This window comes from Pipistrellus kuhlii, unplaced genomic scaffold, assembly GCF_014108245.1.
Source record: "Pipistrellus kuhlii isolate mPipKuh1 unplaced genomic scaffold, mPipKuh1.p scaffold_m20_p_6, whole genome shotgun sequence".
Classification (NCBI taxonomy): Eukaryota; Metazoa; Chordata; class Mammalia; order Chiroptera; family Vespertilionidae; genus Pipistrellus; species Pipistrellus kuhlii.
This window is the reverse complement of record NW_023425562.1, coordinates 27,101,807-27,173,895: the sequence shown is the minus strand read 5'-3', so window position 1 is coordinate 27,173,895 and position 72,089 is coordinate 27,101,807. Positions and strand designations below refer to the sequence as shown.

Below are 72,089 nucleotides of genomic sequence, written 5' to 3'. Positions count from 1 at the left end.
AATAGTATGAAAAAGTTCATAAGCCAAATTCTATCTGAAGAATACATTGGCCTTTCTAGTCATGGAAATTCAGAGATCTTTTCTTTTTCTTTTTTCTTTTTAAGTAAATCTTTATTGTTCAGATTATTACAAATGTTCCTCTTTTTTTTTCCCCTCCATTGCTCCCCTCCACCAGGTTCACACCCCACCCTCTGCCCTTTCCCCACCCCCTTCGTCCTCATCCATAGGTGCACAGTTTTTGTTCAGTCTCTTCCCGCACTCCCCCACTCCCCTTTTCCCCAAGAATTGTCAGACCACTCCCCTTCCATACCTCTGAGGAAATTCAGACATCTTTACATGAACAAAGCTTTCTAAGTAACAAAATTACTTGCCAATGCCCATCCGCCGAGGGTGGAAGCGTTTTACAGGCAGACGTTTACATAAAATTAGCTGCAAATTGGCACCAGACCTCTGTTGTCAGCCTGCCTGTGCTGTGGTTTTATGATTACTATGGCCTGTATCATCAATTTGTATTCGCTATATTGCACTCTTCAGTGAAAACACAGTTTACTGCATAAACCACAGAAGCCTCTTGTTATCTCTCACAGCCAGACATTAATAATGCATCCCAATGTCCTGTTCATGAGTGCAAGTGCCTTTACAAACTTCACATTAACCATCGAGGCCCCCGCTGGGCCTGGTGCCCCCTTCCCACATCAGAGGTAGAAGTGAAATGGCCTCTGTCCTGGCCCAGCACCCACCTCACCACAGGTAGCAGCCCCCAACATTTCTGGGTTCCCCCTTATGCACGTTGGAGACCCTAACTTTGGCTCTAATCAATTTACCTTTCAAAGATGGGATATTTGTTTTAATATTTATTCCCAGAAGTTGATTGATTTTATTACAACCATGGAAAGTCAAGGTCAACAGGTAAAACCCCCTAGACATTTATTAAAAGTTAAGACATTCTTTTCTTTAGGCTCAACGAAGGTATTTTGAAGACAACTCGTGCCCTCAATTTTATCTTCACCTTTTGCTCTTGTTTCTATCATGTATCCTGCATATCATCCTTCCCCTCCTTGCCTCTCTCTCTCTCTCCCCCTCCCTCTCTCTCTCTCTCTCTCTCTCTCTCTCTCTCTCTCTCTCTCTCTCTCTCTCTCCTCTGCTGTAATAAAGGGCTTTGTAGTCAGACAGGCCTGGATTTAATGCCAGCACTTTCATTTACAAGCTGTTTGACACCCAGCCCATTCATCCTGACTTTCAGCAAGTTTACCAGTAGATGCAGGAATAATTCTCCCCCTGAAGATTATATGAAATTGCATTTGTAAAAGCACATAGCATGGTCTGGAACGTAAAATGTGTTCCTTGCTTTCCAACTTCTGCTTATCCTTCTCTCTTCTTCTAGTGTCTGATAGTAAAACCTAACAATAAGAAAATAAATAATTCCATTTTTAAATGGGCAAAGATCTGAGCATACAGACATCTCGCATAAAAAGATATACAGATGGGAAATAAGCATAAGAATAGGTACTCGGCATCATAGGTAAATACAAATTAGAACAATGAAAAGCAAAGGCAGCAAAAACAACACAAGTGGGGGACTACATCAAACTATAGCAGAAATGCTTGCAAAGCAAAGAAAACCATCAGCAAAATGGTTTACTGAATAGCGTTGAAAAATATTTGCAAACCATATACCCAATAAGGGGTTAATATCCAAAATATATAATAAAGTTATAACTCAATAACAAAAAAATCCCAAACAATCCAACTTTAAATGAGCAGAGGAACTGAAAAAAAACATGTTTCCAAAGAGACATTCAAATGGCCAACATGTACATGAAAAGATGTTCAACATCACTAATCATCAGAGAAATTCAAATCCAACTACAATGCAATATTATCACCTCAAACCTGTTAGAATGGCTATTATCAAAAAGACAAGAAATAACAAGTGTTAATAAGGATGTGGAGAAAAAGGAACCCTTGTGTACTGATGATTGGGATATAAATTGGTGCAGCCATTATGGAAAACAGAGAGTTTCCTAAAAAAACAAAAAAAAACAAAAAAAAAAACCTAAAAATAGAACTACCATATGATCCAACAATTACACTTCTCAGTATTTATCCAGAGGAAACAAAATCACTATCACACAAAGATATTTGTACTCTGTTTTCATTGAAGCATGATTTACAATATCCAAGACAGAAAAGCCTAAGAGTCCATCAATGGGTGAGTGTGGTATACATTTTCCTCTATCCATTCAACCCACCTTTATTGGGCAGAGGGACTGAATAAACATGTTTTCAAAGAAGACATTCAAATGGAGATAAAAAGAAGACAATTCTGTGATTTCAACAACATAGATGGCTCTTGAGGGCAGTATGCTAGGTGAAATAAGTCAGAGATAGACAAATACTGAATTATCTCACATATACAAAGAATCTTTAAAAACAACACTCATAGAATACAAAGAACAAACTAATGTTTGCCAGAGGCCAAGTCATTAATGCTATATACCTGAAATTAATATAGTGTTATTTTAATTTAGAGAACAATATACCTCAATTTAGAGAACAATGAGGTACCACTACACATTTATCAAAATTCAAAAGACTGACAACACCAAATGCAGTTGAGGACACTGAGGAGCAGGAACTAGTCTCATTCATTGCCGGTGGGCATGCAAAATAGGACAGCCACTCTGGAAAACGTTTGGCAATTTCTTGCAAAGCTACATATCGCCATATGAAAACATTCTAGCCTAGCTGTTTGCCCAATTAAATCAAAAACACGTCCATACAAAACCAGCAGTTGAATATTACTAGCACCTTTATTTATAATCACCAAAAAGTGGAAGCAACCAAGATATTCTTCAGTTAAATGAACGGATAAACTGTAGTGTATCCACACAACTCAACAATTTTAATAAATGAAATATGAAGCCATACAAAAACATGTTTGGATCTTAAATGCATATTGCAAAGTAGAAGAAGCTAGTCTGAAAGACTACATACTCTAAATTCTATTACTATGACATCCTGGAAAAGGAAAAACTATCGAGATACTCAACTGACCGTGGGTGGCAGGAGTATAGGGGATGGAGTGAGGGAGGCCCAGGGGGTACTTAAGGGTGATGAGACTCTCTGTAGTGGTGGGTACATGATGCCATGCATTTTTCAAAACTCATAAAACTTTGCAGCAGAAACTTTTTAACAAATCAATTAGTGGATAGAATGATCACAGGATGGAATGCAGAGTGTGTCAGAAGTACCTGACTGTATTACAAATGTATGAAACAAACTCACTGAAGCGGGGGGAGGGAGGGGGAATTAGAGGTAATGACTAACTTTGAAAATAGGTGGTTTAGTGCCCATAGGAACAACAGTCAGCTCAAGAGTTAAAACTGCTGTTGAAAGCCAAGCCACAGGACAACATAACTAATTACCACGACCAATGCAAGCAACGCAGTGTGATTGCGTGCTAAACATTTGCCAAACATTGTTTACAAGCAGTGACTCTTGGATTTAAATATGTAGACTAGAGTTGTAGATATGTAATGTTTATGTCAGTGAAATTACTAGTTTTTTCCAACATATGGCCATTAGCTAATATTTGTTTAAAAAGCATAACCAATGGACACAAAACTCTGGGGGGTGGAGGGCATGTATGGGAGTGGGGTAATGGGGGCAATGGTAAGATATGTACACATAGAATACCTTAATAAAAAATGAAAAAAATAACTGAATTAATAACAAAAAAACTTGTTAATCTAATTATAAGCAAATCTTGGTTAAAGGCTTTTTAAATTAACAGGATGTTAATTTTCACATATGACACATGGACTGGAAATCTCTTGCATTAAATCAAAGTCTGGAAAATCAAAGGTTTACTGTATTACATTATTAGTTGAAAAAAATGTACTTGCACCTGTGGAAGATTTATTATTAATTATAATCACAGGGTATGAAGAGAAGTGGAGCAATGTGAAGAACAGTGAGCTATTCTGGGGCAGGGGGGGGAATCATTTTTAAGTCTCTCTTCAATTTCCTTTGGGTGTTTTGCTGAAATAAATTGTAAATTTGTGACATCAACTGATTTCAGCAGCCCACTCAGTAGGTGTGGGGTGCACTCACTAATCAGTCAACGGGAAGCTGAGTATAGCTTTGATTTTAGATTTAAAATCTCCCAAGGGCAGAGGGTATGGGAGCCCAGCAACATGCTTGGCTTTCTATGCACCAGTCTCAGCTCTCAGTTTTCACTCCCAGGCCCATGTGACTGCTGAGGGGCCAGGCTACCAAGCCCAGCGTTCTGCTCCCGCTCCAAGCCCTCAGTGTTTGCACAGGAGGCGCCTGCATTCCTGCTTCCTCAGCACTTGCCCGGTTTGCTGTTTCAACAGAGCATTTCAGATGCTGTGTTTAATTAAGTAACCACTCTGTTTCTCTAATCCTTGTATGCCACTCCGTTGAGGAAAAACACATGGGCAGCAGTAGTGTTTATCCTATACGGAGTTCATGAGTTGTATGTACATGCTGTCATATTTCTTATAAAGATGCCACAACGTGTGTTTGAGCTACTTCTTTGCCATATTTGGATGTTAGAATTCTTTTTAGTAGAAGGAATCTAGGAAATATCTAACCCAAAACCATCATGATGAGAAAACTGAGGTCCAGAGAAGTGAAGCAACATGTTCCAAGTCAGAAAGATCTAAACAGGTACCCTGACCTCTGCACCTTTCATTTGACTCATCAACATTACTACCGCCTCCATTTCTTCTGAATTTTCTCCTGCCTGCCTTTTTGTAAGTCTTGAATGAAGCTTTACAATAGCTCTTCCTCCTAACATTTGTGCTTCACACAGTCCTACTCACTATCCACACCACCCCTCTCACCTACCTCATCCCCCCCCCTCCCACCCCCCCCACCCCACACACACACACACACACACACACACACACACACACACACCCCCCGCATCTCACCCATCAACTTTCCTCATGCTGACACATTCCTCAAGTGATCTGGGATCTGATAAGTTCCATGATCTCACTTTCATGGGTGAGTCTCAAATATTCCATCTGGGGCTTTCTCCCACCTCCCAGGCCTCCATTGTCATATTGGAAGTCTCCTCCTGGGCCACCTTATTTCCCTATCTGCCCAATGTAACCACCCAGATGGAGTTCTCCTCCCAGGTTCCTACTTTAGCAAATTATTGCAGTATTCTAAGCCATTCTCCCCATGCAAAAACCCGAAAACAATTCTTGAATCCTCTTCTACACACATGCACATAAACACATCATTCTATGAGTGACCAGTTTTCCCACAAGTCCCTCTGGAATCCACCTTCTCTTTTTCATCTCCACCATCACTTCCTCAGTTCAGGTTCTTCTCTCCTCTAACACCTCTTAATGAGGTGTTTCTAGAAGGCTCCAGTGGGGCTCTTCCTCCCCGCTTCAAATAGTCAGAACAATAAGCCAATTCATGAGACTGAGTTAATTCCTCAGAAGAGCTCATCAAAAGCAATGCAGCAGGCCTGCGCATTCTCCTATACAGGCACCGCCAGGGATCACAGCCCTCAGTAAGGGAAATGCCCTAAGGGCACCTTATCCCCATGTTGAATTCAGAACTACAGGATGAGCTGATTTTACTGCCTTTTAATGTGAGGATTAATACCATCACCTCATGTTACCTGACTGTAAATCATGATAATAAGCATGTAATTTGGAGTCATATCTCTTTCAATAGTATAATCCTTTAAAGCAGTGTTTTTCAACCTTTTTTGGGCAAAGGCACACTTGTTTCATGAAAAAAATCACGAGGCACACCACCATTAGAAAATGTTAAAAAAATTTAACTCTGTGCCTATATTGACTATATATAAAGTAATTCTCTTGAATAGGAATCAAATAAACACAAAGAAAATATTTTATAATTACTTTATTATGAAATATTAAGTAAACAAAATAGTGAAAAATTATAAAATTCTTGTCTTGTCTGCACCTACGGCACACCAGGCAACATCTCGCGGCACACTAGTGTGCCGCGGAGCAGCGGTTGAAAAACGCTGCTTTAAAGCGATACAAACTCCTGGAAATGTCACTACAGGAGAAACTCTCAGCTTTTAATATTTAGTCTTTTCATCAATAACTTCATCTACTCTTTCCTTAAGTTCCTGAAGCATCCTTTTAACCATTAACCAGTGTTTTGAATTCTGTATTTAGTACAGATTTCTTGCCTCCATTTTGTTTAGTTCTTTTTTCTGGAGTTTTGGTCTATTCTTTCAGGTGGGATATGTTTCTTTGTCTCCTCATTTTGGCAGCCTCCCTGTGTTTGCTTCTATATGTTAGGTGTAGCTGCTACATCCCCCAGGCTTGATAGAGTGATCCAATGTAGTAGGTGTTCTATAGGGTCCATTGACACAGCCTCCCCAGGTATGCACCTACTTAGGTAGGCTGTGTACACCTCCCTGTGTATTTGAGCCTTGATTGCTGTTCATACATCAATAGGAGGGATTTACTTTCAGGCCCAACCACTGAAAAGACTGGTTACAAACACTATGGAGGACCAGCTGTGCCAGGGCTCGCCCCATAGAGCAGGACTTACTACAGTGGGGCTCTGTTGCCCAGTGGGTCTTCCCCTTTAGTGTGTCCCTTGTGGGGGAGGTTGTGTGGTGCTTTGCTGTGGTCTAAATCTGTCCACCAAGTTTGCTGGCTCTGGGGCCTCCCAGTTGGTGCAAGCCAAGGTCAGCTGCTATTTGTGTTCTGCCAGGGCTATCTAGCATGAGCTACAAAGTGATCTTCAAATGGTAGCTACTTGGGCTGGATTTAAAGGTGCCCAGAAGAGGCCAAGCTGCTCACCAAGACTGGCTTCTGATAGGGCCAAACCTGGGACTACTTAATGAGGAGTATGGAACACAGTGAGATCAGATGTTGCTTGTTTAAGAGATTTTAGGGAAGTCTGAAGCATGAGCAAACACAGGCTATTTGTATGGAGAAGCCATAAACATTTGTGTGGAAATAGCTTATGTAGGCCCACAGTTTGGATGGGATGGGGTCTCAAGGTATAACCAGAGCAGGAAAGAACAGTGTTAACTGGGTTGATGGAGACTCAAATATGGTACCTGCTTGCCAGCTCTGTGGAGATAAGTGCCACAAAGGAACAATGGCCACTCAACACTTCTCTCTGGGAGAAAACTGCCCCTCCAGCTCTTACCCTGATGCCAGACAATTCAGTTCCTCCTCATTTGTCCCTGGTGCCCTTTTAGCTGCTACCCCAGTGCTGGAACTCAAAGGCATAAGTCCAGTAAGTGTGTGCATGGCCCTTTAAGGGGAACTTCATGGAACTCTAATAGCCCTCTGTCTCACTTAGCCACAATCCCCACTGATTTTTACAGCCAGAAGTTATAGGGACTGGCGAAACCAGTTTGGCTCAGTGGATAGACCGTAGGCCTGCAGACTGAAAGGTCCCAGGTTCAATTCTGGTCAAGGTCATGTACCTTGGTTGCGGGCACATCCTCGGTGGGGGGGGGTGCGGGAGGCAGCTGATCGATGTCTTTCTCATCGATGTTTCTAGCTCTCTATCCTTCTCTCCTTCCTCTCTGTAAAAAATCAATAAAATATATTTTAAAGAAGAAGAAGAAGAAGAAGAAGAAGAAGAAGAAGAAGAAGAAGAAGAAGAAGAAGAAGAAGAAGAAGAAGAAGTTATAGGGACTTCTCTTCCTGGCACTGAAACCCTGGGCTGGGGTGCCTAGTATGTAACTGGAGCCCTTCACTTCTCAGAGGGGACCTCCACAGCCAAGATAGACTTCCGAGTTTTATCAGCCACTGTGAGTGTGGGACCAGCCCATTCCAAGTCTCCAACCTTCCTCAACATGGTTTCTTCTTTAAATCCTTAGTTGTAAGACTTCTATTCAGCTGGGTTTCAGGTAGTTCTTAATGATGATTGTTCTGTAGTTTAGTTGTAATCGAAATGTGCTTGTGGGGGTATGTGAGTACTGCATTTACCTACACTGCCATCTTGACCAGAACTAGTATATATTTAACTTTAAACAAACTACAAAACTGCTTCCCAAAGTAGTGGTATCATTTTCCCACAAGCAATGTATGAAAGTTAGTTTCACATCCTTGCCAACAGTTGGCACTGTACCTTTTTTTTAGTTTTAGCTGTTCTGAAGATTATCTAATAGTTTTAATATTTCTTTTTTTGAAAACTAGCAATTTTGTCTTTCTTTTCAAGAGTTGTTGGACCTTTATAACACTTATTTTTAGTGAAATGCCTATTTTAAATTCTTTGTGATATTTTAAAATATTATGTCTTTTTTCTTTTAGTTGTAAGGATTTTTAATGGATATTTTGAATAAGTAATCCTTTAGACTAATGTCTATTAAGTATTTAGAGGGAGAATTGCCTTTTCATTTCTTATTTTAAAGAAAAGGTTTTATAAGTCAATAAAGTCTAAATTATCTTTTTTATGTCTTTCATGGTTCACTTGTTAGATTTCTACTCAAAAAATAATTTCCTATCCCCATTCATAATAATTTTATTCTGTGTTGTCTTCTGAAAATTTTATGGCTCTTATGTTTATATCTGTGATTCAATCAGAGTTGTGATATATAGTCTAGGTACATTGTTGGCTTTTTTTTTATGCATATACTCAATAGCCTTAGTACCTTTTTTTTTTTTTTTTTGAAAGACTATACTTCCATTGAATTGCCTTATATCCCTTGCCAAAAATCAATTAAACATATATGTGGTTTCTATTTCCTAAGTCTATTCTGGTACATTGACCTTTATATATGTATTTATCTTTTAAACCAACACCACACTACCTTGATTCCTATAGCTTTGCAATAGGTCTTAAAATCAGGTAGTATAAATTCTCCAACTTAGTTCTTTTTTAAGTACTTTTGGCTATTCTAGGTCTTTTGTTTCCATATAAATTTTAATGTAATCCCTTGACATTTTCTACAAAAGCTTGTTGTGGTTTTGTTGGGATTGCATTGTGTCTATAAATCAATTTGGGGAAAATTGGCATCTATCATGTCTTCCAATATATAAGCTGACATATTTCTCCATTTATTTAGGTTTTCAATTGCTCTCAGCAAAGGTTTGTAGTTTTTAGTGACAAAATGTGTGGTTTTCACCCATTTTTGTTAAATTTAGTCAAAGGAATTATATTTGTGCTTTCACAAGTAAAGTTGTCTGGTAAACAAAGTTGTGCTTTGTTTCAATGTCTAAGAGGTTTTTTGCTGATACGCAGAAATGCAATTGAATTTTTAATCTCAACCTTGTATTTTGCAACCTGACTAAAATCACTTCTTTTCTTTATAATTCCTGTAGATTTCTTTAGACTTTCTACATATGTAACCATGTTGACAATGTTAATAATATTAATTTTCAACCTGTATTTATTTTGCTTTTTCATGCCTTTCAGGACTTTCAGTGAAAGAACATAGTGACTTGTTTCTGATCTTATTTAAGTACAAAGTATTCAGGCTTTTACCATTAAGCATAATGTTAGTTGTAAATTTATCATATCTGTCTTTTGTCAAGTTAAAGAAGATGTCTTTTATTATTAGTTTGCTAAGAGGTTTTATTGGTTCTGTTGAATTCATAAAAATCATATATTTTCTCTCTTTTATTTTAATATAAAAGAGAACACTATATAAAATAAACTACTGTGAGATATATTGGTTGATGTTCAAATATTAAAGAAACCTTACATTACTGAGATAAAACATCATTTCTAAATTCATTATTTTTTATATTTAAAATATAAATATTCTTTTAAATGTAAAAGAATAATGAATTTAGAAATGATTCTAAGGGAGAGGAAAGGAGAGAGAGATAAGAACATCAATGATGAGAAAGTATCACTGATTGGCCGCCTCCTGCATGCCCCACAGAGGATCAAGCCTGCAACCTGGGCATATATCTTGACTGGGAATCAAAATGTGACATCCTGGGTCATAGTTTGACACTCAACCACTGAGCCATGCCGTGTGGGTAATTCATTTATGTGGGGGTTTTTTTTGGAAAATGTTTTGTTCAGGATTCTTACACATAAATGTTTTGTTCATAGGGTCCAAAAATGTTAAATGGAAAATTCTCAAAAAATAAAAATAATTCATGTTTTAAATTGAGCATTATTCTGGGTAGTATGATGTAATCTTGTGCCATCTGGCTCAGTCCCACCTGAGTCTTGAGTCATCCCTTCTCCAATATAACTACACTACTTTTCCCTCTTCTCTTCTGTATATTTCTCAATATATCTGCTGATTATCCCCTAATCATTAGGGCCTAATGTCATATATTCATTTAGAAATGTAAGCCTTCCCTTTAATTCTGTATCCCTTGCCCCAATTTAGTAAGATGTGTTTTAATTTTCCATTCCAGTTTTCTAATAATTCACTGCTCTGTGAATAGTATAATATGGTATTTTTAGCCTATTGTTGCACTGTATCTTCAGTAAAATGTATTCCTTGTTGTGAAGATCTAACTTGAAATATTTTCTGTCTAATCATCTGATGGGATTGGAAGCAATTACTTCCATTACCAAATCCAAATTTAAAATAAGTGTCTATCACATTCAAAACCCTCTGTATCCTACTGGAGTCATGACCAATGTTGCCTGTTTGGGTTCTTTCCATATTTAGAAGCCTTCAGTCTGTAGTCAACCTATTGACAAATCAAACAAATTTTAATCTCATTTTAAGCCTACAAAATAGTCAGTGAAATCTACCTTTCTTCTGCCTATTATTGAATTGCTGGAATGTCCCCATGACCACTGATCTCATTTACTCAAAAGGCCACTTTCAGTGAGGATATTCATTTGTTGACTCTGGTGCCCTTCTGAATAAAAAAGGTTTTATTGTTGAACATCAACTTGACTCATTTTGATTTTTTCCTTCTCATATCTGAATTACTTATCTGTGGCTACACAACAAATTACAAAAAAAAAAAAAAAAAACCAATTTTTAAAAATAGGTATTTATTATCTCACAGTTGAGTGTTTAGTTTCTCATGAAGTGTTTATTGAGCTGTCTATGATGGCCAAAGTCATCTGCATGCCACATTCAACTAGCTTTCAGCAGAATGAGTAATCCAAGGAAGAGACATTGAATGAGAGAACCTAGACAGAATCAGTGTCTTTTAAATTCTAACCTTGAAAGTGAGATGCCATTATTTCCATCTTGTTTTATTGGTCACACAGACAATCCCTGTTAAAATAAGGAAGGGGACAACACAAGGTTGAAATACTAGAAGGTAGGGAGGGGCAAAGGCACAAGGTAGAGAATGCTTACTACAATACCTATAATGCTTCTCCATAACATTAAACTTGATACCATGATTTCTTTTATTTCAGTTATCTAAGGCTCAAGAGTCAATATTAATTCCTAGCATATTTTTGTTAATATCACTTAGTTTCTCTAATTCTTAGAACATCACCATGAATTCTGTCCAGTGAGTGGATTGATCTTAATTTTCTACAGTAATTGTCGGGCCATCAGCAGGCACAATGCAGCCACCATTGTAATGAGTGTTGAACCTCACATTTCTGTAAGCCATGTTGCTCTTTTGAGCTCTTTCAATATTAATCATATATGAATTAAGTAACTCATCAGTTGCCACTTGCTTATGTATGCAATAGGTTTCTTCAGTAGATTCTCCTGTAGCATATTCTTGAATACACTATTTATTTTTTATGAAGGAATCCTCTATGTAGTTCCCTGTTGAGTGGAATATTTTTATGACATAACCCATTGCATGCACAGCATTTTAAGTCTCAAAACAATTTATGTCATTTAATAATAGATAGTTTCAATCAGTGATCAATGACAAGCTAATACTTGTCTCTCAAGAAAAAAGACTGTATCTGGCAGCTGTCTCAAGCAATTTTCTAATCTAAAATATTGAGTGGCCAACACTGATTGGCAATCAAGGGCTTTTATCAAACATCCATCTGGTCAGCATGGTATGTGTTGTTGACAATTCTAATGTTATTTCTTTGAATTATTTTTTTAGGTTACTTTAAAGATTACAATATGCATTTTTTAATTTATCATAATCTACTTAAAGTTAGTTTTTAATTACTTCTGAAAATATAGAAACTTTGCAATGGAAATTTATAAAAGTTGAAGGTAAATATATATATATTTATATACACACATATATATACACTCATATTTATTTGCCATTTCTAATGCTCTTATTTTGGTTCTTGAAGATGAAGTTACCACCACGTATCATTTTCCTTCATTTTGAAAAAAATTCTTTAGTGTACTTTGAAGTACAAGACTGCTAGCAATGAATTTTTTCACCTGAAAAGTTTTTAATTTAACACTTCAATTTTGAAAGATAGTTTGATGGATATAGAATTAGTGATTATAGTTTTTTCTTTCACTTTTTGAATATGTCATTCCAACAACTTCTGGCTTCTATTGTTTCTTTTGAAATATTGCCCACTAATCTAACCATTGTTCACCTGTATGAAGTGTATAATTTTTTTCTCTTGATTCTTTTGACTTATTTTTTTAATTTATCTTTATTGTTGAAAGTATTACAGAGATCCCTCTTCTCCCCCTTTGATACCCTCCCCACTGAACCCTCCGTACCCCCTACTTTCATTGCACTATTGTCTATGTCCATGGGTTAGGTATATATGCATATAAGTTTTTGATTAATCAAGATTTATTATGTTTGGCTTTTTGAAGTTTGACTATGATGCACTTATCCTGCCTTATTTGTATTCAATTTATTTGGTATTGATTGAGCTTATTGGATAAGTTAAAGATTTTTACCCAATTTAGGAATTTCAGTCATTAATTTTCAAATATTTCTATCCCCTATTCTCTTTCTTCTCACATTCTGAAGCTCTTATTTCATATATGTTGGACCTCTTGATATTGTTCCACAAGTATCTAAGTCTTTCTTTACTTTTCCCTAATCCTTTTATAGGTTCTCAGAATTTCAGAATTTCTATTACCCATCTTCAAACTCACTGATTTTTTTTTCTCAGCCATGTAGAAGTTTTTTATTAAATCCATCTGGTGAGTTTTTTATAGATTTATTGTACCTTTCAGCTCTAGAATTTCCATTTGTTTCGTTTTTATAGTTTCCATTTCTCTGTTGAGATTTCTTATTTGTTCACTCATTATACCATGTGTTCCTTTAATTTTTTAACATATTTTAAATTATTTGAACATATTTATAAAGCCATTATTTTTGTTGTTGTTGAATACAACTATGGGCCAGTTAAAATTAGATTCTATTCATTATTTTTGTGATTATAGGAATAAAAATCTATTTGCAAATCGAGTAAGTTTTGGTTGAAAATTGGACATACATAATACATTATACACTGCACAAACTCTAGAATCTGCCATACTTTTCTGAAGTGTTTTTGGAGTTCTTTATCCTCAAAGGTAGTTAATTTGTCTGAAACCAAATTGTGAGGTGTCTCATGTCTGTGGTGTGCAGGAGCTGATGTCGTGCATGGGCTGGATTTTGGAATCTACCTGCTGAATTTTCAGGTTGGCCTTTGGATGGACCTATCCTACATCTATGTAGTTTAACAGTCAGCCAAAGATGTATGCAGAGTTTATACTCACAATTTGAGGCTTATCTTCTCAGTGCTTCCTTTGATTCCAAGTTTTGTTCCCTAAATTTCCAGTTGCTATGCCAGCCCTAAGTTCTGTGCTATGGCACTTCAAGCCAATAAAGTTTCCACTTTCTATAGTTTTTACAATGCATGTTGGGAAATGTGCTCAAAGGCACTAAAACTCAAAAATCATACCAGAAGAAGTTGTACTTTTCAAGTGTAAACTCTTGCTCTAAATTCTACCTGCTTTTTCTTGTAGTTCTGGAATCTTTTGTGTATAGTACATAGTTCCATACTTAACTAAGGATTTGGTCAGAGTTTATGCTCAGAGTTTGGATTTTAGCCATTTGGTTGATCTTTTGCTTTCAAATTTTTCCTTAAAATTTCTAGCTGCTCTGCTAAACTATCATTTGCCCCTTCAAGTCACTAATGCCAGTATCTGACTAAGTAAGGGGATTGTGGAATGACCCCTGGCAGAAAGGTCACTAATTTGTATTTTTTTTATCCCATGCAGTAATAGTCCTTAATGAGTAAACTTAAGTTTCTTCGTGTTTTTGATCATTTTCCAATTTTTATCTGGTTTTTATAATTGTTGTTTGTGGGTAGAATCACTAAACCTCTTTGTGCAATATTTACACTCTCCTTTTAGTTTCTTAAATTTTATGCTGATTACTTGACCTATGAGTTAAAGTTTTTTTAAAAGTTTCAAAAATATGGGAAAATTAATTATATTTTGTTATTGATTTCTAGCTTAATGGCACTGTGGTCAGATAAGATGTTCTGTCTGATACCAGATTTTTCTCTCTTTTGATATTTGTTTTATGGACTTCTATATGGTCTATTTTTATAAATATTCCTTGAGTGCTTGAAAGAATGTTGTTTAAATCTTAAGTGCATGCATGTATTCAATCACTTGGTTTGTCAAATGCTTTTTATTCTTACTAATTTTTTTTTTTGCTTACTGTAACTATTTTTTACTGAGAAAGCTATGTTTTAAAAATCTCACTTTTGTACTACCCCTTAAATTTTAATATATATATATTTGATTAACATTCTGTAAATATATTTAATATCTTTACCACCCTATCAAATAATACAGGACCTTAATTTGCTTTATATTAAATACATCCCTTCTGCCTGTCTTTTGTTTCTCCACATATTACTATTATTATCTTTGTTCTATTTTATTAATTCTTTCTTACCCATTTGACTATTTTTTTGTTTTGTTTTGTTTTGTTTTTTAATATATTTTATTGATTTTACACAGAGAGGAATTGAGAGGGACAGAGAGTTAGAAACGTCAATGAGAGAGAAACATCGACCAGCTGCCTCTTGCACACACCCCACTGGGGATGTGCCCGCAACCAAGGTACATGCCCTTGACCGGAATCGAACCCGGGACCTTTCAGTCCACAGGCCGACGCTCTATCCACTGAGCCAAACCGGTCCCGGCCCATTTGACTATTTATGTTATATTTACTTTTGCTCTGTGTGTCTATCAAAGTATTTTGTGAGTATTTGATAGCAGGAACTTAATGTTTACAAATTTCAAAAACAATAAATATCATTTCTCAAGCAACTTTGGGAAACCATATTTATATCCTCAATTCAAACTATTTGAGTAAAGAAGAAATTTTCATTTCTTAAAAATAATTAACTTCAAATAGATTCTCTGAAGTAAAAATTTATTTACCATCATTTTAATTTCTTTGTAACAGTAATAATGAACATTTAAAACTCTTTCTCCCATTGTTTATTATAAAATCATTTCTCAATCATAACTTCTGTTAATAGTTCCTTGCATGCCCTCACCAAAATCTTCTTCAAATAGCCAATTATAATATGTAGTCAATACATAGATTTACCCATATAAGTACCACCTTCTTAATCATCATTCATAATTTCACAAGTCCTTCCTTCTTGGTTGAATTTTCTTTCCTTAGAGTAAGTCTTTTAAAAATTCTTTCAGTGAAGGTCCATGAATGGTCAACTATTGCTCGTCTTTGTCTGAAAATTTCTTTATTTTATCCTTAGTCTTAAAATACAATTAGATACATAGAATTATAGATTGCAGTTATATTCTCTGAAAACTTGGATTATAATTTTTATTGTGAAAAAATCTGCTTCAGTTATTGCAATAGCTTTTTAACTGACCTTCCTCCCTGTGACTAGTCCCAGCTATGATGTGTATTCTACTCTGCTACCAAAATAATCTCTCTAAAATACAGTACTGATTATATCCCATCTCTGTTTTAAATCCTTTGTATGACTTTTCTCATTTTTCAGAAATCCTGGGCTATGGCGCAGACTGCTCTGGTTAAAATTTTCTATATGTCTGAGTTATTAGGTAGACTGGATCAGGTTTGTTTTTCTCCTGGAGCTCTGAAACTCTAGTATGTTCCAGGATAGTATTGATGTTGTCCATCTGTGGCCCTAGTGCAGCCCAGAGCATGTCTAAAATAGGGTCTCACTCTTTAATTTGGTCTTTAAAGATGCCACTCGGGCTACCCTCCTCTTCTCCACCCCAAAAGTTGTGAATGAAATAGAATGCTGTCTTCGGCCTATCACCACTTGACACTGATTTTAGCTAAGAGGGGCAAATGAGACCCCCCTGGGCAAAGCTTACAATGAGACTGTAGGGAAGAGGGAGTTCAGGGTTCCTCTAGCCTGCCTCCCAGGATCAGGAGTGACTGGAATCTACAAGATGCTGAAGAAAGCATATTAGAGAAGGAGCTTAGACTTGAGCAATGTACAGACTAAGGTTTGAAACTTACAGAATTACTTCTCACTGTAGGCCCAGGGTAAATCGTGTCAACCCTGAGCTTCTGTTTCTTCATGTCGGAGGTGAGAGGAACGATGCCCCTCGCAGGTTACAAACGCATCAGGTGGGGGTGGGGGGGGTGTGCAGTTAAAGACATTCACTGGGCCCTGAGAATACACACATTTATCTGTGCTCAATCCTGAACCAAACGCCGGTCTTGAAGAGGAGACAGGCTCTGTACTCATGGAGTTTACAGTGGAGCAGAGAAGACAGGAAGTTACACAAATATTAACAAAGAAATGAGAAGAGTGCTATGATAGAAGAAAATTAGATAGCACTGAGAACATATACCAGGAAGTCCAACTGCTCTCATGAGCCAGAAAACACCTCAATGAGAAGGTGATATTTATCTCTCTTTTTTTGTCTTCTTTTTTCTCAGAGTAAGAGAAGAAGGGAGGGAGGGAGGGAGGGAGGACAAGAGGCAGGGAGGGAGTAGAGACAGAGACAGAGAGGATAGGAGGGAGGAGAAGACAGGGAGAGGGAGAGAAGCAGGGAGAAAGATAGGGCAGAGGGAAGGACGGAGAGAGGAGAGAGGGAGAGATATAATGATTGGCCCTAAGTGAGGAGGTGATATTTAAGATAAAGGCTTGAGACTGAAGAACCAAAAGAGATGATTTAGTCATGGCCTCAGTAAACATTTGCATCCTGCAAATATTCGAAATTCTCTGGAGCCCCAGACCCAGCTCATATTTTTTTAAGAAGGAAGAGTGGGCTGGTTATAATAAAGCTAACGCTAACTAGTCATGAGCTCCTGGAAGACGACCTCTCCTTTTCACCAAAGCAGGGCAAAGTTACATTTGTAAGGGAGAACCAGCTTTGCTTTCCACAGCAGATAGAGAGATAACATTTACTTGACAAAGATTCATTTCCTTTAGGCTTCTAAAAAGTTTGCAATTCAGGAATATCTATCTCTCTAAAGTAGCCTGTTGGCCTTTAGTAAGCAATAAAAGAAAAGCATAAACAATCTCTTCTCTGCCAGAGATTTTGTTTTATTATCTAAGCACCCAGTGCCTTTGGGAAGGCTCTAGAACAGCCATTTATTTTGCATTTCACCAGCAAGAATAATGAAATACTTGAGAAAAATAAGCAATTAAAAGTGCCTTCCTTTGAGGCATTGGATAAATTTGATTTTTATTTTATCATTTCTAGCATTAATGATTTTCATTTTCTCAGCTAACTAAATTAGAAAGCACTAGAATACAGTATTTATTTTTTAAGGAAATGATTAATGATAACACACTCTAACAGTTTAGATTGCTTATTCTTTCCTAAACTTCTTACCTGTGCCACATTCACCCTCAAAGATAAGTGTGTGCGCGTGTGTGTGTGTACATGCACTATTTAGTTGTGTAGTCAGGCTTTTATTTTTTAAACAACATCAAAATATACAAGTAGCTTTCTAACACTTCTAATCACATTCATACTAAATCTTAGCCACCTCATTCACTCTAGTTCTACATAGTAATCTGATTATAGAAACTTAAAAAGTATTGATCTGAAGCAATGATATCATTTGAATATTCCTTTCACTAGATGTAGAAACATTTTTATAAACAATGCTAATTACATTAAGGCCGTTCAATGAAACTAATGGCACCTCCAATATGATCATAAATTATTTGCCCTAATGTTTTATGGTAATCCAGTTCTCATCTCTCAACTTGTGAAAAATCATAAGTTGAGAGGAAATTGAATAATGCACCAAAAAGAATAAATTAGAGAGAAAAAGAATGAAAAGAAAGAGTGATATGCCCACTTTTTTGAATCCTATCTTTTCCCCACACAAGAGTAAATAATGAATATTAAGGTAAGCTAATTCAGCAAAATTGTCTAGGGGTTAAAAACACATGCTATATGATGAATGGATAGGCTTAAGCTTATTTGCAATGTGATAGAAGCTGCATTGAGCAGAGAAATGAGAGATAGTTTCTTACTACAATCTTAGCCCTAAACTAAAGTGTGTAAATTTAGTCTAGTCACTAATGTCTCTAGTTCTCAGTTTTGTTTACATTTGATGATGATCATAGCAAGTGTAACTGAATTCCCTAAGTGGAGTTAATTATTCACCCCAGAGTACCCCAGTCAACTGTCTCTGGATAATCTTTTGTGAACCCTTTCTTGTAAAAAATTATTATATTTGCAACAGCACCAGCAAAAGAGTATAGTAAGTGTATTAATTCATTTGGTACTTAGTCAAGTATATTAATAAGTGGTTACTGAATGAATTTAATATCTATAGATTTATTTTGACCCCATATATTACAATTGATCAAAACCGAGACCATTTAGAGTGAAAATTAGAGCTAAAATAAACATTTGAAAGTTAAAATGATGCAGATATTTCCTTCACACCATTAACTGAAATATATGACAGGTGGATGAAAGCAATAAGTATAAAATATTAAATTTTTCAGAGAAGCAAATTATTTAATTTAAAATTATTAAAAATAAAAAAAAACATATATCAACTTTATGGTTAAAACATTTTTAAATAGAGAAGTTACTCATCTAAAAGTTTTCTGTCTTGCTGGGTCGCCCATTTCCTAGACAGAGACAGAGCTTTCTGATTAGATTTTTTCATCTGTGCCTATTGTTGTTTCCACATCGCTGATTCCTTCAGCTCCAAGTCAGGAATATCTGAGGAAAAAAAAAAAAAAAAAAAAAAAAAAAGAAAAAAAAAAAAAAAAAGAAAGAAAAGAAAAACCAAGCAACTCATCACCAAGCTATTTCATGAGTCCCCATCACCAGCCAGTCTACTTTCTTCTTTCCATCTTCCAGAGTCTTCTTTTATTTATTTTATCTACAGTATCCATGGGTTTTAATTGTACTTAATAGTAAGAGGAGGGAAAGTTACATCTTCTCTATCTTCCCAGAAGTCCCAACAACTAACTATTTAGGAAATATATCTGCCATTTATTTTTCTGAAATATTTAAGAACCTTTTAGATTTGCCAATTCCTCTAATTGAAGCAAATGTTTCAGTGAGGTAATCAGTAAAGAAATGAAGCATCCATCCAGCATCATCCCATTGGGAGGAAAGAACAAGACCAAAAGAAGGTAAACAAAAACCTATGAAGAAGCAAATCAAGATGGAGTTCATAGATAGGGAAAATATATCTACTTTTACCATCAAAAAGGCAATCTAGATGAAAAACAAGTCTCCAAGGTAGAGGATGAATGTAACAAACAAACAGCAACAGCATTGAGCAAGCATAGAATATTTCAAATATGAATGCAACTTGTTATTTAAGAATTGATATCTGGCGATTTTATTTTAGCAGCTGTATATGGGAGCCATTAAGCTTTAAATTGTTGGAAGGAAAGCAAGGACGAGGGAGGGAAGAAGGAATGTTTTTGCGCTCTGCCATCTGTACTACTGAACCTCATTATAGATAGGGTCGTGCCTCAGCTGGTTAGTACTGTTCCAATAAATATAATGGTATTTTCACCTCTGTCCTACACTTTCCTGTTGCTTAGGTCTTTAAATATGGCTGTTTCTGGCATCCTTACTGCTCGACTTCACTACCCACGGTAGGTAGCTCTTGGGTTCAACAATGAGGGGCTTTTCTCCCACAACTGTCCCACCCCAGGAACTTGGAAAGTTGATCATCTCTAAGAACTAATCTTAAAACAAACATTTAAATGGCTCAGAAAACAGTTATGCCAATTCACCATCAAGAGGCAGAATGGCTCTCAGGCCAGCACTAACAAGGACAAAAAAGATACTGTCTATCTAAAAAAAAAAAAAAAATCAGCCGAAACCGATTTGGCTCAGTGGATAAAGCGTCCGCCTGTGGACTAAAAGGCCCCGGGTTCGATTCCAGTCAAGGGCATGTACCTTGGTTGAGGGCATATCCCCAGTAGGAGGTGTGCAAGAGGCAGCCAATCGATGACTCTCATTGATGTTTCTAACTCTCTACTCTGTATCTCTCTCCCTTCCTCTCTAAAAAATCAATAAAATATATTATAATAAATAAATAAATAAATAAAATCATGCCAAGAAGAATGTAAATGCAGGCAGAGAAAAAGACAGGCAAGGGACAAATTCTGACACTGTCTCCTGCCTGTGCAAGGAAGAAGCCTTACCTCAGGTAGCATGAAACTATTCACTAGGCAGAATAGTTTAATGAGGACGAGTGCATGCAACTAATGCATCAGATACCTACTCTTGCTAAGAGCTCATGCTCCACTATATTTCTCTGATTATCATTTGACTCCCATGTAGATATGTCTACCAGGAGAAAATAAGTGAGGCAGCGGATCTAATTAATATCTTCTTTGCATTGAGTTTTGACTGTAAAGAAATTGGTACTTCGGTTTTTAATCATCAGACCCTGATGAATTTGATAAACGTCAGTTTCCCAATTTAATTACTTCTGAGAACACTAACATTCACATTCTGCGCTCAGAAAGCCAAGGGCCAGGGAAGACTAACCTGCCTCTACACTCCTGGGGAGTCCTGCCTGGAGGGTAGTCAACCTTCCTAGGGGATTTCTCCTGATCTCATTGCTTGTTCCCTTCAAGGAGTAACCTTCGACCTTGACCTCCAGGTGCCTTGTCCTTACTTTGGGGTAGGCTCCTAGATACACATATCTTTAAAATACCATACCCAGATAACCAGCCTGGACTTTTGCTCAGTCTCTGAAACTGGGTCTGAGTTCCAAACTGTCCTATGCAAGTCAACAACTGTAGTTCCAGGTGCTGGCCCTGCATCTGTCTTAACACATATGGTTATCTGAACCATCACCATGTTTACCTGGATCATCACCATGGTTACCTGGACCATGATTGGCCATGTCTCAAGACACAACACTGGCCAGGAAGCAGCCAACACAGTTATAACAGTTTGAATACTTTTAACTAATTTCACAGGCTCCCCAAACATTATAAATCATTATTATTGTCGACTTCGGGTCTGAAGTCCTTGAGAAAAACTTGAAAGCATTTAATACTGTTTCAATATTTAAGTACATAATGGACCTGCATATGCAATGAATGTTTATTTTATCAATATAATTATGAACATGATCCATAAATCATGTGCAACAAGTCATAAATCATAACCGGCCACTAAGTCTTTCAAGGCATCAAAACATAACTCAAGATAAGAGGATCTTTCTTTTCAATATAAGTCAACTAATGCAGTTTCTTCCATGAACTCAGCCTCCAAACAGAGAACTGTTTGAGCACATGGAGACACAGCTGGCCTTGTCTAATGAGTAGATAACTTTTTGTATTCAGCAATGGAGCCCCAACAAATAATGACTATGTGACTAAGGGGTGTCCTGAGGTAGGAGAACTACCTCCAAAGTTCATTACCTCACTTCCTTCTTCCCACTTGTAAGGGAAAGGCCATCCAATCTGTCTTGTCCCAAATCCAACCCAATCTGACTCCGTACTTAGCAATGGCAAAGTGTAAAGGAGCCTGCAATAGCCAGGCTGCACAAGGGGCTGGATTCATTCATTCTTCCATTGAAATCCTTCATCCCGACCATTTCCAAATAAATTCTAAGAATACTTGTAGCTATAGTATGTATACTCGGATTATTAGATTAGGTGAAAAATGTGTCCCAGCTCTAAAATGTTATTACTTTTTTTAATAAAGTATTTTTTAATATATTTTATTGATTTTTTTTTTTTTACAGAGAGGAAGGGAGAGGGAGAGAGAGTTAGAAACATCAATGAGAGAGAAACATCGATCAGCGATCAGCTGCCTCCTGCACACACCCCACCAGGGATGTGCTCACAACCAAGGTACATGACCTTTACCAGAATCAAATCTGGGACCCTTCTGTTCACAGGCCGACGCTCTATCCACTGAGCCAAAACAGTTTCGGCTAAAATGTTATTACTTTTTTACACACACAGATATAGTAACATGCTAAACCTAATATATACATTTTTTAGGTTTTATAAACAAACACATTTGCCCAGTATTTGGCCAGCCATGGTAGCATTTCTCAGTCTGTGTTTCAGAAACTAGGAAGTGCTAGAAAAAGGGTTTCATAGTCCAAAATCTGTAGAAATGCTCAATACTATGTCTAACACTTAGAAGCTCACAAGAAATTTAGAATCTTAAAGGTTCTGGGCAGTCTTGCAATAAAATACCAACTGAATATTTTTTAACCCAGATTGATTGATTGATGTGCATAGTGGTTTTGAGAAGAGAATAAATAAATTTGGCTGTGCTCTGCTCCCCTGATACTTCGTTGACAACAAGTGCACACAGAGAAAAACAAGACAACCTGAATCCTCACTAATGTATGCAGCCTGTTTCTTCTCCAGAGTGTCAGCAGTTTCTTTCCTTTCCTGAGGGAGCTAAGGAGCACTTGCAAATGCTTTGATCCAGAGACTTCTGCTTTTAAAGTAGCATTTCTTTATCTTGCTAGTCATCTATCTGATTTCAAATATACAAGTAATAGTAGATCAACTCAAAGTGAAGGCTTTGGCTATCACAGGTTGGGGAAAACAATATGGGTCTTGGAAATACTAAATTAGCAGTAGGCTATCGTTTAATAAAATTATTTTAGAATAACACAAAAATGCATGAAAAGTAAACTTAAATTGTACCTCATAGCACAAATGCTGTTTCAAGTATGGTTAGATGTTTTATATAGAATGTAAATGCCTTCATTTGATAATCACTAACTTTCCTTATAGCTTAAAAATTCTAAGGCTTCTTTGGTTTCAGTCATAGTTCATAGATGATTTTGGGACAATGATCTAATTTTCTTTTCTATGTCCTTCTCTGTGTGTGTGAGTTTGTCGAATTTTGGAGATGAATCAGCTTTGGTGTCTGGGGTCCTAGTAGGAATGGTCATTGTGGCCCCTCTGTGGCTTCTCTCAGCGTTCATGTCCAGTCAATAGTCACACCCCAGCTGCCCACAGGTCTTCATAGTGATGGAAGGGACTGAGAGATGGAATGGATCTGCTTCGCCGCTTCCTGATTCAGTCGAGTTAAAGAATGATAGGCTCATTTAAACAATTACCACAGTTTATACAAGTCTTGCTATTCATTTCTTTATGAATATTATGAAAAATATTTCTAATATGAAGTGTTTTGTGTTTCAATTCTATACTTTCTTGGAAGGATGGACGAATACTTTTTAAGCCCAGTTTTCTAGTTTGTTAATTCTCAAAATTTTCCTAATTCTCCTTATTCTGGGCCCATAGCATAGATAAGCTAAAATATTATTTTTTCATATAAATGAGTTTTTTAAATTATCATTTAGACATGGTCTCCTGTTATACTATGCTATAGTGTGTAGGGTTTTCATTACATTAAAAACTACTGTTCTTTAAATTACTTTTTTGATTCTTTTTATTTTAGAATGAGCTATCTAAATGTTTCTGACAAATGCCTATGATATTTCTTTTTTTAATCAAAGCAAAACAAAACTACTAGTTTTTTGTCCTTCATGATACACCCTAGATAACAATACCAATATGAGTTTGTCCTCTGACATCTATACTCTAAGCAACAAGACCTCTTAATTTACTGAAATATGAGCTAGTATCACTTGTAATTGTCCAGATGAAACATTTCTCCTGTAATTGAAAAATACCTTATTTTTTGTAAAGTAATCTGAGCAAGATAATTGAAAATGAAAACCATGGTATACGGAATATAGTCAATGATATTATAATAACTATTTATGATGCCAGGTTGGTACTTAAAATAACAGGGGAACATTACATAGAATATATGATTGTCAAGTAAAAGACATAAATGTACATTTCTAAAAATTTTTTTACCTAAGGTAAGACATTTCCTTGGTGTATGAGTCTGCATTTTGGTGTTTTGCAATGTTTTTCTTGTATAAACCACCTATAATGTATCATCTAAGATTTTTTTTTTACTTAGTGGAGAACGATATTAAAAACATTCTCAAACTCAACCATGTGAAGATTCTCCCTAGATTTTTAAATTATTCTACACATTTGTTCTAATTTTTTATATATTTTATTGATTTTTTACAGAGAGGAAGACAGAGGGATAGAGAGTTAGAAACATCGATGAAAGAGAATCATCTATCAGCTGCCTCTTGCACACCCCTCACTGGGGATGTGCCCACAACCAAGGTACATGCCCCTGACCGGAATCGAACCTGGGACCTTTCAGTCTACAGGCTGACGCTCTATCCACTGAGCCAAACCAGTTTCGGCTGTTCTAATTTTTAACTGTAATCTCACAAAAAAATAATTCAATATAAAAATTTTAGCCCATCACTTTTAAACAGTCTTTCTAAAAAATTCAACTTAACTTTTATAAAAGTAGCAATCATCTACATACAGACATTTCATTTGGTTATATAATATGTAAATATTTTATTTACAATAACAATTTCAGTGGCCAGAATAGATTTTGGAACAAATGTAGTGATATTGGTAAGCTTACATTCTTTGGGAGAATACTAGAGTTGACTTAAAATGGACATTAGAAGTTAATCAAAATAAAATAGCATCGCATAGCTTTATTGGCTTTCTTTCCTCTTAAGTTGAGAATTTCCTTAGACTCCTGGAAGTCTTCCATAAATGCAATGCTTTACCTCTTCATTTGCTACACTTTCTAAAATTTAAATTTGTGATATACTTAAGTTAGGAATTGGGCAACTTGAAGGTGTAATGAAAACCAATAACCAAACAAATCCATCTTTAAATTAAAGTGTAGTATTTTAAGGTGATTTTTAGTTCATTTCTTATTTCTCTTTTAAGGGTTTAACTAAAGTTGAATATCTGTAAGACATCTGAGAAATTATAGCATTATTTGGATTTTGTAACCTCATAAACACCAGAGATAGTTCCTCAAATTTCTCTAACAATGCATTTTAAAAATAAATTTGGGGGATTATCTTTTAACCTCAGAATCTTTGGTGCTGAACTAATTCTCATGACATTTCTTATAAGTGACTATGAAGAACACATTCTATGTGTACATTCTATAAATTAATCAATTGGGTATCACCTGGCCTTTTAGCTTTACCCACAGATTGATGTAATAAGTACAATTGCAACTTATAGTACCATGTTCAAGAAAAGAAGAAAGTCTCTATATATGCCAGTTTCTCTCACCAGTCATTAAATATTACTCAAACCATAGTATAATTGCACAGTATAATTGCTTAAACTGGATTTTCCAATGCACTGGCACAGAGAAAGCTGATATTAGGTCATTAATAGGTTCCAAAGGTCCAACCTTGGGTTTTAGTACAGCATTGAAAGAAGTAGCCTTCCCCAAGCCAACATTAAGGACTTTGAGAATGACTTTTGGGCACCATAAGATGGTTGGAAAGGCAGGTTTGGGGCTAGAGTGGAGAGAGATGAAAACAGTCAAGAGAATTACAGAGGCAATTTTGTGGGATTTGCTGTTCCATAGGCTCAAAGGAAGAAGCATTTGTTAGTTGCTCTCCCTTCGTGATCCAACATATCCGCTTTCCTAGTGCTACATCAGCAACTGAACACATAACCTTTTAATGCCCTGTCTGTGATACATTATTTAAGGAGCCTATGCATTATCCATCACCGCAGGTACCTTCTTGCTCACATTACTACTGCACATGCAAGCACTACTAAACAGGGAATAACATTACGGGACAAGGAGAAAAAGTTATTCATCTTAACCATGGAAAGTGAACTTTCTGAATTTTATTGTATTGCAGGGTGACCCTGGGCTGCAGAAAATAAATAAATAAAATAAAATAAAAAGCATTATTTAAAAGGCAGCATTGCATAGTCAAAGTGTACATAAGTGACTTGGGTTTACCTCAACTTTGGGAAAATTATTTCACCTCCATGAATCTGTTTTCTCATTAATAAAATAGGTATTTTAAACTCTCCTGGTTGAGGTATTGTAAAGATTTGAGGGAATATATGTAAAGACCTGACCGAGTTCCTGACTCACAGTAGGCACTCAAAAAATGAACAGCAGCAGGCATTCAAAAAATGAACCATAGAAAGAGCAGCATTTCCTTAGGAATTATTTTGCTCACAAAAGCAGAGGTCTTAGAGAACTGCTGACTTCTTAAGACAGTGTTTTCCTCTATGTGTTCTATTAGTTCCCCCAGATACTAATAGTTTCCTGGGAAAGAAAGCAATGTGGATATGCAATTCATCTGGTCACATAAGTTCTAGATATTGTAAGATTTCCTTACTAAATATTTTTTGTGATTTAATATGCTAATGTACACTGAAACTCTCTAAGAGGGTTGCTCTAAAGATATAAGTAATACAATTATCTAAATACAAAAAATCAATTTGACAATGTAAATGGAAAATAATACAATAAGTGTTAACATTAAACACAATAGAATTCTTCTTCAATAATTTGATTGATAACATCAGCAACTCTGCAAATCTCTTTCTGAACTTTTTATTTGTATAATCTAAATATGTCCCAAGAATTGAAATATATATGATTTCTGAACCAAGGGTCAGGCTAGTCCTTGTCTCAGAAACCATGGCTAGCGAATTTCCAGAGCTTGGTGATGTCATCAGCTCAAAACTTCATCCATCCATCCACAAAAGAAGGATCTGACCTTTAGAAGAGGCCATTGGGGTACACCAGAACAGTATTGAGTCTGGACAGAAATGAACAAATTCTCCCCAGTTCTATACAGAATTTGTCACCTAAAAATCACACCAACAGTTTATGTATACACCAAAGCCTTTCCCCTTCATTTTATGCTTCTGTCTCCACAGGGGGGTGGGGGTAGGGTCAAAGGGACCAAATCGGGAATTATCGCAGAAACTAATCACAATGTTCTGAAAAAGTCCATGACAACTGAATCATACAAGATAAGTACCCAGGTGAGATACCCAGGTTCATATGTTGCACTAACTGCCAAACTCTGAATCCCACTTCCTCTTGCTGAATTTGAACAGACTATCCAAAAATGTGAATGAGGGAAAGTGGGCTTGGTAAGTGCAAAGGCAGGGATTAAGGGATGAAAGTAGATCTCTGTATTTAAAAGGTACTGAGGGGGGACACTGGCCTGTAATATCTGAAAATTTATTATTAGCAACCTACTTCAGCATTCTTCTAGGCTTTTAAGTTCTGAACACAGAAATGTCAATATTCGTTGAAGGGTTAATACATTAAACTGTCTATGCGTCCCACATTGAGTATCCACTGCATCTGCTAGGCACTGTTCTAGATGCTGGTATCACAGTAAATAAACCAAAGAGAAATCCCTGTTCCACAGAGTTTGCATTCTATCATATTGTGATTGTGAACAACTGAAGAGTCTCCAATGTTACAGAACGGAGTTGGACTAGAGTTCATTTAAGTGCATCCAGAAGATGATGAATATTGTTTAGATAGAACAGGCCAAACAGAGTCTTTCTGGCTGTCAGGAAAGCATGAAGCCCGGAGGTCCTGGGCACTGAACCCATGTCTTTGTCAGGGTGTGCTAGAGTGGGGGGAAGCACACACCATGTTTGGAATGGATATTGAAAGCACTCATGCAAAGAATACTGAGGCAAGTTTGTCAACCTCAAGGTTCATCTTAGTCCTGGCTGAAATAAAGATGCTCTGAGAAATGAAATAAACTGATATCCACAAATATTTTGCGAAGGCAACATTGCCATCTCTATAGTAAGTCTGACGAGTTTCATTAACTATTTACATAGGCTTTGCTAATTGCAAAGGGCACTTAGGGAATTCTAAGAGGATTCATACTTTTAATGGGTGAATAAAAATTCTGAGCCTGACAATACAGTTTTAAAATAAATTGAGGAGGTAAAATAATGTGGGAAATATAGAAGTGTCTTCCTGGTTTAAATGACAGCCCCTGTGCTCATGGGCCAGCCTGGGACCCTAGTCCCAGACCCACCAACTGAACATAGGAAGAAACCAACTCCAAGTCTGAAAAAACAGATTCTTCGTTGGCAACTTATAATTGGACTTGTATAACTAATTTAGTCTGTGCTAGTCCCTTTTATGTAGAGTATCATTAATTCTCAATAATGATTATTAGATATTGCTGCCCCCATTTTATTAATATGATATAGAGGAACATAAAATAATATATTCTTCTTCTCCCCATCCCACATATAGACTGAAAGGCAGAGTCAACAGAGCAGAAGGTAAACATATAAAGAAAGAAGTTGCTCAGGTACCTGATGGTTTTGCAAGTACTAATTTTAGTTCCATTGAGAGGCTACAGATTGTGTTTCCAAAGATGACCAGATCAGTATCTCTTTATGCCACAAGCTCCTCTGAAACCTTGCCATTCACTTCCCTGCAAAAACACGAAATCCAATTCCTCCTTCCTTCTTGAGTTTTGTGGGGCTTGTGTATGTCTAGTAACCAACAGAATGCAGCAGAATTATTGCCAGGTGACTTCTTAAGATAACTTTAAAAAGGCCAGTACAGCTTCTGCCTTCCAAGCTGAACATTGTCCTTTGGAGTCCTGAGCCATAAGAGGTCTGATTCCCCTGAGACCACCATGTTGTGAGGAAGCCCAAGACGCATGAAGAAGTCACCAAGATTGGCAGAAACTGTTCTGAATGAGGCTCTGCTAATAACCAACCTCAGCCATGCAAGTAATAATACCTCCAGAACTCCAAGCCCAAGATACCAATATATTCCCAGTGGTATCTGAATCTTCCAGCTGAGGCCTTGGGCATCATGGAGCAGAAAGTGGGCATTCCTGCCATGTCCCATCTGAACTCCTCACCCACAAAATCCATGAGCATAGAAATGGTTGCTTTAGGCTCCAAGTTTATGAATTGTTGGTTTCCCATTGATAGTAAATTGAATAGAGACCTAGCTCTATATCTACTCTAGATTTCCAGGAGAATCTATAGAATCCTGTTTTAGCCTTCCCTAGGTTTTGAGAATTCCTGTCACTTGTTAACAAACCACTGAGATTAATAAGAAAATTGGTATCTGGAGTGGGTTTGCAGAGAAAATGTAAGACTGAGTGAGTCAAGGTGGATTGGGTGGAGGAAGAAGTCTATTGCTTTGGGATGAAGAGCTAACTACACATGTTTAATTGTAGCAATATGCTTTGTTTCTTGGGATTCAGACCCCACTTCATCAGACAGTGAGGTTTGAGAGGACTTTATTGTTTTAAATGTCAGAATATCAGATAGTGTTAGCAATGCCTCTTGGCCTCAGTAAAAACAAGAGGAAGTGTAAACTCCAATGAAGAACTGCTCAGTGGAAGCCCATTGAAGAGTGATAAAAGATCATAGGGCTCCATATCACAGATCCATTATTAGCTTGGCTAAATTTGCAATGGCCAGTTTCTTGTGTGAGTGTGTGTGTGTGTGTGTGTGTGTGTGAGAGAGAGAGAGAGAGAGAGAGAGAGAGAGAGAGAGAGAGAGAGAGAGAGAGACAGAGACAGAGAGAGAGACAGAGAGAGATTATGTACTGATTGAAAAACTGAGACTTACTAGCAATTGGAATGAGGATACATAGAAGAATATAGATATTTTACCAAACTTCACAGTGTACCCCCTTCCTCACCAAACAAAAATGATGATGTCTCCCTTTCTAATACTGATTTGACTGTAATGCGATATTTTGGCAACACTTAAAAGCAGATTTAAGAAATGTTCCCTGAAATCTATGCTAAAACTCTAATCCATCATACTGTGCTCTTTCTCTGAGGTCATTAAGAGAAAAGATGAAAATATGTGAACCCCAGAATTTCTACTGAAATTCAGAAGCCTCACAGGTATGACAGGCCAGGAGATTCATAAAGCATGTCTCAGCAATACTCCTGTCATTAGTTTTTAACAAACATCATTTTTAAAAACAAAACTAGCAGACAGCTGATGACAGTCTTACCAGAACGGTACTGGAAGCAAAATTCTTCAAAGTACCATCCACCTAAACTCTCCAAGCCCAAGGACAAATGAAGTTGGTAACGACGGACAAGGGACTAAGGCCTCTTTCCTCCACTTCCACAGAAATCCTTCTTATGCTTTGGAAGGATAACAAGCAAGTAAAATTCTCTTAGAGGACACATCTATGGCCATTGTTTCACTGACCAAGAAATTTTGTTTCTTTCCAAATCAATTAGTCAACACACTGTTTATGACAGTTAATGGCATTTTCATTTGCGTTATTATCCCTATACAAGCCTCTGGTCTCCTAACCGACGGGTGGCATCGTGTTGGTAGTTGAGGAAGTTGGTGGTTACTTACAACATGGTGGTCTCAGGGGAATCCTCCTTTTGGAAATGTGAAAAGTTAGGGGAGACAGAAAGAGAGGGCTGGATCTCAGCCGAGGGGACAGGCTCTGAGACCAGTGGCTCTAGGACATGGTCTCCAGATGAGTGCTGGTGGTGCTGAGCATGGTCTGCTTCCTCTCTGGGGGCAGTAAGGGGGTGTGCAGTTGTACAAGTGTCACGTTGGGTAGGATTCCTTTCAATATGTGGGATAAAGAGTGTGGGGAGCATTGAAGGAATAGATTGTAGCAGCATCTTCGGGCAAGTCCCCCGGAAGCAGAACCTGAGGTGCCGTGTTTGTGCTAGGAATTAATGTGTGCTCTCGTGAGAAACCTGTAAGGGCAGGAGGGGAACCTACAAGGAAAGGGGAAAGAAACAAAATAAGGAAAGATGTGGCTTCAGCCTGATTCCCCGGGGCAGGGGCAAGGGGGGGGGGGGGGTCGTGGAAGCTAGGTGGTTCTGGAAAATAAATTGCACCACAGAGGCTGCTAAGTCTTTAGGCAAGATCACGAGTCCTTTTTACCCACAGCCAGTTGCTTATTGGCCAAGGAAAAGATACAAACTACTCCCAGGTCCCTCCAGGAGGAGGCAATTCCAATGGCCCTGGGCCCCCAGACAGGAGAGGGTGTCAGGTGAGTGGTTAATAGCAGCCCCACAGGGTAGGGCAGTGAGCACAGGACAGCAGGGAAAGCATCCTCCCCCACCGAGACACACATCTTTAGTTTATATTCAGATTTATGCAAACAAAAACTCAGCAGTGAACAGAGTCAATGGCATTACTAATGAAATCATTGAAGAGGAAGTGTATTGAGTTCCTTACAAATACTTAAGTTTTTCTCTCTGTTAAATTGTCGTAGCAGGTTTTTATGATCTCTTGAGTTTTCAGAAGAGCATTTCCCAAAGTGTACTGAGATTACAGGCTTCCCAGGCACATGTGGACACAGGAGGTCACGGAGGCACCACAGGGACTGAGGCTCTTTCTGAGAGGACCACGCAGTCTGACAGGGCGTTGCTATGCCCAGCTCCCTCACCTGCCCCAGTCCTTGCACCTTATCCCATCCTGCTTGCTGCCCTTCCTATATGAAGCCCCAACTTGTCTCCAGGGACACTGGCTCACCTCTCCAGCCACCTTAGAGGACGGGAACTGGAGGTGGGGCCAGAAACAGAGGATGTAGATGTGACAGTGGAAAGAACAAAGGAGGACACTTAGTGAGAAAGATGATGCATTAGGTTTCAATTATGAGAAATATCCGGCTATGCAGTGCTTAACCTCTTGGACTCTATTTTTCTTCCTGACTTTTTCTGGCAGCACATCTGAGACTTAATTTTGGCAAAAGGCAGTACCAGAGTGGAGTTGAAGTTACTGAGCATTATGTTCATCCGATGGTAACTGGAATTAGAGAGGAAAGTTGAAGGGTCCTGGAGGAAGAAGGAACGTTTGTGGGTGCCTACTTCAGGCTAGATACCAAACTAGGTGCTTTGAAACAATTCTTCTCACCGAACTCTCATGGAAACATGCTAAGGTTATGTATTATCATGGCCATTCAAGGCAGAGAAATCTACTGTTTGGAAAAGGGAAGTGACTGACCCAAAGCATAAAACGGGAATTTAAACTACATCCTGCCCGATTCCAAGTCACTTTGCATTACACGCCCTGCTTATGCCCAAGGCTGCACCTCCATCAGGTTAGAGCAGTGGTTGGCAAACTGCGGCTCACAAGCCACTTATGACTCTTTGGCCCCTAGAGTGTGGCTCTTCTACAAAATACCACAGCCTGGGTGAGTCTATTTTGAAGAAGTGGAATTAGAAGAAGTTTTTAAAAATTTGACTCTTAAAAGAAATTTCAATCATTGTACTGTTGATATTTGGCTCTGTTGACTAATGAGTTTGCCGACCACTGGGTTAGAGAACAGGGGCTGAATTTAAGCCAGTCCAATGTTCTGCACTCATTGTGGCCATGGTGGCAATGGATAACTGAAAACGAGAAAGGAGCAAGGGCAGAATGCAGAAAAAGGTCATCCTCAAGGCCTCAGAAGAAGGAAGGTCTCTGGCAGATATGTGTCCTGCCCTCCCCCACTCAGTGGAGGGAAGGCCTCGTCAAGTCCCCGTGGCATCCATCAGCCTCTGCTTGACCAAGTCCAGGTGGGGTGGGCACATCTGAATGCGAGGAAGTCCTTTCCTAGGTTAGATCAAAATATCAAAATCTATCTCCCTGTGAATGCTCGTTGCTTCCTGGTCTTTTCTCTGGAGCAACACAATGTCAGTTTACACCTTTCCCACAGATCAGAATTTCATGTTCAGAGCCATCAGCAGCTCTGTGTTAGGAGTGGTCCTGACTACACATGCTCTCTCCTTTCAGTTACTCCACAAACAACACAATATCCTGGGCCCAAAGGGACTTCTAATATGTTACAAATATCTTCAATCACACCTGATAACTATGACTAAGACAGAAAATAAATACTCTTTCCACAACAATGGACATTTGAGATGTTTTTAATTTTCAGAGTTGATATTTTGAAGTGTTTACCTTCCTAAATCTATAAGTATTCTCTTTAAAATTCCTACTTTCTTTCCTAATGTCTTTATTCTACACTCAAGCTGGGTCTGTTTCCCAGAAGCATTTGTCATCACTCTGATACCAAAGTACACAGGAAATGCTCAGTCTTAGAAACCTGTAGCTGTCCTCCAGATGCCCACACCTCAGTGCCAAGCCTACATTTATGTGACTGTTTTTCAGTCTCATCTTCCAGGCATTTGGTAAGTCATTGGAGATCTGGGCCCATTTCCAAAATTCTGCTTGAATATTAATCTTGAATAAAAAAAAAAGTATTTCAATGCAGCAACTGATCTGCACTCGTTGTTTGTCTGGGCTCCCCAACCACAGCTCCAAACAATTAAGGAGAACAATGTTTCTGTTATGTGCCATTTACACATCTTTCTTCTGGCAAAAGACTGTATGGATTGCCTTGTGAAACTGAAGAAGAAGACAGATTTTAATTATAACTCATCTCTCCACCTTTAGCCTTATGACTTATTTTAAATACAATAATAACTCCTCACCAATTTCTCCAATTCTCATGTGCCTTTAGTCACTCAAGTTCCAAAGATTTTTTTATGGAAAATAAGTCCCAAAACCATGTCACTCCTTTCAGTGTCTGCTCAGTGTGCCTTGTGAGGATTCTGCTTTCAATCTCCCAGGTGCAGTGTTGGCAGTTGAGTCCTTCCCCAAGAATTGCCCTCAGCTAAAAAGAACCACTTCAACTTCATGCTCCTTTCCCAGGGGCAACCCCCTTTCAATGATGAGATGATGAGTGGCCTAGACTCCTGCACTCAGGGCTGGAGAACTCTGAAGATCAAGCTGGTCCAGCACTCCTTACAGCATTGGACAAGACCTCAATTGCAGACACATCACAATTCAAATGCTCCCCAGCACAATCCTGGTTTCCTCACCTCTGTCAGCTGTTATTCCCCAATAGCCTTTCGCATTCAATCATTTATGACTAAACCTCAGAGTATGTTTCCTGGGGAAACGAAAGAACTACACTACAGTGTCTATAATAAAGAAGAGGGAAAGACATCCAAAGTTGAAGTCAACCTAGATTGTGTGTGTGTGTGTGTGTGTGTGTGTGTGTGTGTGTGTGCAATTACTTATTGTTTCAAGCAACTTCAAAATACATTTCAAATTTTTCCAAAATTTGGGGCAATTTATTATTATCATCATGAATAGTCAACAAAAGTAGTCTAATCATCAATTGTTTCACTGAAATAAATAGAATGTCTGGCACATAGTAGGAGCTCAATAAATCCTTGATAAATGAGTAAATGATCATTGTGTAAATGGATGTTTTTATTTCTGATAATTATCCCAGAAGAATTCTACTTAGAGAATGCAATAAATTCTATCTAATGAATAGATCTATGTATTCGATAATTTATCCTTTTCCATCTACCAATTTACTTGACAAAAATATCCTTTTGTTTCAATAAAGAAACAACACCTGAATATCTGTGATGTAAATATTTTAACATAGCCAATTGATAGTTTAAATTGTCCAGTTGCTGGTTAATCTTTTTATAAGTACCTCGAGCTAACCGATTGCACCACTGGAGCCCCCCTGGTTAATCTTTTTAAATGGTGTTGGAGAGAAAGTACTTTCAAAATGCTTTCATGAAAATCGGACAGTTGTAACTATTTGGACTGTGTGGTGAAATCCAGTTCTTGTTCTTGGACTCGGGGATTTTGATGTGTGACATTTCAATGGATTCAGTACTAATCTAAACACAGATTGGCCCAGCTTCTCTACCCTGTGAGCTAAGAGTGCACCTGCACACCTGTTAATGCTTCCCCACCACTTTCTCCTGCTCACAATGGCTGTGGGAGCAGGGGTGTGGATCGTTGTGAGAATGGGCTTTGCCGTCACACAATTTTGATTTTGGGTTTCAGTTCCACTACTGGTTAGATATGTTTCTCATCTGTAAATTATGGATAACAATAAATATTATTTTAAGAGATCATATGTAAAATATATTAAGGACTTATATGTATGTTAGCATAGTTCATTATGATCATGGTAAAGCATATCATCTTAAATCTTGGGAATTATTTTTAATCTATTAAATAAATGTAGGTAATTATTAAGACCTCTAGTTTTGAAATTCTGTAATTCAATATTCTCTATTATATATGTCACATTGAGTAGATTTTTTAGTCTAAGACATAATCATTTCCCCCTTACTCTCAAAGGTCCATCTGGAAAGGTCATGCAGAAGTTTCACCCAAGTAAGATGGATACTCCAAATTCTGTGAGCCAAAAAACACTGTAGAGACAAATCTCTTGTCATTTAATACTGACTAAAGACATTATGACATATCAGTATACTTAAATACTGTACACAAGCCAAAAACGATGTTTCAAATGTCAACCCTATTGCTACTTAGAAAAGCAGCTATGAAACATTACATGAAAAAAGAAAAATGTATAAGCTACTGTCCACTGAGGGTTACCATGTCAGGTTTCGCTTATGCATCCCTCTGTATCTGCACCTTTCCCTCCAGGCCCCTCCAGGGGCTTCCACAACTGTAAGTGGCAATGTCTGCAACCTCACACCATGCAAGCAAGGCAACTAAGATTTCAGACCCCTTGGGGTTAAAGGCCTGTGTTACCACATCAGTCAAACCACTCAGACATGGTGAGGAAATCTTGAATGGGCAGTAAAAGGAGGAAATGATGAGTATTTACTGAATCCCAGGGCCAGCTGCACCACTGGAGACTCAGAGGTGCAATCTTGCAAGAGGCTGCAACTGACCATCTCCACTTTCTTGGGAAAGTGAGGTCACCTTGCTCTCCACCTGTTTAGTTGGTGAAGAACAGAGATGTGCCAGGGTGCTAAAATCAATCCTTCAATTGTGGTAGACCAACAGCAGCATATTTGCTTATTGGATTGGTTTTCTGGACAATAGTCTTCCTATATTAAAATAAGTACATTATAGGTTGAAATATGAAAATTGGGCATGCTTTTGAAATAATAAGAAAAGTTAACTATCTTCCTTGCTACCTGCAGGTTGGCCCAGGACTTCTGACCTGCAAGGATCCCCTTCATGACTCTCAGATTATAGGGGGTACTTTGGTTGGAAATTTTGAGGAGCACTGCCTTAGATGTTAGAGGTTTAGGGTAATGAGTAAAGGGAACTGTACAGCCATTTCCCCACTACAGCCAGGTGCAGTGGGGAAATGGAATATGCCCCTCATTGTCTACATGCAGCCAAACAGTCATCTTGAATAACTTTCAGAAGCAGATACCCACAGCTTCCTCTCAGCGACTCCATCACTCCCATCATATGGCTTCTCTGTGTTGACTCTTTGCTCAGCTAAGTCTCTCAATCTTATCTCTTATTGTGCTTACATTTGTTTTACTAGTTCCCCTCTCTGTTTTGCATTGAAAGAATATAAGAATGTGTCAGTGGGTAACTACTCAATATGAAGCATCACAAACAGGCAACATCCTTATGCTGAAACACTGCATAAGCCACTCTGCATCTTATGTTGGCCATTGTTTAAGGCTCCAATCCTGCCCAGGGGTTTTGGGCAGCGTAGCTGGCTTTGTGAGCATGCACCTTTGCCTTGACAGAAAATACTCAGCTTTCATCAGATTTCAAAAGTAACCATGACATGCAGAAAGGTAACCAGCATTGCTCTATTGTATTTTTTCCTGCAGGTTTATAAAATATGTATTAAACATATTCCAGTGGACTGACTTTTTAAAATGGAGGTATCATTGACATATCTACCTAATAAAAGAGTAACATACTAATTGATCATATCTTTGTGACGCCCACCAGCCAATCAGGAGTGAGTGTGCAAATTAACCCAACAAAGCTGGTGGGTTAATTTGCTTATGCAGGCGCTTGTGGGGGAGAGCGGGGATGCTTACATTGTCTCCATGGTGACAATGCAAGCATTCCTGCCACCCTAGTCGCTCCAGGTCTCTGGGCAGGTGGGAAGGCAGAAAGGCTATTCTGGCCAGAGTGAAGGCCCGTTCTTGCACAAATCTTCGTGCATTGGGCCTCTAGTAACATTATATTAGTTTCAGGTATACAACATAATGATTTGATACTTTTATACATATTGAAATGATCACTTATTGTATCTAATTAATATCTGTCACCATATATAGTTATAGTTTTGTTCTTATGATGAGAACTTTCAAGATCTACTCTCTTAGCAACTTTCAAATATACATATGCTATTATTAACTATAGTCATCATGCTGTACATGATGTGATTTATTTATAACTGGACGTTTGTACCTTTTTTACCCCCTTCACCCACCTCACCTATCCTTTACCCCCTGCCTCTGGCAAACACAAATCTGTTCTCTGTATCTATGAGTTTGGTTTGGTTGGTTGGTTGGTTGGTTGGTTGGGTTTTGTGTGTTTCTTATTCCATATATAAGATCATTTGGTATTTTTATTTCTCTGAGTTCTTTTACTTAGCATAATTCATACCCATGTTGTCACAAACAGCAAGAGTTCATTCTTTTTTAGATCTAAGTAATGTTCCATTAGCTATACAACATCATCTTTATCCATTCATTTATTTATGGACACTTAGGATGTTTCCATATGTTGGCAATTTAAATAATACTGAAATAATTCACATTTCCACCAAGAGTGCATAGGGGTTTCCTTTTGTCTACATCCTTATCAGTACTTGTTGTGTGTTGTCTTTTTGACAATAGCCTATCTAACAAATATGAGGTAATATCTCATTATAGTTTTGATTTTCATTTCCCTGATGCTTAGTGATATTAGCCATTTCTTCATCTTCTTGGGAAAATGTCTATTCAGATCTTCTGCTCATCTTTTAATCAGATTATTTGATCTTTTGCTATTGAGTTGTGTGAATTATTGTATTTATACATATTGGATGTTAACTCCTTATTAGATATATGATTTGCAACTATTTTCTCCCGTTCAGTAGATTGCCGTTTCATTTTGTGTATGACTTCATTTGCTGAGTAGAAGCTTCTTTAGTCACTGGATTAACTTTTTTTAATATACTTTATTGGTTTTTTACAAAGAGGAAGGGAGAGGGATAGAGAGTTAGAAATATCAATGAAAGAGAAACATCTATCAGCTTCCTCCTGCACATCCCCTACAGAGGATGTGCCCGCAACCAAGGTACATGCCCTTGATCGGAATTGAACCTGAGACCCTTGAGTCTGCAGGCTGACACTCTATCTACTGAGCTAAACCAGTTAGGGCTGGATTAACTTTTAACAGTTCCTATTTTTTCCTAAGATTTTAATATAATTATTTTTAACTTGGATACCTCATTCAATTTAGATTTACTATTTCTTCCATCATATCCATAGTCTGCTTAAATCACCATGTTTTGAATTATTCCACTGACCCTCTAGAAAAGAAAGTGACTAAAATTGCCCCTTAAGTATTTCTCCCAATGAGGCATAACTCTCAAAGTTCCTATTCTTCCAGAATTCAGCAAGTTTTCCATACCTAAGTATATCTACTCCTTAGCTACAAAGTTAGCTCCCTTTAATACTTTTTAAAAACTTAGTCCACAATGAAACAATGGCACCTAAGTGGTTTTGATAGACCCACCAAAAGTCATAAACACTTAATGACTTTCTGTTGAAGACAATTCTATCAATGCATTGTTTCTAAACATCTTTGAAATACCCAGTGATCCTCCAACAGAATCTCTTATGAGACATAAAGACTGCTGACACAGAGGATAATTAAATTTTACTTCTACAATGAGCATTATCTAAGGTTTTTTTTAGAGGTTTTATGAAGCCAGGGAATCATCCATCCCTACGGTGTTTATTCCTGAAAATGTGGGCCTTGGTGTTAGTGAGAGACCACAATTGCACAGAGGAGGCTTCCAGACAGTACTGATGATCTCACCCCCTGGGAAGGAACAGCAACAGCTCCCTTGCACACACACAGAAAATTAAAAAGCAAGTCAGAAGACAAAATATTATGATTTTAGAAAAATGTTAAAAGAATTCATTCATCGAAACTGGTTTGGCTCAGTAGATAGAGTGTCAGCTTGCGGACTGAAAGGTCCCTGGTTCGATTCTGGTCAAGGGCATGTACCTTGGTTGCAGGCACATCCCCAGTGGGGGGTGTGCAGGAGGCAGCTGATTGATGTTTCCAACTTTCTATCTCCCTTCCTATCTGTGAAAAATCAATAAAACATATTTTTTTTTAAAAAGAATTCACTCACCCAGTGATGACGATATTATAACAAGTGCCTAATTAGCTTAATTGAGCAGGTGAAATTAGACGTTCACTTTGATGAACCTAATTATTTTCATTTCAAAACTGTAAATGGCCTTAGGGGTGGGGGAATAGAGCATCCACATTTTCAAGTGAAAAAATTGAAACCCAGAGAAGCTGTGCTTATTACCCCCATTATATTATAGAGCTGGCAGTATGGAACTTTTGCTCATGTCCTGCTGGCCCCATGAGGAGAACCCTCCACAGTGGTACACAGGAAACTCTAGGAATCATCTCCTAACATGCAGCCTTAGACAGCCAAGAGCTGCAACTCAGACAGACAAGGGGACCTGCTCAAGGGGAGTTAGGTACCGTTAGCTAATGGAAGACCAAAGATTAACATTCAGGCCTTCTGGTTACTTTTTCTCTCTACACTTAGACTGGTTACATTCTTCCTTACATCACTGTGTGTCCAGAAAGTTACACACCCCAACAAGAATATTCACGAGGCATATCTCTTTGTGAACTCAACCAGGCCAGAGATCAGTATTTATTTGTAATTTAAACTTATCTTTAGTGCTTTGAAGTTGTTGTTATATTTTGTATTGGGTAAAACTTTCCCTTCACTTGGATTTCACTTTAATTCCTGAAGTTAAATTTCTCGAGGTTGCTAAGAATCTCCGTGTTGCTAAATCCAGTGGAATCTGATCAGTCCTCATCTTATTTGACCATCTGTAGCATTTGGCACCAATGAGTATTATCCTCTCTGTCTTGAAACACCAGCTTCTTTTGGTTTCCAGGAAAACTATATTCTCTTGGTTTTTCTTCTACATTTTCCTCTTGGTCTTTGCTGGCTCATCTTCTTCCACCCAGTGATTAAATGCTGAATTTCCCAAAGTTTATTTATAGTTCATTCATTTCAGACTCTCTTGGTACCCATGGCCATACAATGACTCCCAGACTCCCTAAATTCATTCTCACTTGCTCTTCAGAGATCCATATCTATATAGTCCATTGCCTTCAGATGTCTCCATTAAAATACCTGAAATATATACTGCAAATTCAACATTATACACATTCAAATTTATAATATTTCCCAAAAAAAAAACAAAACACAACACTTGTCCTCTTCCAGTGGTCCGTAACTGAGTGAATAAAACTACCATCCAACCATTTGTCAAAGCCCAGTCCCTTCCTCTCTCTCGCTTCCCATAAATGGTCCATCTCCAAGTTAAAAAGGGTTTCCTTCCTGAGTATCTCAGTTTCTATACCCACCGCCACCATGAACAAGAGAAGAAAAAAACATCTCCCTTCCTCCTTTCTAGCTTCTTTGGCTGGCCTAATGATTAAATTTAAGTAAAACAGATTTACAGGAGAAAAACAGCTTTAAGTTTGTACGTACGGGAGCCCCACAGAGAGTGAGAGGCTCCTCTGCAGTCAGGTAACTGAGGTTTCTATGCCACCCTACACTAGGGGTCTGGAACTTCCAAGGGGAGAAAGACAATTCATAGGGAGATGGGAAAAGCAAGTGTTTGGTAAACAAGCCTTTGCCATGCCATGCAGATAAGTCTTTCTGATGTAAAAAGTTATCTCTGAGAATAGCTCTCCTCCTTTTTAAGCCCTCTCTCAATTCTTTTATAGAGTTAATGGGGAGGTCAAAAGCTCTGTTGGGCCTTGATTGTCTTCAGCTTGCAATAATCCACATGCCAATGTGACACCTTCTGGGGTGGACTGCCCTGATCTCATCATGTAACTACTGCCTTCCTGTGCCATCACCTCCTAGATGGTCTCTACGAAACTAGCTCACCTGCCTAAAACCCTTCAGTAGCTTTTAACCACCCCATTAAAAGCCCCCAAGGCTTTCCATGGTCTGCACCTACCAAAGGCGTTAGCTTCATCAGCACAACTCCAGCCCAGGATTTCCAGCACCAGTGAGCATGTGTGCTTTCAGTTCTTTGAAGGTCCATCCTCTTCCGAACCCCCGTTATCATCACAGAGTCCCTTCGACACGAGGAAGTGACTGCCTCAAGGGAGTCTCTCCTGAGCCCCTGTTCACTCTGCCTTGTCACTCTGCCTTGCCTTTTGCAGCACCGGCCACAGCTGTACTTCCACATTCATTTCTGTAGTTATTTGATTGTATGTCCACAGACGCTAAGTTCCAGCGGAGTGGAAACCATGCCTCGTTTTATTGTTTTCTTTGCTGAGTCCACAGAGCCTGGTCCAGGATCTGGCACATAGTAGATGCTTGATAAATATTTGTTGGGTAAATATTTTACCCTTTTCCTGCAGACTTCCATGATGTGAATTGAATTATTCAGAAATGGAAGGTTTGCTCTTGAGTTATCAGTCTAGAAGATTCTCTCTCCTCCCCTCCCCTCTTTCAACCAGTCTGACTTCACCAGTGTCACCAAAGATTTTCATTTCTCCCAGCAGAAACAACTTGTCTTCCATAGGCAGGCAAGAGGGGACCGTTATTTTGCCTACTAGAAACATTTTTCTAGGAAATACATTAATACCCCTAACAAAAATTAGTTTGTGGGTTTAATTAATTCACATCATCCTAATGGTTCATGAGAATGGATAAGTAAAAATAATCTATACAGACAACGAACCTAAAATATTATATATGTGTCCAGCACAGTCATACCCAAAGTTACCCGCTCTCAGCCCCACATGAGTCATCCCATGGTGAACAGCTTTGACAGGGGTTCAAATTCTTCAGCCAAATTACTCAGAAAAGGATAAAAGGTCACATCATCATGTTTAGCCTCAGCAACAGGCAATAAATTTGTAAGTGTATTTTTGAATTAAGTTCCTGCTCTTAAATTTAATAGGATACTTAGTCACCTTGAAAAATATTTTAATTTTTTTTTAATAATACTCTTTATCCTCTGAAAATGGAAAAGTCAGGACACCAGACTCCTGGCAAACAATCTCTGCCAAAACAATAACAAGAGGCCCATAAGCAACATGTATTTTCCAAAGGGGAGGAGGTCACTAGTCAACGTTCCTCACTGCAGACAAAGGGATGATTCATCTATTATGGGTTATACAGATGCTTGTGTTTAAACTGGATGACCTGTAAATACTTGACCTCAAGAAAAGAACATTTCATCTTTATCGGGCTACAAAAAAAAAAAAAAAAAAATTGAGGAGAAGATTTTTTAGAAAAGGAAAAGAAAAGAAAAATATTTCAGATTAGAAGGGATCCAGATCTTCTAGCCACAGTGAGATCAGTCAGCACAGGAGCCATCTCAGAAAGTATACTATACATACAGTACTTGTCTTTCTCTGGCTGACTTATTTCACTTAGCAGAATGCCCTCAAGGTCCCCCCCACTCTCATGTTGATGTAAATGGCAGGATTTCCTTTTTTCTATGGCTGAATAATATTATATATTTTTGCATAGATATAGATATAGGAAATATTTTCTTTATCCATTCATCTGTTGATGGACACTTAAGTAGTTTCCATGTCTTGGCTCTGGTGAAGCTGCAATGAATAAGAAATCCCAATTGGTGTCACTATGATTTTCCAAGTGTGTCAAGTGTTACTTCATGCTAACACCTTCCTAAGTACTACATCTCATCTACATTGGCTTAAAAGAATTTCACTTTTTTGCCTCTTAGAAGCTCTTTGAAGGCACAATATTTTCCATGATGCTGATCTTAACTTTTAGTGTCCCATGACCTCATCATGTAACCACTATCATGATGGGCCATCAGGATCTTCATTCATGAGTGTCAAGGACGTGACCTTTGTCCTCTCTAAACTAAAACTCAGTCATCCATGTCACCAGAGAGGATCCAAGCATCTCAGGAACAGCTGTATTTTGAGGCAAACTCCAATTTGTTTTTCTTGTTTTCACCCCTAAACCAAAAGACCCATGAATGCCACATAGCTGGTATGTGAAATATGTTGATGTTATTACAAGAAGACAACTGAGCCGCCTCCTGAAACATAAGGATCTTAAACCAAGGACTATATTTTACATAATATATACCTAGTGCTTTCTGGAAAAATGAAGTGTGTAACTTCATTTTCACCATATTGTTTTTGGAAAATGGACCTCAGAAACCAAAGGCAAACACTCAGCATTCCAACCCAACATTGTCTTTAACTATCTGGGCAGTGAAATCACATTTGGTCGGGACTTTAGCTGCCCTCCAGAATGTGTAATATAGATGTTCTAAGAAACAAACAAAAGTTGCCAACCAAGCACATGTTTTTTCTAGTATTTGTGCATGTAGCTTTTATGTATGTATGTATGTATGTATGTATGTATTTATTTATTTATTTATTTATTTATTTATTTTGGAATGACCAAGTGATCTGACAGTAAAAATAAAAACGATAGATTTATTCCATATTGTAAGTCAGATATTCACTTTGAGTGAGGCTCTTTGAAGCCCTCAAGTCTCAATTTGGAAACAAACACCATGGAAGATGTCAAAATAGGAAATAGCTCACATATGTGCTGCAGATGTAATAAGTGGAAAATCAAAATTTATTAATCCTTTCTCTGATTTGTAGTAAATTCAGTTCTGTTTACATATTGAAAGGACAACAACCTTTTTTATCAGTAAAACATACCCCAAAATGTTCACAATATCCTGCCCAAAGAAGATAGAATATGCTCAAGTACTTTGTGTTATGAAATAGCATTGTGTGCTTTCTCTATCACTTCAGTAAATAGAGCCACCTCGTGTATGGACAGCATGAAGAGAAAGGGCAATGAATGAGCATGCTTCATAAAGGATCCATAACCCTCCTTACCCATTACACCTAACAGCTGAGGAATCATCAGGCTTTTCTCAACAACCATAAACAAAAGAATATACATAGTTAAAAAGTCATTTATATGAATGTTAGAAAGACATATAAACAAGGATATACAAAGCGTAACATAAAGTGGGAAAAGGCAGACTAAGAAAACTTATGTAGTTGTTAATTAAAACAATTTTAAAAACCATGAAGCCTACACAATTACTATAATAGGAGAGAATAATTATGCTGTTAAGCTATTGGTTGGAGTATGGCTTGCAAGGAATATTAAAAAAAATAAAATAAAATATATATTTTTTTCCATTGGACTGAAAAAACCTTCAGTCCAATGGAAAAAAACACCAGTGAATAAATGCTTATTGCAGTATTTTAGGAATAATTTATAAAGGAACATCTGAGATAGAGAAATATCTGAGATAGATATCTACTAGTATATCTATTTATAAATGTAGATAGTCCATTACTGTAAAAACAGTTAAGCATGACCTCTAAGCCAGAAGGAAGGTGAGGAGGATATATGCATTATCTTGCATGACTGGGGGAATGAGGAAGGGAATAGTGTCAGGGTCTTATAAACTGTTTCTCACCTTTTGGGTGTTGTCTATATGCTGTTTATGTGATTTTTTTTTGTTTATGTAATTTTTTAAAGAGAATTTAACTTTGAATAAATAAGAAACTTTGAAAAAATCTTGAAACATATAATTACTATATAAAGATGAAGAGATTTGGGAGTTTTGGAGACATTTCTTTAAATGTTCAGTGTTTTTTTTAATCATGCAGGTCTACCATTTAATAATATATGCTGGATTTTTACTTTAAACATAAACACTTGAGATGTACATTTTGGAAGAAACCTACTTTTTAGACTGCAATATTTCCTTTTATATAGCCCTAATAGATAAACATTCAGTGGTTTTCTGGAATAGTAAAATGTGGTACAATACCCTTTCAGGGAACATTTGCCAAGAGGAAACACAGTGTGTTAGCACAAGCAGTGATTTGGTGTCAGAAAACCCAGTTACCATTCTGGGCTTACCACTTATTAGTGAACACAGTAACTCTCTCTGAGCCTGCGTTTCATACTGTTAGTGACATTGACAATAGAATAATAATATACTATATCAATAATAACAATGGATAATACTGCTGAGTGCCTATGCCGGGTGAAGGATATTGCTAAGCCTACTGAACAGATTATTTCCAATACTCACAGAAACAGTATGAAGTGGACATTATTATCCCCAGTTTACACATGAGAACATTGAAATTCAGAAACCTGGTAGGTGTCATGCCCAATAGCTATATGACGTGTGTTCTTAGGACATTCTTTCCATACCTTTTTCTTTCATTTTATTTTTTTCAATCTTTAATTTCTTTATTGATTACAGGATTACATATGTGCCCTCATCCCCCCCATTAACCCTCAAACCCCCAACCCACCCATGCCCTCACCCCCTGTTGTCTGTGTCCATTGGTTGGGCTTATATGCATGCATACACGTTCTTTGGTTGACTCTCCCCTTACCCAAACCCTCCCTTACCTTCTCTCTGAGGTTTGATAGTCTGATCACTGCTTCTATATCTCTGGATCTGTTTCTATACCCTTTAAAGGCAACTTTAACTTTCTTACTTTTATACCAGCCTCAGCGGTACTAAGAACTCACTGCTCTCTCCTCCTCTTGCTTGCAGGTGTCTATTGCAGCCAGAAGGAGCTGTGCCCAAACGCCCCTTCCAGCTCTGAGACTGGATCCCCTGCCCCCTGTCCTCATCCCACCCCTGGTAAAAACCAGTCATCCTCTCTTAGGAAATAGTGGTACTTGTTTCCCTTGCCTTGTATGAACTAGTGGTCCAAACTGGATGATGCTACTGAGGGCAGCGACCCATTCATCAAATGTTGTGCACAGTGCTTGGTGTAAATGTTAATTAAAACTTAATAAAAGACACTTGAAATGAGACTTGATGATTTTATAATATTACAAAGCTACACCATAATTTCCTAGGTATAATATCCTTCCCATGGCAGGGTATTATCTTAAAAAATATAATTTTGATTTTCTACAGAAAGCACTTTTACAAACCTAACTATAGAAGTGTTTTTAAGTAATTAAAATATTTTTGATAACAAGATACTCTCTAGCGTCATTATCTCCATTAATAAGGAATTGGCTATACATAGAAGTAAATTTATAGCATAGTTCAAAGAATTAAAGTCAATCTATATGTACTAATATGGAAAGCTTTTTAAATGGCAATGTTATCTGAAGACTGTAAAGTGTAGAAATATGAGGAGGGCATTATCTTACTTTCTAACTAAATGAATCATGTATTCAGATGGATAAAAATGAATTTGCAGAGGAGTTGTAGAATTTTATAGGGTTTAAAACAGCTACACACACACACACACACACACACACACACACACACAAATCTGATCATGTCATTAAAAATAGATAAAAATAAATCTCTTATCCAAAATGGATTCTTGACAAAGACTATGGGCCTAGCCTGTTTGATGTGGAAAAGACTGGAACCTGTGTTAGATGAGAGGAAAAAAAGAAACTTAGCACGAGGCAGGGAAAGGGAGGCAAGAGCAAGCCTTATACAGAGACATCAGAGCCTACAAGGAGGAAACTAGGTCCTGGGAAGCAGCTGTCTCCGGGAGGAGACAGTCAGCTGAGCAGACAGCATCTGTAGAGGAGGATCAGCCTGCCCTTGACCTCCCTGCCGTCTTTGCAACCCTTCCTCCCACAGCGACCTTGTAGGAAGCAGTGAACGGTGAGAAAGGCACCGGGACTGTGGGTGCTCCCCAGGGAGAGGTGAGGAGGGGTGGGACTTCCGGTGGGCACGCTCACTGGGACACCTGCTGTGGGTGCCACCGCCGCGAAGCAGAGTGGGACCAGATGACGCCGTGCGAGTGCCAGAACCCAAGGTTTCTTTCCAATAAACAAAGGGTGAGTCACCGGCAAAATTATTTCGTGATGCTTTAGCCAGTGGCAGTAGTTTCCATCACTTGCCTGGTCTCATTATAACTTGCTACTCAAGATAACACACAAACTGGTGGACCAGTGCGGTTAGTCCCTCCCAGCACCGTGCCACCGATGCCTCGCCTCCCACCCCACCCAGGCAGAGTGGCAGCTCAGCGCTAACGTCGCCAGCCGCAGACAGGCCTTTCTGCAGGAACAACGACGGCTGTGGGGTCGCTTCTGACCGCAGGGTCTTCCTCCGGGTCACGGCCGGCCTATCTAGCCAGCCACAGCCAGCCTGAACTCACATCGTCTTTCTGCAGATGCATGTGCCTTTTAAAAGTTTTACTGGCATTCTTGCCTTTTTACTTCTGGTAATTGCTTTAAGAGAGAACAAGCTCTTTGTTTAAGGGGGGGGGCCCAGGGATCTCAGACTTTCTAAACAGTTTCTCTTTTAACATTAAATATTAAATTCCTAATGTTTTGGGGCCAAAATGTAGGTGCTCCCGAGGGGAGAGGAAGGGCTGCTATCAGGAAGATCGTGGAGACTGGTAAGTGGTAACTCCTGGTCGCTTGCCCGAGAACCACAGTGCACAGAGTGCACCTCGGGGGGGATTGGAGGGTGGGGGGCACCGCCTGGCCTGCTCGCCTTTCTGGGAACACAGGCTCCCACCTCCCGGCAGGCTCACTGCAGCTATGGCTGCATTGCGGCTAATTACCATTCAACTGCCCCCCTGTGATGAATCATGGGAATCGGTTCTTGAAGGAGTACTTCCAGAATCTTAAGGGGTTGCATCCCATCCTGTGTTAACCCTCCTCTTCTCTTCAATGGTTGCTATCTCTTCTTTTTCCAGACGGTTCCAACTGTCACTAACATAATTCACCACGTGAAGTGCCTGAACTGGGTGAACTGGGACTTGAGGAATGCAGAGAAGATGGGCCCTGGGGAAGCTGAAAAGCGGGGTGGGACCAGGGGAAGGAAGCCCCTCAGCAGAGGGTGCAGACCACTCATTCAACCAGTACCTCTGTGCTTTGGTGTCAGTCAGGCGCTGCTATGCCACCCCATCTGCCAGCACGGGTGGTCCAGAGAATGCAGGAGATGAGGCGGGGGGCAAAACGTCCAACTCCTCCTTCCAGACACAAGACCAATTTTCAAAATGTCTCACAGGAGCAGAAAGTCTGTGCTGCGATCAAAAGTCATCTGCTTAAAAAAAGAAAAAAAGTCATCTGCTTATAATTTTATGATTCAGAGCTCAAATCTACAAACAGTAGGCATTTCTGCCTCTGGGTTAGCCAGTCACCCATTGCATGGGAAACCATGCACGCAGTCCAGGAAGCTGAGCCTCTGAGATATTGAGAATAACAAAAACAACCACCAAACCCAGCTTTTCAACCTGGTTCTCACTTGTGCTAACCAGTTCTGCACTGGTTAAATAATTATCAATATAATAAAAGCCTACGCGACCTTTACAGTGGAACAGCCAGAACGACCTTTACACACGCAATGTAGGAGCTGCCCCCTGGTGGTCAGTGCGCTCCCACAGGTGAGCACCACTCAGCCAGAAGCCAGGCTCATGACTGGCCCGTGCAGCAGCAATGACAGGAGCCTCTCCAGCCTCCACAGCAGCACTAAGCAGCAGCAAGCAGGTGGGGGGTAAGGAGAAAGGAGTCTCAGACTGTAAGAGGGTGCGGGCCAGGCTGAGGCCCACCTCCCCCCCCCCCAGTGCACAAATTTCATGCACTGGGCCTCTAGTATATTATATTTGCAGGATGGTTTACACAAGGTATGTCATCTTCACATATGAGTTGGGCATGATTGTCACCATTAAATGGTGAGGAAACTGGAAAGAGACTTCACCCAGGCCTCTCTGGTCCTCAGAGCTCCCGGGCAGGCAGCCCATCTGGGCTGGGCTTCTTAGGAGCCCTTCTCTTCCAAACCTAAAGTGATAAGAGCAGAATCTCAGCAGTGGCACCAGCGTCATAGAAATCCCTGCTGGGTGCCAGGCTCTGTGCAGTTGCTAGACAAACATCTGTATTTTTTATCTGCACAACCAGACATAGGGACTCGTATACACCCATTTACATTAAGGAGGGCAGCACAAAGGACTGTGCCACCTTGCTGTCTCTCACCCTGTGTACTCTTGCCAGAAACTGTTTGAAGACTTTACTCCACAATCTGAGGTAGAATTAAGAATGTAGCAGCATCCTACATTACCAGAGTCTCTTGTACACCAGCCTGCCTCGATGTGCTGGGTCTGAAGGTGGAAGGTGGGATCTCCACAGAAGAAAAGGGACGGGAAGGACCATCAGGATCCATTCTTCAAGACTAAATGGGTCATATCACAGCGAGGTCCAGGGCTGTAACCACCTCCAGTTTTCCTGGGTAATCTCAGCGTCCATAGAGAGTTTCGGTTCCATAGGACGGATAAGGCACTCAGTTGGCAGAATAATTACATGGGACCCACCCACACGTGGGACAGTAAGGACAGGGACAGAGGCAGCACCAATGTTCCCAGAAGAAAATTAAAATCACTCGTAAACATTTGCAGTTGCTTGGGTCAAAAATGAGTTATAGAAACACCTGGTTTGACACTTTACGCTCCTTTTAAAAAACGCTTTGAATCTGGTTGAAGCTAAGGAGTGTCATCTTTAAACCCAAAATATATTTTATACAACAACTTTGGCACCACTAATAACCAATTACAGGGTATATTTAGAAAGTGTCAGCCAACTCACATCAGGACACAAGACTTGGGACCCTGGGCACCGAGGCCAGGCTCTGAGCATCCTACAGGCTCAAGCTGTTCCCTCTCTCATCGAGGTTAGAAGAGTTTCAAGACCACTTCTTTTCTTTTTTTTTAATATATTTTATTGATTTTTTTTTTTTTTTACAGAGAGGAAAAGAGAGGGATAGAAAGTTAGAAACATCAACGAGAGAGAATCATTGATCAGCTGCCTCTTGCACACCTCCTACTGGGGATGTGCCCACAACCAAGGTACATGCCCTTGACCGGTATCAAACCTGGACCCTTCATTCCGCAGGCCAACGCTCTGTCCACTGAGTCAAACCGGTTTGCCTCAAGACCACTTCAAGTCACCAGGTTCAAAGTGGTATGGTTCCGCAGATGGGCGCTAGGGACATTTCATCCATAAAATGGAAGGAAGTTAGGACAAAGGAGTTCTTAGCATCTCTTCATTCAGCTCGTTGTTTTAAAGAGTAAACACTGAACCCAACAGAACCCAAAGGGGCTAAAACTTAACCCAAGGGGCTAAGCGACTAAGTGAAGTTCACACCAGAAGCTGCCCCTTCCTCCTGCTCCCTCCACCACACCAAAGGTTCTCCACACAAAGGTTCCAGTGCCAGAGACATAACCGTGGCCTCAGTAATGTGGCTTTCCTGTCATTGGATGAGTGCAGTGCAGCAGTAGAAGCAGCATTGTCTGTGTGGCACTGTGGATTAAATGCAACAAAAAAAAGTATTAATCGGAAGACCATTTGTTTCTACTTCACCTTACCATGTAGTAAATGAACTTGTGGTTCTAGTTTGCTTTGCTACTGCTAATTTTAAAATGAGTTTGCATTCCTGAATGTGTGCCAACTTTATGAACTAGACATTGCGCTCCTGGCCAACACCATTGACAATATCTCCCCCTCCTGGTGCCACGGGGCACCTTCCTCTGACGTTTCCTTTCCCTGGGCTCCTCTCTCCATGGTTCTCTTCTAAAACACTCCAGTGAGTGGCTAAACACATTAAGTAACTCACACCAAGATTATATCGATAGTTGTTTTTTCAGACATTTTCCTCCTGGCTGGAGGAACCTGGGTAACAGGAGACTAGTAGGAGCCAGATGGGATAGCGTCATTGGAAAAGTGGATGGGAAATCACTTCACCGTGATCCCCAGAGCTGGCTCTGGACACTATTGGCTGACAGCGGGGAAGACAGTTGGGACTAAATGTTCGCGATGGAGAATCCTCAGAAAGAAAACACTGCACTCAAATAATAGAGAGGTGACCAAATTCAATGCCATGATAAGACGTGATTGACCCTCCTTCCTAAAATAGCAATATAAATCAACACATGAACACGTGCATTATTCTGATTGTGATTACTTCTTGGGTATATACTATACATGTGAAAACTTTTCAAGTTGTCCACTTTAAATATGTGTAACTGTCCCTCTCCCTTCCTCTCTGTAAAAAAATCAATAAAATATATAAATAAAAACTCAAAATAAATAAATAAATAAATAAGTATGATTTCAAGAAATAGATACGTGTGCTTTATTGTATGTCCCTCAGCAAAGCTGTTTCCTTTCTGAAAGACCACCCTGTCAGTGAGATCTTCTTCAACTCTGATCCTCGAATTTAAAATTGCGATATGGCCCCCTAGACACCACCCCCTTCCTCTTTAATTTTTCTCCACAGAGTCTATCCAATAAAACATTATTTAGTTAGTTAGTTTATATTGTACTATTTCTTCCCATCCATCTCACTAAACTATGAGATTTCTGAGGGCAGAGATGTTCTTTGGTGACATGTCCCTAGCAACTAGATGTGAGGAAAAGAAGGAAGGAGAGAAAGAAGGAAAGAAGGAAGGAAGGAAGGAAGGAAGGAAGGAAGGAAGGAAGGAAGGAAGGAAGGAAGAAAGGAAGGCAGGCAGACTTTGTCTTTCTGCCCTCCATAAGCTCTTTCTATCCTTTTTTTTTTTTAGCAAAGAATGAGTGCTCATACCTAAAAAATATGAGATAATGGGAAGAATTCAGGATTTGTGTGTTTGATGCAGTTCTCTACTAATTATGTTAGTCACTCAGTCTCGCTGGGTTTCAATTTCCTCATTTATAAAAAAAGAAAGAACAAATTGAACAGCTGATTTCTAAGATCTAAATGTTTATCATACACCTCTCTCAAAACTTACCTACAAATCCATCAAAATTGGGAGTAGTTAGTATGATAATACATATATGAACTATAGCACTTTTTTTAAATGAAGTAGATTTATAAGAACTGACTTTAAAAAAACTCCATGTCAAAAATTAAGCAAAAAGACATGCTGTCAAATGATGTATATAAGATCCATTAGAGTAAAAATACCATAAAACTGCATATGTGCTTATATGTATAGTTGGGTAGAGAGGCACAGGGAACAGGCTGGTGTGACGGTTACCAAACTGTTAGCCACAGTTACTATAGGTGTCAGTGGGGGGAGGGAAAGTTTCTCTTTTTAATTTATGTACTTCACAACAAGAAAAGTGAAGTACTATTTTTAAATCTACTTTTGGAATTTTATTTTTTTTTCTAAATGTTTATTTTCATCAAACATTGCTTCTGACCTATAGTCTTCACTTCTCTAATTGGCCTGCAAAATACAAGGCTCACATCCCCATTTTTCTGGGCCGGCAGATCACATTGAAACTATCAGCGGAGTGGGTTGGGCAGTGGAATGACCAAAGCCTAAGGCTAGCAAAGCCAGTCCTTAGACGGGTTATGAGAGCAGACACTTTCCAAATGTACACTGTAGTCAGTCCGTGACAAAGTAGTTTTTCTTTATCGGCTTTCTCTTAACCAAGAAAAGAACCAGGCTCATGAAACCTAGCATGTCACAAAGCCTTACAAGGCCCAACTTAGGTAGAAACATTTTCTCCTAACACATTGTTAAAAGCAGAATACCCTCCCAATCCTTACAGCTTTCCAGACAGCAGTTTGGGCTGGTTTCATTCCACAAAAGAACAGGTTTTGGAAACAAGCAAGTCCAAGTGTTTCTCACAGTTGCATTTGGTTCCACTTGGACAATTTTTGGCACAGTGTGTCCTCCTTTTTCAGCTGACCATTTTGTCTAAAGGAAACAAGAAGATAATATATCACTCTCCTACCATTCCAGACAGGTCCTCCATGAAAACTGTAGCACAACAAAACCCCTTTGAATCACGGTGAAATTGTTCTAGACCAGGGTGCATGATTGCCATACCAGCTTCTAAATTCTGAGTTCACCTACCTCCTTCCCTGGTGATGAGCATTCTACTCTCACCTGTTCCTATTACTTCAGCTGCTACCAGGTGGAAACAGGTATGAAGACAGCAATCCAAAAGCTTTGCTTAATGTCCCAAATCCAAGCCAAGCTCACTCCTGAGTCCCAGTTAGCATGTTCCCTAACGTGTGCTTACTCTTTAGGAAAGATGACTCTCTTCATCCTGTAGAAAAGGTACCTCAGTGGACAAGATAGGGAAGAAGAGGGAGAGATGGAGAGACTGCAAAGGAGGAGAGAGTTGAGGTTCTGTAATCTGGAAGGCAAGGATTTCCCACTTTGTATGGTTCCTTTGTGGCTATCAATGTTCATGTGAGATCTAACCATGTTGTTACAGCAAGATAATCCAGCCAGGCAACAGCAGCCCCAAGAGACAGCATTATCTTCAGCTGAGTCCATCCTCTGAAAGCAACATGAGCGAGACATTAGGATGTTAGACCTTTAATAGATGTCTATGGCATGGTAAGAAGTCAAATTTCATTAAGGGACAAAAGCAAATGGCTGCATCCTCCAAGCCCCAAAACTTGAAACCACTAATGTTAATTTGAGGCACCCTAAATGTCAGGAGATAATTTGGACACAAATTGCTTGCAACCTACATCTCTAAACAAGAAAATAAATAAGTACTCTTTCTCCAAACTTCTATAGACTACATGTCCTATGATATCTTGGGATGACTCCTTTTTCTAATTCATCAAATCTTTCAATGGAAAATTAGAATAATCTTTGAAGCTGTAAAATCACAATTGATATTGTGATATGTATTGGCTGTGTGTATGAGTTTATGGCTTCCATGTGCATTTTATCGTACATGTGAGATCATATTATATAAGGTGACCTGATATTTCACATCTAGGGGAAGTTTTTTGCAGCATATCTATATGCACCAGCACACATTTATTAATTCCCACCACGTATCTAGAAGGTGCAAATTAGCTGTTATTGCCCTTAAGGAACAGCTCTAAAACTAATTCATGATAGTTGCTGTAATATACTTTTTCTTTTCTTTCACAAACATTGATGAGTAAATAAAAAAAAGTACGTGTATTGCCTCTGCCTTTCCAAATGCATTTTTTATTTTCTTTCATTCTTTTTTCCTATATCACATGTGCCAGATACTTTTTATCTGTTGTAATCACCTGATCTATATTCCTAATCTTTACTTTAATCCTTACACTCAAATTTCCACCTCAATGAGCCTTGTCTGCCAAAAATATTATGGTAGCATTTCTTCAAAGAGTTTTTCTGCCTTTAAAAGTTGAAAAATAAAGTGGCGTGGCAAAAACAGCTCTTTCTTAATATGAAACTGACTACAAAGCCTTCGTACTCACTGAGAAGGACTTACCTGAAGGTGAGATAGCAAATTCATTTACTTAAAATGTACTCGCTCTTTACCTCTTGGCTAAGCTGTAGCCTGCCAGCAGTTGTTCCCCAGGGAATAAAAATCTCTCCTAAAAAAAGAAAATGACATCAAGAAGGTTCTCTCAAGAGACAAGAACTTTCAAATCATCACTGAAGAATGTCCAAGTGATGTGTTGGGCTTTGGTCTGCCTCACATTTACCAAACAGCATGGCCCCCCATTATGGGGAAAGCCTCCACCATCGCACCCGTGGGTTCAGTTAGGCCTAATCGAATGTAGGCAATGGGTACCGGGTGAATCGTGAATGTTTCTGCCTCCTGCGGAAGAAGAAATGAGAGGAGCCACAACTAGGAAAGGGTGGAGCCGATGAGGACCCTGGAATCCCCCTCTGAGCCTTGCAGAAGTTTGGCGTTTACCCCCCAGGTGCCGATAGGGAACAATCTTCAAGACATAGGGTTGCGTGAAAAGCACAAAATGCCAATCATTGACTGTACACCGTGTATTGCTTCTTTAACGAGCGACAGGGGCCTGTGTGATTACACGGGCAGGGGAATTTCTGGACGACACAAAGCAAACCGTTCGTTGTGGTTGCCTCAGAGGGGGTGGGACTGGGCAGCAGGGGTGGCAGCAGGAGAGGTATGCTTTGCTCTCTGCATTTTCTGTTTGAACAAATGGAGGGAGGGAAGGAATGGGAGAGGCACAAAACTGGGCAAAAGGAGTCTAGAGTTGAAGCAATAGGCTACTTATTTTCTCTTATTTCAGCAGAAATGTGGAAGATTGGCAAATCAGCTAGTAGGTTGGATGAGAAAGCTCTAGAAATGAAATAGGAATGTGATGAAAGGAGCAAAGGAAAGCAAGGTTTGATGTGAGCGGGTGTTGGAAGCAGCCCCTAGTCCTCACTAGCAGAAAGGTGTGGATAAGGAACCGGAAGGCTGGTTAACTTTGAAGCTCTGAATGGTCAGAGCCAACCACCCACTGTTTAGTTGAGACAATGGTAGCTAAAGCAACTTCCACCTTTTAGTTTTATGTAAATCCTTGCTGATTGGCTATTATTGGAATTGCCTGCCTAAGGGCTATGGGTGTGTCCCATGGTCTTAATAAGAGGAATAGCCAGGCGAGGCCAGAGCAGGCTGGAGTCCTTCCCCTTGAGTTGGGCTCCTGCCTGGCCCCCAATATTTCCAAATTAATATTTTCTAATCTCTCTCATTTGCGTGCGGCCTTCTCCAGAGCCCGAACTCTGAACCACATGGGATGTGGGGGGACAATTGCAAGTGGGAGCATTAAAAAGAAACAGTTCTACTATTTTAAGGTAGAGAATGAAATATGGTAGCACTCATACTTGGGTAAAAACTGCTGTTTGAATTTTAACCTTGCTATCTGACTTCTACCTTCGATTGCTTGCTTAAACAATAGGGTAGTTACAGGAGATTGACTCCCACTGACTCAGTAGCTTCAGGGGTAGAAACTGTAGATAACCTTTAGTTCTGCTTTTGTATTATGGGCAAGATAGGGCCACATCCAATGTCAAGCAGAGTGTGACTGGGAACCAACCCTGCAGGCTGTCCCCAGTCTTTAGAATTTAGTCCTGAGGGGCCAATCAGGGTTAGCCGAGGCAGTGACATCACCGACCTGAATAAAACTCCTGGACTGGGCGATATTCGCTCTCTTCCGCCATGCTGCCGGCGTGAGTGGGACAGGGTCCATGCTAGCATGGAGATGGCTCTTTTGTTTATTGCATCGGACTCGGCTCCCTGGTGGTCCTTGGGGATCATGACTGGAATCCCCAGCCAGGACCATGAGGGACCCCCATTCCGAAGAGCCTGACTGGCCACGGTAGGTGTGTGTTTGTCTGTGTTTTTGTGTGAGCGCTCTGGAGGGACTGCCCCTCCAACGGGGCTCTCACCTGGGTGTTTGCCGGCTGCTGCGTCAGCCAAGGTTTGAGCCCGGATTCGAATCTGTAATAAACTCTAGCATGCTTAATCAAATTGGCTCCGGTGGTCCATCTCTTGGGGACTCGCTTCGTAACAGAGAAGTGACCATGGTCTTACATCATGGGTTGCTGTAATTTTTTTTTTTTTTTAATCAGCCCTAACTCCTTGGATAGAGCGCTGGCCTGTGGACTAAAGGGTCCCTCCCGGGTTTGATTCTGATCAAGGGCACATGCCTGGGTTGTGGGCTTGATCTCCAATAGGAGGCATGCTGGAGGCAGCTGATCAGTGATTCTCTCTCATCATTGATGTTTCTATCTCTCCCTTCCTCTCTGAAATCAATAAAAAACTATGTTTTTTAAAAAAAAAATCCTCAGAAAAGTTATCACTCAGGATTTTAAGCAATCCTCCATCCATTGGAACAATCCTAAAAGGATTCAGAGAATCACAAGATGTGGAAGGATTCAACAGGTGACCAAGTGCTGGCTTGTCTGTCAATCCTGTGAAATGCTAGCTCCCCCCCCCCCCCCCCCCCCACCAGCACTCAGGTGTCAGCCCTTGGGCCTCAGCAGTGTGTGTGCCCAGCAAGGAACTCACAGGGTCCCACTGTGCAGCCACATGTGGGCATTCACGGAGGCAAAACCTCGTGCATTCACATTCGGCCCACCGTTCAATCACCGCAACATCCAAATAAAGATTATTGGAATCTTATGGAGTGACCTTGGGAGTCAGACAGCAGAGATCCCCAGAATTTCTGGGCTGACACCAGCGTGTTACTAGAGAAGCCCTAACCCATGCCTGCGACTGGGACTCCCAGCTCTGTGCCAGTGCTTATCTTCAAGGTGCCCCTGCTGCAATGAGAAAGATAGAAAGAAATGAGCTCTCTTTGATCGTATCAGTCCAAGGTAGCTGGAGTGCAGGTGCGAGTCTGGGGGGGACTCCGTCATTTCCAATGAGAAATTTGGAGGTGGCTGTCCCAGGAAAAGCATCTCAGTGGCCAGCACTGAAGAACTTTCATGGGCCATAAGCTGACCATTGGTCTTGGCTGGCGCTATGCCCGAAGGACTGGATGTGTCAGACCCAAAGAAGAATTTACCTGGCACCAAAAAGTGCGAGCGCACACGGGGAGGGCACAGAGGCCAGGAAGAGGTTCCTTTGTTCCCTGTCTCCCTCTGCCTGTAAGTAACACTATTTCTCCCAATGTTAAAAGAAACACATACAGATATTCCAACTTTGGATGGTAGGCACACTAACATCTGTCAACTGAAGTTTTGGGTGTTTTTTTTTGTTTTTTTTTTCCCTAGAGCAAGATATAAGTCCCTGACCAGTCATCAATCAAATCATCAAGCCTACACAAAGGTGGAGTTAAATCAGGCTCTCATAAAAGGAGTTCAACTACTCCAAGGTGAATTTTCAGATCACTACTCAGTGCCTGGCCGCATCTTTCTCTTGTGCTTCATACAAAGAGTAATGCAAGACTTACAAAGACTTTTTGTTTTCTTATTAAAAAAAGGTGTGTGTTTCATATTTTAAATTATCACAATTAATGCAAATTTTTCCTTAACTGCTGAAGTTGATCCACTGGATAGGAATGCATAATTTATATTAGCTATTAAAAACTCTTTTCAATAAATTATTGGCCTTGAAATTAAAGCTATAAACACCCTATGTCATAAAATAAATTCTGCTTCCTGATTTACATTTAATTTTATTGGAGATAGGAGGTTGGATAAGAAGTTCTTGGTTATTGATGACCAGAAAATTATAAAACTTTCCAGGAATAAATATTTCTTTCTGTTCATAATTATTTACATAAACAACTTAATCAACACATACATAATATAAAGTACCTAAATATAGGGAAAGCAGTAAAATAGTAAAGTATTTTCATTCTGTTTTAATAAATTATTTAACAATTCTATGGCCAGTTTTCTTCAAAAACAGCCTCACTTAATCTTTACAGAACCCCTGTGAAGTAGTCCTGATGAGCCCATTTTACAGAGAAGGAAATGAAATCTCATTAAATTTGCCCAAGGTCACATATATTACTAAGTAGACGTCCCATTAAATTACCATGATTCAAAATAGATCCTATAAAATCTAAACATAAAGAAAATTCAGAAATGTATTGCTCAATAGCTAATATAATATTTAGATGTAATTTTTTTATTCTCCCAATTAATATTTCCCAACTCATAAAGATTGCAAACATCAATATAAAGCATCAAATAAAAATGAATGCTGCCACCCTAACAAAATACTGTTAATACATAAGCACACACTATGTGAAAGAACACAGAAAATATATTTTCAGCCCTGTCTATTGAAACTGTTTCAAGTCTATTATGCTCTTACCTGTACTCTGAAAAGGAAGAGTTCAGGCTATTGTCCCTGTTGCAAGAGCCTGGAGAGGATTCTTGCTCACATTAGTGGCTGATGATCGCCCTCTAGTGGCACTTTATAAAAACTAATTCAATCCTTAACACGGGTGCGAATGCAATTGAAAAATAAAATTTATAATAATGATGCATTTTTGTTCTTTAAAAAAAATGATTGTTTCCAACCATTATAAAACTCTAAAATGCCTATTTAAAACTATATCCAATTGCACCCTAGAATTCCCCAGATTAAGAAAGAAAAGGGAGATAAAATGGAAGAAATTATTTAAGCAAATTGTACAATTTTTAGAATTGGAGAGAGAATCGTCACATAATAGATAGAAAACTATCTTTATCTTCTAATGTTTATTAATATATACCTACATATTTATCAGAACTTGAGGTAAAAACCATGTCCTATTTATCTGTTGCTTTCAGAGGGATATATCGATGACACAATAACTGGATGATACCAAGCAAAGTTCTCAGCAGATAGATAATATAATTGAAAAATCCTAATTTTATTATTGCTCTGTTATTGCTCTAACCCAGCGATTTTCAACCTTTTTCTCCCATGGCACACAGAGACAAATTGCTAATATTCTATGGCACATCAAAAAATATATTTTGCCCATCTGGCCAAAAAAAGTTATAATTTTGATTCATTCATTTTTGTGTTGGCTGTTGTCATTTTTCCTTTGACAAACTAAGGGGAAAGAGGTCACTGCCCCTGTTTTGCATGTTTTAAAAATTCCTGTGGCACACTGACTTCTCCTTTTATTTATTTATTGGGTCGGCAACTAAGTAATTGCTGGTTTCACACATATATGGCTTCAGTTGAATTTTTAGGTTTGCAGACGTAGTACAAATGTAAAACACATTTTGTTATTTGATAGTTGGCTATTCAGCTGTTAATCAGTAAAAAAAGTTTTTTGATCTGTTTTGTAGTTTTTGTTTGGCGTTCGTTGAAAAATGGAAAATCAAAAGGAACATTTTCGTCATATTTTGCTTTTTTATTTCCGCAAAGGGAAAAACGCATCGCAAGCTCATAAAAAGTTATGTGCTGTTTATGGTGACGAAGCCTTAAAAGAACGGCAGTGTCAAAATTGGTTTGCCAAATTTCGTTCTGGTGATTTTTCACTCAAAGATGAAAAACGCTCTGGTCGTCCAGTTGAAGTTGATGACGCCCTAATCAAAGCAATAATCAATTCGGACTGTCACAGTACAACACATGAGATTGCAGAGAAGCTTCATGTATCACATACATGCATTGAAAATCACTTAAAACAACTTGGCTATGTTCAAAAACTCGATACATGGGTTCCTCACGAACTGAAAGAATCACAGTTAACGCAACGCATTAGCAGCTGCGATTTGCTAAAGAAACGTAATGAAAATGATCCATTTTTAAAACGACTGATAACTGGCGATGAAAAATGGGTTTACAACAATATCAAGCGGAAAAGATCGTGGAGCAGGCCAGGTGAACCAACTCAAACAACATCAAAAGATGATATTCATCAAAAGAAGGTTTTGTTATCAGTTTGGTGGGATTACAAAGGAATTGTCTACTTTGAACTCTTACCACCCAACCGAACGATCAATTCTGATGTCTACATTGAACAACTAACGAAATTAAACAATGCAGTTGAAGAAAAGCGGCCCGAATTGACAAATCGAAAAGGTGTTGTATTCCATCATGACAATGCAAGGCCACACACATCTTTGGTCACTCGGCAAAAATTAATGGAGCTTGGTTGGGATGTTTTGCCACATCCACCATATAGTCCTGACCTTGCACCATCTGATTACTTTTTGTTTCGATCTTTACAAAACTCCTTGAATGGTAAAAATTTCAATAATGATGATGATGTCAAATCGTACCTGATTCAGTTTTTTGCTAATAAAAACCAGAAGTTTTTTGAACGTGGGATTATGATGCTGCCTGAAAGATGGCAAAGGGTCATTGATCAAAATGGGCAATACATTACAGAATAAAGTTATTTAGTTCCATGAAAAAATTGTCTTTGATTTTTTTTAAATCCGCAATTACTTAGTTGCCTACCCAACTTTTAAAATGTTTATGTTGATTTTAGAGAGAAAGGAAGGAAAAAGGATAGAGAGATAGAAACATCATGAGAGCCTCCCACATGCTCCCTATGGAGGATCAAGCCTGCAACGCAGGCATGTGCCCCGACGGGGAATTGAACCGGGACATCTTGGTTCATGGGTCAATGCTCAACTACTGAGCCACACCAGCCGGGCAACTGCTCCTTTTGTAAATGCACCATGCTACCCAACATACACACCAAAGAGAAAAATTACTTTAATTTTCAAAAAGAAAGCATTGATTCTTCACTAAATGGCAAGCATTGCATGTATTATGTTATATGCAGCATATGCTGCCTTGTTGAATCAACTCAGAATAGATACATTTTGGGCATCCATCAGGATGCCCAGTCCGGACACTGTGCAGTTTTACTGTGTCTGATCACAGAATTGTCAATTCCTTGGAATATAAACTTGGTTTGGTGAGTGATGACAAAGGAGCTCAGAAAGCTTTGAGTTGCTGAACTCACTGGGCAGCTAAATGGCACAGCCCACACGTGACCCTTTATCAGATCATCTGACTCTAGTTCCAGGACTCAATCCAACACAATAGCCCAAATTGTGACAAATTATATAGAAATTTGTATCTCATACTGCTAACCAGACTCCCCAGAAGACTGACTTTGATTATCTAAAATATTTTTATTCCCTATTTTGCATTTTCTGCAAGTATCAACCATTCCTGAGAAGAGGTCTCCACGGGCCTCAGCAAAACCACTTAAGTAGACCTTTACTGCCACTATTGTCTTTGCACATGGTCTCTGCCCTCTGCCATAAATAACAGTTGTAAATTAAATCTAAGGCTACACATGTTTCTTGGAAATTTGCTTCCTGGGCTCACTAAGTTTTTAAAAGTCTTTCAACTTATCCAAATATCTACAGAAAATCTGCTTTCTAGACTGCTCTTTGGCAATTTGTTCTCATTATGGGACCAGATACAAAAATACCAATTCAAAGTATATACTTACTCATGTCTGAAGCTGAAATATATTTGGAATGTTTATTCTTTGGCCTTCTGAGTAGGGCTGAATTTTTTATATATATATTTAAGTGTCCCTATTAAAAAAAAAATCCACTGCTTTAAAATCCAGAATAACACAAAAATGCCCTGTGTCCTTCAGTGATAGTTTGTACTGATTTTTAAACTAATAAAATGAAATGAATGACATGATTCAAATAGTACTCTCAAGAGGCTTCTTCTAAAAACTAAGGTTGTCTTGCTGAAAACTTTAGGAAAAAGCCACAGCTGTCTATGAAAGATGTGGGGCTGGACACAGAGACATCCGTCATAGTCTTCTGTTAGAAATGTATCATCTCGCTCTGCACCCAAGTTCAAAGCCCCATCATCCTATCGTGTATATCATTGTTATCAATATCCCTCAATTTACAGCTTTTTTAACTCTCATGACTTGGGGCATATGCTCAAATCCCTCTCACTGTTTTTAATACTTTCTCTACTCTACCAGGACTTTCTCCAAATATCATGTCTGACAAGGGAGCAAATACATGTTTTTCCAACATAAGACTTTTCACTTTCTTCCCCTGGTTATAGTAGTTGTGGATATTTGGCTAAGCTTCTGGTTGACCAGAAACCTGTTATTGCTTCAGTCCTTGCAGCTGGAAATTTGTCTATAATTACTTGACTCACCTACCTCAAGAAGTAGGACAGTTTCTAACTTAATCCAAATAGTTTATTTTTGAAAGTTCATTTTTAATGCATCCTTTAGAACTTTAATTACATTACCCCAAATAAACACAATTAGAATTGTTGCTGTCTCAAACTAGTCTATAAGTGACCATTTAGTCCTGACATACCCGGAGTCTTGTGCTATCAGATGGAAGCTCCCAGGTCCTCCTCACAGGAAGGACTTGTAGTTCTTACGCTGTGCTTCTTTGAGAGCCTTCAAAAGGGGTGAACCCAGCTCCAACATGAAAGAAGAATTTCTCCAGAGCCAATCAAACCAGACTGCTCCCTGCGAGTCCTGATTCTCTAATTATTCCAACCTTGGAGTCATTCAACAAATCGTCAGCACTCTGAGTCTGTCCTCCGGTTGCTATTGCTGGCAATAAGCCTGCTTCAGAGCTTTGTTCTCCGACTTCCCAGTCCATGGTCTGTGCATTGTCCCAGTGACTGCTTGCTACTGTCAGCAGGCGTATCCCCCTAGCTCAGTGAGAGATGTACAGTACAGGATGTACAGTACAGGGTGATCCTGCTGGACACCAATCAGCTTTCCCTTTGGAGCCAAGGCCCTTTCTCCTGTTGCCAGGATGTTGGCTATGGATGGATCACAGCTGGATCCTCCCCAGCAACTGCCCTTGGCTGAAGAAAGCTGCCCCCTTGCTGGGGACAGCCTGCATGTGGGGGCTGCTCAACACATGAGCACAAAGGCCCAGGGCCCGTCACTCAGTCTAGATTATGGCAGCTCCAGAGCTCATTGAAGGGCTGGCTGAGGACAGTTCAGCTTGCCCTTTACCCAAACCTGTCTTTTTCGCAGCTCACGGCTGTTGTTCCAGAGAGCATTACCCACCGCGCATGCACAGACACAAAATACGCACAACCACATACCAACATCTGCCTCGGCGTCCCTCCTTAAGAGAATTAAAGCTAAGGCATTTGGAGCTGGAATAATCCTAGGAAAGGTCATTGGGAGCTCACATCTGCTGGCTGGATGGCACTGAGGTTCCCACCTGGTGGCAGGTGGAGCACTGAGGGCTCCTGGCAGGTGGAAGCCAGCCAACTGCTAAACAGCATCCCTGTGGCAGGGAGGCAGCGTCAGCTCACAAGCTTTCGAGAGGTTCTGGGGAAGTCGTAATTATAAGACCTAAGGAAGAGACAGTTCTGGAAGATATTCGATGCCTCACAAAAAGACAGTGCAGGCTGCTTGAAAGGAACCTCCTGTTTAAAGGAAAACGTGGAAGTTACTGGGCCTCCGTGGCAACAGAGTTTGCATACCCTCCAGCCAAAGGGCAAGAAAGGCAAAAGGTCAGGTGTGGGGTTGAAGTCAAAATAAGCAAAGGTTGCATGTGCAGACCTGGCCAAGTTTAATGTGTCAAAATCAAGGCCCTGGATGGAAAGGAGAATCCTGAGAATGAGACGGGGTCATCTGGGAAACCTTTTGCTCCTCATATTTCTCCAAGTCCTTAGGGGCGTGCAGAAATGATCACTTCTCCTTGTCAAAGACTATTTCCTCTCTCTCTCTCTCTGTATCTCTCTCTCTCTCTCTCTCTCTCTCTCTCTCTCTCTCTCTCTCTCTCTCTCGTGTGTGTGTGTGTGTGTGTGTGTGTGTGTGTGTGTGTGTACTAGGAGCCTAGCGCAAGATTAAAATTGTGCGACGCGCCTACCCTCAAGTCGCCAGTCTGGCCCTGCCTCCATCTCTGGCCGTTAAAGCAGCCTCGCTGCTGCTGATCAGGCCCTCCCCCAGCACAAGCACTCGGAGGGCCTTGCCACCGCGTCCCCCATGCTGCGATGCTGCGTGCACAACCTCCTCCTGTTCAGTCAGTCCGTTACAGCACCCGGTTAATTAGCATATTTCTCTATTTTATAGATATGTCTTTTACACACACAAATATAAGATGTCAACTTGATGTAATCAGAGATTAATTTTATTTATTGCTAAATTCTCAGCATTTAGAACAGTATCTAGTACATTGTAGACAGTATTTTCTGAATAAATGAATGAGTGAGTGAATGAATGAACAAATAAATGAATAAATGAAGAGGAAAAATACATTGGAAGAGGCAAGGGCAAAAAGAAGAAAGCATTTATACATCAAGGAAAGATTGGAGAAAACACAGTATTAAAAGGTATATTTGTGAATGGCCACAGTGGCTCAATGGTTGACCATCGACCTGTGAACCAGGAGGTCATTGTTCAGTTGAGGGTCAGGGCACATTACCAGTTGAGGGAGATGATCCCCCATGGGGGGAGGGGGGGAGCCTGCAGGAGGCAGCTGATTAATGATTCTCATTATTAATGTTTCTATCACACTCTCTCCCTTCCTCTCTGAAATCAAAAATATTTTAAATAAATTTCAGATGCTCATGGTATAATAATAATAATAGGTGAAAAAGAAGTGAGTTCAAAAATAAATAATGCATACAATATCATCATAACAAGAACAGAAAACAATATGCATGGAAGAATTTTTCTATTGGAAAAAAATGCAGCAGAATATTTAAAATAGTGTGTTGCAGTGGAAAGCTGGAAAGATTTTTCTTAACTATATTCCAAAGATCTTTCCTCCCCAAAAAATAAATTGCTTGCACAATTTTATAGTGTGTTTCAAGAAAATAGAAACGATATCTGCAGACCTATACATAAATAATCAAGTTATTTCCCATCAAAAGGAAAATCAGACATTTAAAGGTAAACATTCTCTGTACTTCCAGTTCCCTTTAAAGCTGATCATATTGATCTGCATTACACTTTGCTCTCATCGATACAGCGTACCTCGTGCTACAACCTGGGGAAGGGAAAGAAAAGTGGTTTGAGACTTAATGACATGAAACAGTCCGAATTCCTAATGCGACCTTGGTCAATCTCTGATGCCCAAAAGACCATCCATCTCCCTTTAATGTCTCAGGTAACCATCTATATGTTTCAAATTTATTGCTCTGGCCTTAATGCATTTGCCAAATGCATAAATATTTAAATACCTAAAAATGATCACATCAACAGAAAATGTGACAGTCTTACAGCTGAGGTTTTCCTCTGGTTACCCATTGCCATACATTACAAGGTGCTAGGGATTGGGGGGTTGGGGGAGAAGGGTTCAAATTAATTTCACCTGGAGGTATTTACGGTTCCAGATGAAGAATTTATCTAATAACAATAGTTAGCACTTGTCAAGTGCTTACCATGCCCTATGCCCCGGGTGATGTATTTGATATATATTATCTCATTTCCTTCTCATAACAGCTTTCTAAGATATGAAATAGTACCCTTTGATATTGTGACTAAAAGTTTATTTGGTCCCTAGGGCAATGGAAGCTAAAGAGAAAATAAACAAATGGGACTACATCAAAATAAAAAGCTTTTTTACAGCAAAGGAAACCATCAACAAAACAAGAAAGCCCTCTGTATGGGAGAACATATTTGCAAATGTTATCACTGATAAAGGTTTAATCTCCAACATCTACAGACAGCTTACACAACTTAATAAAAGGAAGATAAATGACCCAATTAAAAAATGGGCAATGGATCTAAATAGAATCTTCTCAAAAGAAGACAGAAGGAAGGCCAAGAGGCACATGAAAACATGCTCAAAGTCACTAATTATCTGAGAAATGCAAATCAAAACAACAATGCGGTACCATCTCACACCTGTCAGAATGGCCAACCTCAACAAATCAACAAAGGACAAGTGTTGGTGAGGTCGCGGAGAAAAAGGAACTCTCCTGCATTGCTGGTGGGAATGTAGACTGGTGCAACCACTGTGGAGAACAGTATGGAGCTTCCTCAAAAAAATTAAAATGGAACTCCCATTTGACCCAGTAATCCCACTCCTAGGAATATATCCCAAGAAGCTAGAAACATCAATCAGAAAGAATATTTGCACCCCTATGTTCATAGTAGCACAATTTACAATAGCTAAGATTTGGAAACGGCCTAGGTGCCCATCAGCAGATGATTGGATCCAAAAACTATGGTACATTTACACAATGGAATATTATGCTGCCATAAAAAAGAAAAAATTCTCATCGTTTGCAGCAACCTGGATGGAATTGGAGAACATCATGCAGAGTGAAACAAGCCAGTCAATGAAAGACAGACACCACATGACCTCACTTATTTATGGATGATAAAGAACATTATAAACTGAAGAACCAAAAGATAGATATAGAGACAGTAAAGCAACAAGCAGACTATCAAATTACAGCAGGGAGGTTGGGGAGATCTGGGGGAGATAAGAGATCGACCGAAGGACTTGTACACATGCATATAAGTACAACCAATGGACACAAAACTCTGGGGAGGGAGGGTATGTACGACAGGGGGGGGGCATTGGTATATGTACAAAAATAATAATTTAATAAAAAAATATATTATAAAAAAAATAAATAAAAAATAAAAGTATATTTGGTTATTCAGCTCCTAAAACTCTTGGGATTTCCTAAGTGATCTGAGCCATGAAGGTCTCTTTTGTTATTTGTAAGAAGTACCTTTCAAACACGCATGAGTTTATGTTCATGAAGTGACCTTTGGAAAGCGCCTAAGGATCGGGGCTGTTTGCCAGGGGAACCAACTTAGAACGTTCAGTCCCTCTAACCAGGCCACCCTGAGTTCTGGGGTGGGAAGAGGGGCTGGAGATCGAGTTCATTCTCCAATGGCCAATGATTTAATCGGTTGCATCTTGGTGATGAACCACCATAAAGACCCAAAAGGATGGGGTTCAAAGAGCTTCCAGGCCAGGGAACATGTGGAGATCTGGGGGAAGTGGCGTGCTCAGAGGGAGCATGGAAGCACAGGGCCCTTTCCCCACATCTTGCTTTCTGCATCTCTTCCATCTGGCTGTTTCTGAGTTACATCTTCTTATAATAAACCAGTAAACTATAAGCAAAGCATTTTTCTGAGTTCTGTGAGCTGCACTGGCAAGGAGGGGGTAGTTGGAATCTGACCTATAGCCAGTGGATCTGTTAAGGGAAAACAGGCACCAAATGTTAGACTCCGGTCCTTGAGTTTGGGCTAAAAAAGAATTCAGAGCCAAGACTCAAACCTGAGCAAAAGTGGATATAGAAAGTCACAGAGGTAGAAGTGAGCTGTGGAAGAAGTGAGCCAGCTGGGCTGCGTGGACTCAGGAAAAAGTCACAGAGGCAAGAGAAGGGCCCTGGGGGCTAAGGGGAAAGAAAGCAAAGGCGCTAAGCACCTGAGGGACTGAGCAAGCGGGAGAAAGCTCAGGGTGAGAGGGTGAGAGGATAAGGCAGTGGGGGTGGGGATTAGTGAGTGAGAGAGAGAGTTGGGTCCTTTGTTTAAAGAGCTTTTTGTCTGTTTTCCCAGAGGAGGGAGTTTTAGGAGAGGCCTTGATAGAATAGTCATCAGCTTCTCCAGGTGTGTTGTTTCAGGGTCATCATCACCACTGATGGGTCAGCACCAGGGCAGGGGCTCATTAAGTCATTGCAGCTGGTCCTGATATTGGCCATGGTGTCATTTTGTCTGTTTTTGCTGCTTTTCTGTGAGGCCTAGATGTTATCTAGAATTTAAACAGAATTCTGTCTCTATGGTCTAGACCCAAGACTTTGTTAAGATTATTTGAGGCTGATCACCACATCATTGCCCTGAGGGCTTTATGCCTATAGGAGTGGTTTGTGCAAGGACTTGGGAGTCCTATGAGGCTATTCTCCGGGGGGGGGGGGGGGGGGGGAACCCCCTTGTTCCTCTTCTAAGGGGGTCTACCACATGCCTGTGACATGCCAGGGGAGAGTCCAAACTGTGTGATCGCGACATGAAAGGTCAGGGGGTCTGAACTTCATGCCCAACAATATGCTAAGGGCGGAAAGCTCATGCTGAGGGCAAGGTCCCACCTTACAACTTCTAGGGGCCCGGGGCTTTCTGCCTGGTGACTTCTGTACCTGGCCTTCCTTCCTATCTGCTCAGGTCTGTCTGGCTGCCTACTATATCAGGTCAGAAGCACAGGTGACAACTTGGATTATGATTGTCACTTGAAGGGAATGCGGTGGGGGGTGGGGGGTTGCTGAGGGGCAGTCTTGTGGGACTGAGCCCTTACCTCAGGCATTGAATGTTGTCACCAGGTGAACAGTGTCAGAGCGCCCATCTGGTGATGGAGAATTGTTTGCTTGGCGGAGTGAAAAACACCCCTCACATCAGAATCGGGATCAAACTCATTAAACCCATTTTACAGAGGAAGAAACTGAAGCTCACAAAACGTAAATGACTTGCCAAGGTCACATACATAGCCAGGAGTTAGCAAGACCCGGACTCAAACTCCTTTCCTCCTAGTGCCAAACCCTCCTGCAGCAAGAGAGGGGGCGGGGAGGAGCCACGGCTCCACTACTGCTTTGCATTCTCCATGCCTCGCTCCACTGGGGTAACAGGCAGAGTTTTTGCAACAGCACTATGAACACCAAGTGTTTCTCCACATAAAAGCGTTGGTCCTCAGTGTGTTATTTCAGGGTCATCATGCCTGTCAGAGGGAGAGAGTCCACTTCCTGGGGCCTTACAAACACGTCCCTGTAGGTTCCTCTCTTTCCTTATAATGGGATATTGACATCATCTTCAGTCAGGACTGGGAGTTAGACTGTGCAAATAAGACTAGAGAAGTGATTCCTAATTCGTGCTCAGATAACCGGCTCCTAACCAGTAAGCCCAGGGGCAGAGAGAAATGGCATGAGAAATACCCAGGGAAGCCCAAAACATCCCATCCAGTAAGTCCCATTGGAGGGTCTCAGGTGGAACCATAAGAATAGAGAGGAAACAGCCGAAACTGGTTTGGCTCAGTGGATGGAGCGTCAGCCTGCGGACTGAGAGGTCCCAGGTTCAATTCTGGTCAAGAGCATGTACCTTGGTTGCCCAGTGGGGTGTGTGCAGGAGGCAGCTGGTTGATGCTCCTCTCTCATCGACGTTTCTAGCTCTCTATTCCTCTCCCTTCCTCTTTGTAGAAAAATCAATAAAATAGATTTTTTTTTTTTAAAGAGAATAGAGAGGAAATAGAAAGGAGCACCTTTGAGGACGAGGAAGGGCAGACACGGGCAGAGGATGCCTTTTTTAAAAGTACATACAACTTCATGCCAATAACCTTGCTGAAGCTGCTCTAGCCTGAACTGAGTACATGCTGCTCTACCCAAAACATAAACGTTCTGTGACAGGTATCGCCTGGCTTTTCGGGAACGTTGTAAGGTTGACAGCCTTGGCTGTTTGGGAGCTAAAACTGGAAAGCAGATCCGTGTGGTTTTCTTCTTTCCAGGAATTGTCTGCCGGGGCAGAAGGAAGCGCGAGCGCCAGAAGTCACCTTAGGAGGCAGCGCTGCCAAAAGCCTCATTTTCCAAATGAGGAAAGTTGGATGCACTTTTCCAGATTCACTTAGCTAATTAGCGAGGAGGAGCCGCTCAGACAGGATAAATTCAACATGCTGGCAAATAAGCCTTTCTCGTGAGCGCTGGCCTCAGACTCACGTTACAATGAGCCCATTGTTCCTCCTGTGAGCCATTAAAACGATTGCTGTTGAGGAATGGCATCCATCCTAGAGAGAGCAGAGCTGCTCCTTCACTCCCTGAGCCAGACCATCCCAACACAGCCTTGCCCACCCCCGCCTCAGTGCGTGCCTCTCGGCTGCGTTTGGAATCTGATTCAGCATCTGAACCTCGCACAGCCTGCCCGTGTGAGCATGCTACCCGCCTCTGGGTTTCCTGTCCTATCATTACAGACTTTATCAGGCGACCAAAAAATATGCAGGCATCCCGGAGATTCAGGAAAAATCCTTTTTTTTCCAGATGTTTCCCATGTTCTAGTACAGTGACTCAGGGGGGAGACTGTTTTTCTCCAAATCCTGAGCAAATCAATATGGAGGAAGCTCCCCCTTTATATCCCTTTGTTTTCTTTGTCCCCCAAATATGTATGGGACTTCCGGACCTTTCACAGGATTTGCAAAAAGCCCTGTGTGTTGGGATGGGGGCCCGTGAGACCACATCTAAAGGCCTGGCCTGGTGCCAGCACTGAAAACCCCCTCTGGGGGTTGTGTATTATTCATGGTTCATGGCCTCTGTAAAATGTGAGCATTTAGGTAAACCCGTCTTGCAAGACCAGATTGTGGAGAAAGGGGCAGTGACTTAATTATAGGCTATCAAGAATGCACATTAGGTTACTGGCACAGATTCAGTTTGCTAGCCCCCCAAAAATGTCTTATTTTCCCCCATCACTATGAGATGAGTCCCTGAGCTGGTTCTCGGTATATGCAGGAATATGCAAGGTCATAAATATTCAAGTCGGACTTTTGGAGTTACTATCGGGGACTTCCAGAGACAAAAAGGAGGAAACCCCAAACTTCAAAATATTTGACCCAAATAAATCCAATCCAGTAAGTCAAGTTGGAGCGTCTAAGGTGGTCAGAGATGGGCCCAGGAGAAATGAAAGAAAATACAAAGAAACAGTATTCAGGGTGAGAAAGGGCAGGTGACTACCTAGGCAGAGGATGCTTTCTAATGTTTTGGGATTTTGTTGGTTTTTGGGGTTTGGGTTTTTTGGGGTTTTTTTCAGTCTCCTCCCTTATACTCTTCATCTTTTCTTTCTTTCTGAACATGAACATAAACTCACTTGCCGGGGCCAGCCTGGCAGGTTGAACCGGGCTGAGGTAGGGAGGTGGGAATTGAGAAAAGAAAGACAGAAGAGCGGGGTCGGGAGGACGACAAGTCCTCGAGGAACTGTAGCAAGTTTATTAATTGGGCAATGCTTTTTATACACAAGACACTAATTAGGAGGTCTGTCCAGAGGAGTGTATTTCTTTGTTCCTCTTAATCTCTAAAGGAGAGATAGAGCCAAAGGACAAATTCTTAGTACAATAAATCTTCAGTAGGTAAATACAGACTTCTTGGCAAGACATGAAACGTTGCTCTCCTACTACATAAATTACTTTCATTCTACTGATAATCGCCATCCAAACAAGTCAGGGAAAACTGTTTGGGTAGGGGACCAGCCTTGCTAGCCCCCTCAGATGCAAGGACCTTGTCAGCTTACATCCTGTCACCAACACTCACTCATTTGCTTCCATATAAATTCAAATGCAACATTTCTACTGACCACATTGCCTTTGTTGCCTCACCGTGGCCTAGACCCATCTCTGAAATAATCAGCATTGGCATCTGCCATCCTCACTTAGGAATCCTCTTCTTCCTCACCCCTGGATAAGGTATGTACAGGACTCATGGCCAAAACCACACCCTACCTCCCACCTCCCCTAACCCCCGATTGTTTGTCTTAGATGATGTTGACTGCAAAGAAACATGCAATCACATCATTCTTGACAAAAGACCTTTGGAATGAGTCTATTTCCCTTTACCATCTTTCGCAATTCTGGTGACCTAAACACACGCAAAGCCTGAGCCCAAAAGGAATAGCATTTCAAGAAAGCAACGAGGGGTGTGGAGGTGGAGAAGGCCTGCGGAAACGTCTAAATCCTGTTACAGAAATATCTATCCTGCCTGGCTCCCGTCCCCACCCAGAGTTGCTATAGCACCTGAATAAGTTTAAGGTTTGTCTCCAGCAGGCCCC

The 72,089-nt window shown here is 39.7% G+C and overlaps 1 long non-coding RNA gene across 1 annotated transcript in view; it reads right to left on the bottom strand.

The window, feature by feature from the left end:
• Nucleotides 1–71,216: 71,216 nt before the first annotated feature.
• Nucleotides 71,217–72,089, bottom strand: part of LOC118707518 — a 10,286-nt gene continuing 9,413 nt past the window's right edge. Inside the window, exon 3 of the long non-coding RNA XR_004984301.2 lies at nt 71,217–71,558. This is a non-coding gene — a long non-coding RNA (uncharacterized LOC118707518). The remainder of the gene's footprint in view (nt 71,559–72,089) is intronic.